The following is a 72089-nucleotide window of genomic DNA, read 5'->3' as shown; positions in this document are numbered from 1 at the left end:
ATTGCTGCCAGGCAGTTTCTTCACTGGGGCATTGCTGGTCTCCTGGCCCTGCAGAGAGAGATCTTCCCTGAGAGCCTTTGCTTCTCCACAAAAGACAAGCAACCCCACTCTGGGGATTACCCCACACACATTTGGTGATATCCAGGCAGTAAGCAGGGGCCATGGGTGGCTGCTTAGGCCCCAAGAGTGCCTTGGGGCACTCAAACCCAAGGCTTTGGGGTGGGTGCCCTGTGCTCGGCATCTGCTCACTGCCCACAGCTGGCCTGCGATCAGGATAGGGGCAGAGCTCATGCAGCCCACATCCCTGATGCTGCTCAGGCCCCACCCAGGTGCCAAAGAAGACAATTTTCCCACTTCCCGGCCTCCTCAAGAGTTCAGGGCACAGAGGCCTTGCCTGTAGTTCACTTGTATCTCTGAACAAGGTGCCACAGGAGAATGTGGATTCTTGTAGGTGTGGATCTAGAGACGCTTTCTAGGCCCCAGATGACAAGACCTGGCTTTACTTCTGGTTTCTGCCCCAGGGGACTGGCAGTGAGCGAGGCCTGGGCTCCCTCTGTGGCCCAGTTCTAAGTCTCGCCCCTTATCTCTTTTCTGTAGCTCTACTGGGTTACTAGGCAAAGAGAAAGGATAGGAGTACTAGCCGGGGGAGGGGGTGAGGACAGAGCAGCTTCCCCATGGGCTTTGCAGGAGCAGTGCTCTGGGGCAGCTTCCCCACAGGCTCACAATAGCATGTCACCAGCCACCCCTTCCTCTGGGTGGAGGGGACATCAGGAGGAAATGACAGACGGGCTGAGCTTGTGTGTGTGCTGTGCACATATGTGGCTTCTTCTTGAGCCATTTCTGAGCTGACAAGATCCTCCTTCCTCTCTAGGTCCCCAGACGAGGCCTTTCCTGGAGGTCTTGGCTGCGGCAGTGGGAGCGGCCACTACACGCTAGAGTGGGCAGCCTGTGCTGCCTCTGGTGTCACCGAAGCCCCCTGTGAGAAGGCAGAGAAGGAGGCCAAGCTGGTCACCCAGAGGTCAGGAGAGCAGAGAGAGACCGTGAAACCATTTGACCTGAACTACGGATATGGGTATCAGCTCAAATCTTCAGGGAAAGAAGGATCCAGGCAAAATGAGGTGGGTCATGGCCACTGCCATGGGTTGCTGATTTTGTCCTTTTGCTGAATATCTTAGGTTCTGGGCATGTACTGGATTAAGAGCAAAACAGAAAGGATTCATGCCCTCATGTTGCTCACAGCCCTGCTGCACCCCCATAACAGCCCTGCAGTGTCCCAGTTTTAAAGATGGGAAGCTGAGGCCCAGAGAAGTTGAGTGGTATGTCCAGGGTCACATAGCTGGTTAGGAGTGGAGCTGGGCCTCAGGTGTGTTGGTCTCTGAGGCCTGTTTTCTTCACTGTAGCCTGTTTGGTTCGAGATAACAGTGCATTAAAAGGTTATGAGAAAGGTATAGAAATCCTCTCTGGGTTTCCTAGACCCTGGTGATAGTGAATATGCTGAGGCCCAAGCCAGCTAAACTCCTGGCCTTTTGAGTTGACTCAATGCTCATATTTTGGGTGTCTGTAGGGTTAGGTTATTCTTAGCTTGCAGTAAAAGGAACCATTGCCCTTCCTTGTGAATCTTGGTTCAGATGCCATCATTGAAAATTGTGGATACAGCCCTGGGGAGGAGAGTGAGGTGGGCTCTGGTTGGGCAAAGACTTCATTGAGATCCTGACCAAGAAGCAGCACCGCCTGTTGGAGGAGGAGAGGCAAAAGAAGGAGCAAGCCCTCCAGGTATGGGACATGATGCAAGGGGGCTGGGATGCAGAGACCTGTAGCCTGCAGAGTCATAATGTTCTGAATTCGGCCTGGGCTGAGAGAGGAAGAATGGCATGCTACAAGCCAGGCTCTGCCTCCCAGGCACTGCCTCCCAGGGCCCATTGTCCCTGTGCTCCCTGGGGTAGATGGTATGATTTCCCTGCTCTCAGAGGGTGACTGGTCCTTGTTGACACCAGCTGAAATGGGCTGAGCAGGACGTAGACCTCTGTGAGCCCCTGAAGTCCAGCCTCCTTCTACTGTGGTCTCAGATCACAGCCCACTGGGCACTTCCAGGGGTGGTTTGGTTGGCATTGCAGTTCCCGCATGGTGGAGGTTTTAACCGATGGTTTGTAAATTCTCTGGAGCAGTTTTCAGGTGTGGTTTTGGAGCCCAGGGTCGTCCTCTTGGGGGGAGCTCATTTTTCACGTCTGCCATCGAGGCTGGACCCCATCACCTTCTCTTCCATAGGTTCCTGTCAAAAGCCAAAGTCTTTCCTCTTGAATTCCTCTCAGTTTGCGAAGAAGCAGAACAACCTGTATCTGGAGCAGGGCGACAGGCCTATGCCTGGCAGCAGCCTGGGCACAGAGATCTGGGAGAGCAGCAGTCAGGGTAGGAGCCTGTGTTCGGACCCCAAGGCTCGGGCTGCCTCCCAGGCTTGTGGCCCTTCTCAGGGAGGATTCTGCCTTGGGGCCATGAGCATAGACACACCATTGCCTGTTTCCTGGCTTCCTCTGCTGCATCTGGGATTAATGCCATCTGAGCGCCACGTGCTGCTGCAGCCTCTAAACAGTGTGAGAATTTCCCTGCATGAAGTGTGGTGGTGAGCAGAGCATTCCACATCCGGTGATGGGAAAGAGTGGTTCCCACCCCGCTTGGCTGATGTCGCTCAGGAGTTGGCTTGATTCTCGCCCACATCAGCTATCCTTTCTTCTTACCTTGAGGGCAAACAGCAGACAGAGAGTCCAGAGAACAGGGGTCCAGAGCTTTACCGTCTGTGTTGTACGCTCTTTCCTTGCCAGAAGGAAGCTTCTGTCAACCCCTCCCCAAATGTTAGACTTGAAACCAGACTAGGGTGGCCCTTAATTTGTGAAAATCTCTGTTTCCCTAAAGTTAAAAGAATTTCTTATCCAATGGTATTTTTCTGGTAATCTTTCATTTTAAAATAGGAAACCATTTTAATTGAGCAGATTCTTCTTGAGTTCCTGCTTTAGACAAGGCCCTGCAGAGTAGGCAGTGGGAACTTGGTGAAATCATCCATTTCTAGCTCTTTTATTCAAAGCAGCTGAGACTTCCAGAGTGAGTGACAACCCTGGAGCCACATGACAGAACCCTGGGTTCTGAGCCTGGTTCTCTTAGTTTTACCACACGGCCTGTCTTCATGTTTCTGATTAAAACCTTGATTCTAAACATTTAAATGTAATATTGGGAAGTAGTCAACTCTGATTGAAAGTACAGTAGTCTTTCAGTAAACTTTGGTATCAGTCAGTTTGATTTTGTGAGAGTGGTGGGTGTCACAGTGCAAATGTCCAAAGATATGTACCTGCCAGGATGGTCAAGCAAGTGGACCAATTCAGGAGTCGCCCTTGGCTATCAAGGCTTTTGCTCCTGGATTGTGCAGTGTCTTGTGGTTGCTCAGACCAGGGGTGTGTGGATGGCTTCAGAAGGGCTCTGGATCTTGGAAAAGAGCTCAGGAGGTTTTCTGCACACACACAGGGTCTGTGACTTTTGTTGGATTCTCAAGAATGGTTGAGCTAACAACAGTTGAGTAATAAGTCTTTAACTCATTCAAAGACTTGTAGGGAGGTGCCAATTTGTAGAAATAAATAGTTGGCTTATGTGAAAAAAGCTTTACCACAGCAGAGGTAGTGATAAAGAATTCTAATCCCTGTGAGTGAGAAGTTGCTGGCATGTTTTCCGGGAGCTCCTCATCCATGAATTCATGGGAAGTTCATTTATGGAAATGTTTCTGGGGATGCTGGGAAGTCGAGTGAAGGTGTCTGACTGAGGATGGAGGTGGTTTGGAGACTTGAGTTTGTGTGAGCTGCCCGGGGCCATGTTTCTGGCTTGGTTGTTCCTCTGATATCCTGACTCTGTCTTTCTCCTCGCAGCCCTCCCCCTTCAGGCTTCGACCAGTGACTCCTGGACCAAAGCTGCCACTGCCTTCACCAGCACCAAGCCTGGCTCTGCTGAGGTGAGTGGCCCCCAGGCACCAAGCATCTGCTCACTGTCCAGGGCTGTCCTAGCGGCCCGCTCATGCTCTCCCTGGCCAAGTGGTGAGCCTGGCTCATCATTGGTCTCCAGTCTTGCTTTCAGGTCTGGGGGAGGTGCCAGGATGGGATGGCCAGGGAGTACCCACCCTGGGTCCTTGGCGTCTGGCCATGCTCACAGTGCAGGGGCCCACATGTACCTGTGATCTCGGACTCCAGCCAGGAGACATGTCATGCCCCAGGTCTCGCTCTGCAGGACTCAGTTGCTGACTGGCTGTGTGTCCTGCATGCTGCTGCTGCTGCTAAGTCGCTTCAGTCATGTCCAACTCTGTGCGACCCCATGGACTGCAGCCTACCAGGCTCCTCCGTCCATGGGATTTTCCAGGCAAGAGTACTGGAGTGGGGTGCCATTGCCTTCTCCTGCATAGCAGGGCTTTAACAGCAGCCAGGGAGACAGTGGTGTTGACCTGAGCACTGAGTCCTGAGAGTCCTCAGCGACCTCCTCACAGCGCAGCTCCCCATGTGGCACCCTGAAGCCCGAGGACGCAAGTGGGCCTGGCCTGGAGCCCAAGGCCAATAGCCACAAGGAGCAAACTCAAAAGCAGTCAGAGCCGAAGGTAATCTGGAGCCCGGCTCTCAGGGGCCAGGCTAGGCAGAACGGCTGGTTTGTCTTCTTTTCTGGCTCCAGGTTCCTTGGAAGCTAGAGGTCAGGGTCACTCCAGGCTGTGTGTCACTCCTTTTTGCTTTTCTGTCAAGGATTCAGAACAAGGTTCGGGACAGAGCAAGGAGCACAGACTGGGACCCATTGGCAATGAGTGCTCTCTGAAAAAGGGCTTGGAGGGGGCAAACGGCTGCAGGGGGCTATGGTTCTCCCTGTTAACAGGGTGGAGATTCACGTGGGTTCTGTGCTGCTGGTGCCACCCATTGAATTTGGTGTCAGTCCGACGGTGAGGCTTAAAATGTTTCTTTTACCCACTTCCCCAACCCCTCTTTTTGGTGCTTGGAGAGGAAGGAGGGGCCTTTCCTGGAGGAGCAGGGTGGTAGGTGCTGGCAACACTGCAAGGGATGTTGTGGGGTGGTGTTGTGGGTGAGCCACTGCTATGGGCTGGTCCTCTGTCTCCCTGCCAATGCCAGGCAAGCTCTCAGACCAAGCAGGAAGTCAGGCAAAGAAGGGGATGGCCGCCTTGCTTGGGAGCTGTCAGAACACAGCTGGCCATTTTGTTCACATGGTGAATACTGCTTTATTTATTTTTAAATATTTACTTATGTGACTGTGCTAGGTCTTAGCTGTGTCACATGGAGTCTTTGATCTGAGTTGTGGCATCTAATTCCCTGACCAGGGATCGTCAGGCCCCCTGCATTGGGATCCTGGAGTCTTAGCTCCTGGACCACCAGGGAAGTCCCATACTGTATTTTTTTTTTTTTTTTGGGTTGCTAAGGCTATGGGTCTATTTCATGTGTGTCTCTGCCAGAGGGCGAGCCAGGGTGATTTCTGTGGGTTTTGTCCCCCCCGCCCTTTTTTTACAGGACTGTGATTTCAGCTTGCAGCCCGGCTCTGCCTCTGAGGGGGATTCCAGTTGTCAGACTTCAGGACACATTGGCCAGTAACGTAAATCTATGCTTCTGTTGCCCAGCTTTGTGGTCCCTGTGCCAGCAGGCCCTGGGTGAAGTGAGCTTTGTCAATGTGGCCCTGGGGTTGGGAGGGTCAGTTTGTGTCTTGGTGCTGTCTCTAGCTAGTTACACACCCGTGGCAAGTTGTTCCACGCCCTGATTTTGTGAACTTAAAATGGAGTGGTGTAACTCCTAAGTGTAAGAAATGCTGCGGGAAGAAGGAGCCACCCCTATAGACCATTGATTAGGGCCTTTTATTGGGCGGTCGCTCTCGGGCAGAACTCCCGGGGGTGGGTAAGCAAGGGAGCGAGGGGGGTCTGCGAAGCAAAGGGAGTCTGCGGGGTAAAGGGAGTCTGCGGGGGTAAAGGGAGTCTGCGGAGTCTGTGAGGGTGGGGAAGGGTTTTATAGCCTGGGCCGGGGCTCCCATATAAGGAAGAAAACGCAGGCTCAGCGGTGATTGGTGTCCAAGGGCTCCGTGTCGGTTCCTGATTGGACGGCGAGGGCTTCGTGTCGGCTCCTGATTGGTTGGCTTGGTTGCCGGCCCGTCTCCGGGGCTTGTCTGCAGCGCCCTCTGCCGGGACCTGTCCCGACATGCCTGACCTTGCCCTGACCTTTCATCCTGACCTCGCCCTGACCTTTCATCCTGACCTTGCCCTGACCTTTCATGCCGGCCTTTTTGATATAGGACAAGGGGTGCCGACTCTCTCTGGCTACTTCCTGCTGAACGGGGGCGATGAGGGGTAGGGTACAGCCGGGATGACAGGGGGCGTCTGCCGTTAATCTTGCCACGGAGTGCTTGTTGGAAGCCCTTGGTACTGTTGTCGGTGTACCATCAGCTGGATCGTGTCGAGCCGTTGTTTGATGAAGGCCAAAAGCTTGTTTGGGATACAGGGCCCGAAAGTCAGGAGCAGCAGGAGAATGATGATCGGTCCCACTAGGGAAGATAGCAAAGTTGTCAGTCAAGGGGAGCTCTGGAAGCTCTGGAACCAGGATTCGAACCAGCCCTGCTGAGCCTCCCTCTCTCTCCTCCTGTGCTCTAATCCCTCTCTTACTTTAGCCATGGACTCACAAACCACCCCAGTAAGATCAGCGTAGAAACAGCATTCTTCTCTGAGGGCTGCACAGAGGCCCCCCTGCTGCAAAAAAACCAGGTCTAGTCCTCTGCGGTTTTGTAATACCACTTCGGAAAGGGAAGTCAGGGACTTTTCTAGGGCCGTCATGGACTTTTCTATGCGGGCGATGTCTTCATCAATTGCGGCCCTCAGGGTGATGAAGCCCTGATGTTGTGTGGTCAGGGAAGCAATGCCCGTGCCTGTCCCAGCTGCTCCCAGGGCGAACAGCGTTGCCAGGGTAATAGCTGTAATGGGCTCCCTCTTATGTCTAGGAGCTGGGGTGTTTTGGTCCCAAAAGTTGTAGAGGACCTCTTCTGGATGGTATGTAATCTTGGGCACTACCGCTACTATGACACAGAATTCCCTGCTCTGGTTGAAGACAGCCAAGTGGAGACAGGGCGTTAGCCCAGTCTGTGAGCACACCCACCATCCCCCAGTGTCAGGTATGACGTAGGTCTTATTGGCGAAGTTGGTATCATCGCCAGTCTGGGCGCACAAGGTTTGTTTATCCGTAGGGACCGTGCCTAAGCAGGTCCCCGAACCCCATACTTCTCTCATGGTAAGGCCCACCTTGCGGTCTCCCCAAGAACACTGTGGTGGGTTGGACAGAATGGATAAGTTGTAGGTAGCACTTAAGCCCACGGCCTCGTAGTAAGGTGGATGTAGGGTGTAGCAGAGCCAGCAGGATTGGGTTGTGTTAGGATTGGAGTGGTTGAGGGCCTTGTAAGTTTCTTTGACTAAGGCCCACAGGGGTTCCTGGGTCTCTAGCGGGTCAGTCCGGGTCAGCTGAATGGAGGGTGTGAGGGTAGGTGAGGTCACAACATTTGTGGCGTTTGTCCCCCGTGGTGAGGGGCGGGGAGGTGCAATAACCTGGTTGGGCCCCACAGCATGGGCCTGAACAGGTTCTATTGTCTGACTAACAACCAGAATTCCCCCTGGCTTTGCTTCAAACCACTCAGCATAGAGTTGGAAGCCCCATGATAGCCCAGATACCCAAGACCTCTCCAGTTTAGCCGCTTCCTGGTTGAGCATTACTTTCACCTGAGCAATCCCGCGATAGGGTTGGACAAACGAGAAATTGACTAGGTCCCGGTTCCCGACCTCCCATCTCCATCTCCCATCGTTGGAGGTGACACAGCTCCAGGACCAACAGAAATAATGTTGCAGTCCTCCACAAGTCTCCCAATTATGTGTCTTTAGGTGTCCGGGACATGCCCAGAACCCAAAGTTTCTGGTCCGGGTCGCTGACCAAGAAGTCTTTATAAGGTCTTTGAGGTTGAAATACAGATCTGGCCACCACGTATTAGGGGGGTGAATTCCAGTGGTCAAATTGAGTATCTCGTGAGTCAGTCCATTCCGGAGCGTCCAAGTGATCTGAAAGGACTGGTGGGGGTTTTGGTTGGTGTGTCCCCCTTCCTCCAGGACCCCCAGTACCCCCAGAACAACCCAGAGTAGAGAGCCCCGCATTGTTCCGAGATTGGGGTGAAAAGGGGTGCGGTGGATAACCAGCCTTGGCGGTCCCGTGAGGATGGAGCTGGTAACCAGGTCAGGGGGTCCCAAGGGAATAGCACTCCAGGAGTAGGAAGCAGGTGGTCAGGTATGTGAGGGCTAGGGACAGTCGAAGAGTGGGGGACCAATCCTTCGGTTCCTCTCCGTCTCTCTCTTTTCCTTCGATTCTGTCTCTCTTTGCTCTTTCCTTTCCCTTCTGTCACACTCTCTAATTCCTTTCTGTCTCTCGTCTCTCACTCTTTCAGTTTCAGTCTTTATCCTTCTTCCTTCCTTCCCCTTTCTCCACCACTCTATCTCTCTTTCCTACTTTCTTTTGCCTTCTCTTCTTTTCACTCTTCAACTCTTCTCTTTCCTTTCTCTGACTTTCTTTTGCTTTCTCTCACTTCCTCTCTACTCTTGCTCTCTTCCCCCTTGTTCTCTCCTTCCCTCGTCTCCCTTTCTCTTTGTCCTACTCCTTCTGTCCTCTCTCTCGGTTGCTCTCCCTAATGTCTTCCCGGGGCCACCCCTGTTTCCGGGAGACCCGGGGGAGCTTGTCTAAGTCGGGTCAGGTGGTACCAGGGCTCGTGTACTAGGAGTTTGGCGGCTGTAGGCGTGGTGAGGATTACAGTATGGCGTCCCGTCCAGCGAGGCTGTAGTGGGCGGGGACTCAGGGTTTTCAGCAGTACCTGATCTCCTGGTGCTAGAGGCCGGGTGGGCCCTGCATCGTCTGTCGGTTGCGGCAGGACCCGGTCTGCATGTTCCCTCAGCAAGGATCATAGCAGGGAGAAGAGGGGGAGGTATCCTGCGAGTGGGGGAGCCTCTCCCTCGGGGAGGTGAGTCAGGAGATAGGGCCTGCCGTAGAGCAGTTCAAAAGGGGTCAAACCTGTTTTGGAGTGTGGTGTGGTGTGAATGCGAGTGAGCGCCAGAGGAAGGAAGTCGACCCAAGACAGGCTTGCCTCAGAACTGCGGCTGTCTTGGTCAGATGTGTCTTGATGATGCCGTTCACCCGCTCTACCTTGCCTGATGATTGGGGCCGATAGGGGATGTGAAGATGCCAGCCAATACCTAGGGCCGCAGCCACCTGCTGAGAGATCTGCGAGATAAATGCAGGCCCATTGTCAGACTGGAGAGAGTTTGGCAACCCAAATCTGGGAATGAGATGGGCCATCAAGACCTCTGCCACTGCCGCTGCCGTCTCCCGGGCTGTGGGGAAGGCCTCGATCCATCCTGAAAAGGTGTCCACCAAGACCAGCAGATAGCTGTAGGTTCGATGTCTGGGCATGTGGGTGAAGTGGGATGGCAAAAAGGCATCCCTGTGAAATGGGAGGTCTGAGGAGGTATGGAAGAAAGGAGGGTGTAGGGGTTAGGGACAAGTGGATGGGCAGGGATCACTGCCGCGTTGATCAGGCAGAGATCCTGCACTAGCCAGTAGTCTCCTGAAGCCTTCCGAACAGGGAGAATGGGCGTGTTACAGGGGGAGGTCGTGGGGACCAGGAGACCCTGTCCCATGAGACGGTCGATGATGGGCTTTAGCCCTCTGAGGTTGCGAGTAGACAAAGGAAACTGGGACCGGGCTGGGAAACAGGTGGGGTCCCTTAGCTGGATGAGGACTGGAGGGTGGTGCCGAGCCACCACCGGGACTCGGGTGTCCCAGACCTCAGGATTAACAGAAGGGGTTGGAGGGTCAACCAGTAGCATTAGGAAGGCCCCTGACGTGGGAGCCGACCCTGGAGCTAACTGAAGAGTGGCCTTCAGCTTAGCCAGTATATCTCTTCCCAAAAGAGGAGTAGGGCAGGAGGGGATGACCAGAAAGGAGTGGGTAAATAGACAGGAATCTAACCGACAGGATAGTGGTTGGGTTTGGAGCGGACACGAGGGTTGGCCGTCAATGCCCATAACCGAAACCGACGTAAAATGCCTTCGAAAGAGGAAAGGGCCGAATAAGTAGGAAATTGATGGACTTACCCGCTACCTGGAGCGTTACCCTGGGCTCGGCTTGGGTTATTGGGGTCCCTGAGTCTGGGCGGCGTCAGTCACCGTCGAAGTTCAGCAGCTCCAAAGCCGAAGGAGGGCAGGAGGTCTCCCTGGGGCTCTCTGGTCCCCGGCCCCTAGAGGTCGAGGCCCAAGAGGCCTGGGGACAGTCACTAGCCCAGTGTCCTCGTCGTTTGCACAATGGGCACGGCTTGGAAGGAGGTCGCAGATTGGGGCACATCCTGGCCCAGTGCCCTTCTTGGCCGCACTTGAAGCAGACCCCCAGAGGGGGGTTTTGGGGCCCTGAGCCTGCCGCCGGCCGCAGGGCCGCTACCAAGGCCTGGGTTTGCTGGTTTAGGAGGCTTGCCTGAAATTCGGCCTTTTGCTTGAGCCTTGCCTTTCGGCTGGCCTCAGCAGTTTCCTCGCGGGCATGGTAGACCTTAAAAGCCATTTTTACCAGGTCTCGGATAGGGGTCTGAGGGCCGTCCTTGGCCTTGGCCAACTTTTTCCGGTTATCGGGGGCAGACTGGGAAATAAAACGATTGGCTAAGGTGGCCGCCCCGATAGGGAACTCAGGTGACAGCCTGGTGTATTGGACGAGGGCCTCGGTCAGCCGATTAAGGAACATGGCTGGGTTTTTGTCGGGCCCCTGGGTCACCTCATCTAGTTTGAGGAGGTTTACAACCTTGTGAGAGGACGTTTCCATCCCGTCGAGGATACACTCGATCATATAGCATACTCGCAGCTGGCCGCCACCCCTCTCCTGGTAGTTCCAATCAGGGTCAGTGTCAGGAACCGCCTGAGCCCCTGGGGGGCGCTTGGGGGAGGGGTTGGCATAGTGCCGCTGGTCGGCCTGAGCCTTGGCTGCCGTCCAGATGGCCTGCCTCTCCTCGGGGGTGGTGGTAGACCCCAGGATGACATACATGTCCTGCCATGTCAAGGTGTAGGCGCAGGTCAGACCAGTAAACTGCTTGATGTACTGAGTGGGGTTGGAGGAGAAGGAACCCAGTTTGGCCTCAATCTGTGCTAAGTCTTGGAGGGAGAAGGGGACATGGACTTGGGCTAGACCCTCAGCTCCAGCTACTTGTCGGAGAGGGAGTAGCGGGGCTGGGGGAGGGGGAAGGGAGGCTCCCGGAGGGTTGCTGTGGGAGCGAGTGTGGGAGCTAACCGGGGAAGGGGAGGGAGTGACGGGGGGAAGAGGAGGACACAAGATAGGGTTAAGGGCCGGAGGATCCGGGACCGGTGGTGGAGTCTCGGGGGCGGGAGCGGAGGTAGGAGAGTCCGGAGTGGAGGGAGAGGTAGCAGAAATTGGAGTGGAAGGGGTAAGGGCCATGGGAGAGGTATAGGGAGGAGGGGCCACCAGATCTTCCAGGGGAACAGAGAAAGCAGAGGACTCAGAGATGGGAGGAGCTGGTTTGGCCCGGGAGGGTGGAATAGGGGGAGCCAGGATAAGCAGGATTTGGCGGAGAGTGCACGTGGTGCACAGGGTGGGGTGAGATGCCCAAAAGGCCGGAACATAGGGGGCTTCAGACCATTTTCCCATTCTCTGGCAGTAGTTATCTAAATCACGGAGGACGTCAAAGTCAAATGTCCCTGTGGCTGGCCATTGTGAGCCAATATGGCGGATGTATCCCTTTAGTTTTAGGGTCCGCAGGTTAGCCAGCAGGCCCTCTAAGGGGGTGGAATATTGGGGATCAGGTTTGGAGGCCGTCGATCCCATGGCGATCACCAAACGGAGACTAACCCCCGCTGCCCGAATGTCTTTGGGTGCCAAGGGAAGCCGGGGATCCGCACAGCCGTTCGGGACGTCTCCCTCCTGAGCTGGGGACCGAGGAAGGCCGAAGCCGGAGGCCGAAGCCGGAGGTCTACAGAGCCGTTCGGGACGTCTCCCTCACGAGCTGGTGACCAGGAGGGCCCAGTAAGTGCGCACCCGTTACTGGGTCCTAGGAAGTGGTCGCCAGGGAGGGCGGGCTCCAAAGCCGAAGGGACTTACCCCGTATCCTGCCATCTGGGGGGTTGGTCAGCCGCCTGGGTCGGGGGGGCTACCGCGGTGGTGGAGCTCGAGGGGGCCTCTATGGCGAGTGCCGGAAGCCCTCACCTCAAGCCCCACGTTGGGCGCCAGATGTAAGAAACGCCGCAGGAAGAAGGAGCCACCCCTATAGACCGTTGATCAGGGCCTTTTATTGGGCGGTCGCTCTCGGGCAGAACTCCCGGGGCGGGTAAGCAAGGGAGCGAGGGGGGTCTGCGAAGCAAAGGGAGTCTGCGGGGTAAAGGGAGTCTGCGGAGTCTGTGAGGGTGGGGAAGGATTTTATAGCCCGGGCAGGGGCTCCCATATAAGGAAGAAAACGCGGGCTCAGCGGTGATTGGTGTCCAAGGGCTCCGTGTCGGTTCCTGATTGGACGGCGAGGGCTTCGTGTCAGCTCCTGATTGGTTGGCTTGGTTGCCGGCCTGTCTCCGGGGCTTGTCTGCAGCGCCCTCTGCCGGGACATGTCCCGACATGCCTGACCTTGCCCTGACCTTTCATCCTGACCTTGCCCTGACCTTTCGTCCTGACCTCGCCCTGACCTTTCGTCCTGACCTTGCCCTGACCTTTCACTAAGGTCTGGTGTATCTGACACTTTCTGATTCAAAACTTTCCGGGTTCCACGGTCATGCATGTTTGCGAATGCTGTGCTAATTTAAGTAAACAAGTTTCTTTACTCTGTGGTTTCTCAGAAACCCCATGACCTGCAGGTAGGCACGGGACACTTCAGGAAGAGGGTCTAAAGTTGTATTTCTGAGCATCTTTCCAGGGCTTATTTTTCACAGTTTGGGGGAAGGGGTTGAGACAGGAACTGGGACCTCCATGCCATGCAGTGGGGCCTGTGTGCAGGCCGCTAGCTGTGCTTCTGTTGCTGAAACACAGCAGCCCTGCTGGAAGGCTGGGTCCGGGCAGGAGCAGGTGTGGACCCCCCCCCCTTTCAGGTGTCCCACTGTGTCCTTCCCTCTAGGCTGGGCTCACCCCCCAGCATCCCCATCCTGCAGCATTACCACCACATCCAGAGAGCCATCAGCCTCTCCAACATGTCCTTCCCCACTGCCAACCTCACTCTGAAGGTAACTCGGGGCCTGGCTTGTGAGGGGGCAAGAGCAAGCAGACCCCCACCCGAGGAACCCCTTCCTTCCACTCTTGGACTTAGCTTTGTGCCACCTGCTGCCTTCCAGCCGGTAACTTCCATCTTCCCCCACCTCCTGGCATCCAAAGATGGAGTCTGTGCACAAGGCTTGGGAAAACTTGCCCAGCTTGCCGGAGCAGAGCTCGCCAGGAGGCACCAGCTCAGGCCTGCAGCCGCCATCCTCTGGCTGGGGGTGGGGGCCCTCCAGCGGGGTCAGCTATAGCTCCTTCAGTGGAGTCTCCATGCCCCCTGTGCCCAGGGCCTCGGTTGCACCTTATGCAACCCTTCCAGTTACCTCTCCCCTGGTCCAGTTCAGGGATCCTTCTCCATTCCCTTGAGGGAAACATGGGTTTGTAGCCCTCAGGCCTCACCCCGCTCCTTGACCTAAGGAGAGTGTTCTTGGCTAGGGGCCATGGGTTCCTATGTGCTCCGGTCTCTGTCACTTGCTGCTTTCAGCTTCTGACCCTGGGAGGCAACAGGACTCTGTGACCTCTGCAGGGCTCTCTCACCTCCTGCAGAGATGTCCCAGCAGAGACTCTGTCACATGAGCAGTTGTCTGAGCCTTGCCCTTTACTCTGTGAAATAGCACAGGGTCGTGATGGCCCCATGTGGGGTCACCACGCTGATGAGATGAGCTCACATCCAGGAAGGGTTTGTATCAACTGAGCCTCAATAAGCAGGAGCCAGTTTTACCCCAATGGTCACTGTCCTCATCACGGTGTCAGTGGCCAAAGGAGCCTGTGGGGATTCAGGGGGCCCAGCTGCCAGTGTCTCAGTGATGTGATTCCAGCAGATCCTTCTGACTCTCCACTGTGGACTCAATAGCAGGGAGATGAAGAGGACCGTGACTCAGAGACGATGGCAGCCTCCTTTATAACCGAGCCCTTCCTGGGTGTGTGGGGTGGTGGGTGAGAGGGGAAGGCTGGCTGCAGCGGCCCCTCCCCCCTGGGCTCTGGGCTGCACAGGAGCCCAGGGCCAACTCTGCCATGTTCCCTCCCCTCACTGCTTTGGAGGACCTTCTGGGACAGTGAGACTGGATCCTGTTCCCCTGCCTCGAATTCTGTTACAGGCAGCCATCTGACACCTCTCTACCTGGATGGCCATGTGTTTGTGAGGCAGCCCTGGCTGATTCCTCAGACCATACCTCAGCAGCAGAGTTACCAACAGGTGATGCCAGGGAGACAGGTGACCCAGGGATAGAGGGGAGGCTGCAGCACAGGGCGTGATTGGCTGCTTCATGTACCTGTTCACGGCTTGTCTCATGTTTTGCACTCCTCACATTACTGCCAGCGTATCTGGCATGTTATGGCAGCCAGTCAGTGTTTCCTGAGTGAAAATGTGAGAGCCGAGGAGGGAGGGATGGAGCTGAGTGCTCTGGACTGCCTAGCTTTCCTTTCTTGATGCTCTCCCTCCTGCACCCTAGCCAGGCAATTTACTGAACCAGAATTCTCTTTGGGATCTGGTATCCTTCTGATGAGAAGAAAGGCCTAGACTCCCAGGCATGGATGTGTTAGAAAGAGGTAGTTGTAGAAGTGAGCAGGTGTCTGTGTTCATGCACAGTGGGCACACTGCTGTGCTGCCAGGGGCTGCGTGTGGGGGACTCTTCCCTCCTGAAGCTTCTTTTGGGCCTTCCACAGGGGATCCTGTGCCCACCAACCCCTGTACCTGCAGAGCCCAGGGTGAAGGGCTGCCCCAGGGGCAGAGGACATGGCCTGTCCTGATCTTTTCAGAGAGTATTCTTAAACATTATGTCTTTTGGTTCTGCAAGGTCTCATAACTGGGTCATACCACATGTATTCCTCTGTCCATGGTGTTTTCCATCCACTGTTCTGTTTCTGAACCCACCTCTGTTGGGGGTGGAGCTCAGGCTCATTTGTCCCACTGTGCGGGGTCCAGTGTAGGGATGGTTGTAGTGCTGGTTTGGGGTTGCTTGCTGCCAGTTCTCTGCTCTCTCCTGAGAAGGAAGGAAGTGTAGGTAGGCTGTGTTGAGTTTGCTTTGTGGGCAGTGTTGGATGCCTCAGGGAGAAAGACCAGAGTGGAGGTGAAGGGGTGTCAGTGATGGGGTGTGAGAAACAGCTTGCAAGGCAGTGTGGTGACCCATCTGCCTCTCTGTTTGCAGGCTGCCACTGCCCAGCAGATCCCAATTTCCCTTCCCACGTCTCTGCAAGCTCAAGCCCAGCTGGGACAGAGGGGAGGGCTGCCCGTCTCCCAGTCTCAGGAGATCTTCAGCTCCTTACAGCCCTTCAGGTGAGATACCCGGGTTTGGGGGGGTCTTTGCGGCTTGCCCCCAGGGGTTCTAGCCTTCACAGCCTGTGGGGATGTTCCCTTGTCCACCTGTTGTTGTGAGCATGTCCATGGGGGATGGGGGCGGGGGTAGAGGGTGAGCTGTGGTGTGTTAGAGACCATGGGCCCAGCCTTGTCTTTTGTCCCTGTGTCCTCCTGCCTCCCTCTCTGCTTTCCCTCTTTGCTGCCCTTGGCCTGCTCTCTCAATGTGTCTGTCCTGTGCTTTTGGCTTCACACAGGTTTTCCTGTGCCTTGTACAGCCTGTGTGTCTGCTTAATCTGGTGATCTTCAAACTGGGGTCCCTAGACTAGCAGCAGCAGCATCTAGGAGCTTGTTGTAAATGCAGGTTCCCAGGCCCCATCCCAGGCCTCTGAGTCAGAAACCCTGGGGCTAAGCCGACAGCTCATGTGGGAGAGAGTGCTCTGTGGTCTGAGGTGAGAACAACCAGTTCAGCCCCTTACCTGACCCGACCATCCTTCTGGCTTTCACAGATACTTTCTTTGGGGCTTTCAAAAGACAGGTGGAGCTAGTGATAAAGAATCCGCCTGCCAATGTAAGAGAAGCAATGGACACAGTTTCAATCCCTGGGTGGGGAAGATCCCCTGGAGAAGGAAATGGGAACCCATTCCAGTATTCTTGCCTGGAAAATTCCATGGACAGAGGAGCCAGGCAGGGTCCAGTTCATGGGTAGCAAAGAGTCAGACGCAATTGAGCACACACACATATATACACTTTTAATCCAGGAGAAAGCAGAGGTTAGAGGAGTGGTTACAGTTCAGGACAGAGCAAGATAAAACATGAGGAGGACTTCCCTGGGGGTTCCCTGGACAGAAATCCACCTGTCAATGCAAAGGATACTGCTTTGATGCCTGGTCTGGGAAGATCCAACATGCCACAGAGTAACTGAGCCCATGCTCTGCAACTAATGAGGCTGTGCTCTAGAGCCCATGTTCTGCAATCAGAGAAGCCACCATGATGAGAAACCTGTGCTCAGCAACTAGAATGTAGATGCCACTGGCCACAACTAGAGAAAGCACATGCACATCAATGAACACTAAGCACAGGCCAAAATATATAATTAAAGTCAACATGATGAGAGGAGAGCAGGCCAGCTTCTCTGAGTAAAGGGCAGTGCTGAGCTGGGCTAGGGATCATGTTCAAAAGCCACGTGGAAAGTAAAACCTCACAGTCGCTTACAGACAACTAAATGAGCTCTTTGTCCCAGGCTCCCCTCTCGGTGCTATAAATGGGGAGCCAAGAGCAGACGTCGTTACAGTTTTAGTTGTAGGTTTAGCAGATATTAATAGGTTTTCGCCATCATCCCTGGAGAAAAACATGTCAGGGCAGAATCAGAGTCACATGGGTACGTACAGTAGGTGTGGACACTCTGGTCAAACATGTGCGAGGAAAGCCCAAAGAACGAAGAATGTACCAAGCAAAGGTCTAGCGTGTTGGCTTCTGTTGTCCTCCATACCACAAGTGGAAGCTTATGAATTAACCAGGCCCACCTGAGGGTCTGACATTAGAGCAGAAGGAGAGTCAGTGGGTTGTTTAGGTGGCTCTGACTCCCGCCTCCACAGGCGACACCGTGAGGACACCTTCATATACCCCCACTGAGGGGACTGGTCACAGTTTCCTAGAAGCAGAAATGCTGGAGTTCAGGGATATTCAGGCTTCACTGGATTCAATCTTGCCAGGCTGCTCCCTGGCATGCTGCGCCCATCTCCACTCCTACCATATTCCGCGAACTTTGTGGGTTTTCTCTTCTGTAACTAGCATATTTGTATCCTTTGCCCATTTCCACAAATCAGAATTGTAGTTATATTCTTGATGCTCAGCAGGATATTGAATATATTAGTATATTCTTGATTTAATCTGTTATGGGCTTAAAACAACATTTAGAAGTACTTCCCCACTTCTAGCTCACAAGGATATTTTCTTACAGTTTCTATAGTAGCTTTATTTATTCAGTAACTCAAGGAACAGTTTTTGCTGGACACTTTTCCAGGCCTCCGTGGAGGTTCCAGTCCAGCTTGGAGAGACTGTCAAGAAATGAGAAAAAACCTGCACAGTGTAACCTGTGGAAAGGTGATGAGATGTCTGGCCAGAAATGCAGCAGGAGAAAAGAGAGGGTTTCTCCATTTTCAACTGGGTGGTCAGGGTTGGCTTTGTTGTGAAGCAGAGATGGAGTGAAGACTTGAGGGAGGTTTGGGAGTGTGAGGAGACCAGTGTGGCTGGAGCAGAGTGGGTGAAGAGGAGAGCAGCAGGACAGGGGGCCGAGAGCTGGCAGGACCTGGATGTGGAGGCCTCAGGGCACATGCTGAGGGCTTGTGCTCAGAGTGAAGTGGGAGGTGGTGGAGGGTGGCTGTGGGTTGGATTGTGTCCCCCAGAAAAAGATGTTGAAGTCCTAATCCCTGGAGCCTGTGAATGGGACAAAATCATGCCATTTTGAAAAATTCATTGTGTTTTTACTATTTCATTTCTGGCATTAATAAAGGTCATAAGGAAGAATCATGACCTAAGTGTCCTCTTATTTGTTTTAAGTACTGACCTCTGATAAAAACTCAGAACATGTTTTGAAGGCTGAGTGTTGAAAATAGACTTTCATGCTGTTTTCAAGTACAACAGGCCTAACCTGACGCACATGGAATGCCCCACATCCATGTTACTTCACTGCAAGCAGTTCAGCAGGTGGCTGTAACAAGCACTGCTTCTGGTCACCCAAACGATGGCTTTTTTTCTGGTTCAGAAACTTGCATCAGTAGTTGACAGTAAAATCAACGGCCCAGCCAGATACCACAGATAAGGTGACCTTCAATACTGACATTAGAAGGTAACAGCACCCAGCCTGCCTTCCCACAGCAGGGGTCTCTTGTGCCCTCACCCCTCTTTTCCCCATGGCTGATGCTCCCAGCTGCCCTGGGTGCCGGGTCAGCAGTGTCTCTAGGCCACGATGTAAGGCAGAGACAACCAGAGTAGCCAGGGTTTGGGTTTCAGGGAACCAAGCAAAAGACACAGACCCCACAGCCAAGGGGAATCCTGGTGCTGAGAGAAAGGAGGGGAAGCCACGTGAACTTCCTCACCCTGGTCAAGGACCACAAATGGTTTTTCCTGACACTCCAGACCAAGCCCCCAATCTAAAGAAGGGTATGTTGGCCCACAAGGCTAACCTGAGAAGCAAGGGCCAGGAAACCTAACCTGAAGGTCTCTGAGCCCAGGCCCCTTGAGCTTTGGCCTCTTACTCCACCAGGCACCTCCCTAAGTTTCCAGCTTTCTACTTTATTTTCTTTGATCTTAAATTGCATTTATTATAATTTCTTTAATTGTGCCATTTGTTTTTATAAATTTAGTTTTTATTTTCTGATACAGAGTGGCACTATGCAGGCTGGAGCATGGGGCCCAATGGGAGAGAGCAGAGCTGAGACACAGGCCCCTCCCACATGAGCACCTCACTGATGGCAGATGGGGCATTGGAGAGCCTAAGGGACAGGGTGGCCTTTCCAATCAAGGCTGCCAGTCACTGGAACTCCACAAGGCCAGTCGTGAACCTGACCCCACTCTGGCACCACACACAGACATCGCTTCCTGGGAGACCTCTGTGGGGAAGGCAGGGAAATCCATGGGACGTGTCCCTTCATTTCACTTCTGTCCAGCACTGTGTTCTCATGGTCAAAACCTCTTATTTCAATGAGTTTTAGCCTCTGTTTACTTTCACACAAAATAACACAACCTAATTGTTTTATATCTGTCTTGAAATTTTAAATATTTCCACTTTTGTTTTTGTTCTTCAATATGACTTTTAATTCATTTTCACACTCTATGGTGATAGAAGTTAGAATAGTGGTTACCTCTATTGGGAAGAGGCAGGAAATAAAACAAATTTGTAAATTATACTGTATTATAGAAGGGGTTGAGCGGTGTGGGAAAGAACAGCATGAAGATGATTGACTGCCCACCGGGCTGTCAGGAGGGTGGCCGCAGGAGGAAGGCAGGTGAGAAGATGAGACATGGGCAGACTCGGAGATGACGGAGGTGGCCAGGAGCTATATTTGAGAATTAAGGCAAGGCAGGGAGAACAGACTATGCAAAAGCACTAATCCCTCAAAAAACCTGAAATGTTGAGGGTACAGCCAAGAAGCCAGTGTGGTCAGCATGGAGTGAACAAGAGTGAGCATAGCAGAGGGGGTACAGAGGTAATGGGGATTCACAGATGAGAATGTGGGGCCTTTATTGTCATTATAAGGACCTCTGGCTTATATTCTGAGTGAGAATAAAGCCAGTGAAGGGAACTGAACAGGGGAGACATATCTGGCTTACATTTTGAAAGGAAGGATCACTGTAACCACTAGAGGTGCTTCAACACCATTGCCACCATCCCCAGCAGCAGCACCTGCCTCCCTCCAGCCCACAGGGGCAGAGCTCTCTGGGTTCTGTCATGGCAGACTCTGTTCATGCTTATGGAGGAACAGGAGCGGCTCTGCCCCGCCACTGGCCTCAAAGATCCCTTTAAAACCGGCCAAAATATATGAAGCTCAGGCTGTGAAAAAACTGGGCATCAGGCCAGGGAGGATAAGCAGTGATCTTTGGGAGCTGAGACATGGAAGAAACAAGCTGTGCAGCTGCCCCAGTTTGCTGTCCACACAGACTGCCAAGGGCATGTCCTGCCGCCCCCTGGATGTTGAGGGGGGATCGCAGAGCAGAGGCTGTTGGAGCTGGCAGGTGGCAGACCAGAGAGGAGAGGGCGGCAGAGGGAGGAGAGAACCCTGCATGAGAGAAAACCTCTCTCGCCAGAGAGTCTGCTGGAGCCATAGCAGAAACTTGCCATTCAGGTGACATCATATACAGTACTCAAAGGGATCTTGTCTCAAACTCCCACTGATCAACCCTTAAGGCAAGACTCAACAGGATCAAAGTGTTTCTAAGTAAGTAAATAAGATTACATTTTTAAAAGTTGTGGAATATACCTAGGGAAAAACACACCCAGCACCCAAGGAAAAGAGTATGCCAAGAATGAGAAATATCCAAACCATTATGAGGAGAGAAATCAATTGATAAAAGGCATCTCAATTGGAAAGAAAAAAGTAAAACTATCCGCAGACAACATGATTGCCTATGCAGAAAATCAAATGGAACCTACAAAATATTGACAAGAACTAATCAAATTTAGCAAGATTATAGGGTAAAAGATATATGAAGAGAGAGCTAACTCCCCACACGCAATCACTTAACTAATTGTCCCAGCACTTTTCTTTACTGACTTGAAATAAGTACAGTTGGCCACAAAATTTTTATTTTAGTGTGCCTAGATGTTTTGTCTCCTCATACAAACTAAGTTTTTTATTTTAGTAGGAAATCAAGCCAGTTGTGACAAAGATGTTGGGCAACCAGAAATCTGGTAGCAGATATATTTTCTGAAAAGAAATTGTGATCAAGAGTCTTTTTTTCTTTTTTTGAGGAGAGTCTGTTTTCTCTCTCTTTTGTTTTGTTTTGTTGCATTTCACGGCTTGTAGGATCTTAGTTTCCCACCATGGGACCAAAGCCACGCCTCCTGCAGTGGAAGCCTGGAGTCCTGACCACTGGACCACGACAGAATTCCCTGTGATCAAGAGTCTTAAAAAAGGAATAGAGAATCATTTAGGTCAATATTTCTAACTTTTGGAATATGTTAAAACTTTAAGGAAATAACCATTGATGGAAAGAATTATATACACGAATTCCACTGAATCATTAACCACAGTAATGAAAAAATTGTAAACAACTTAAATGTTCAATAATTACATTATTATTGCTGTTGTTTTTATTTAATAACCCAATTTTAATTTTTTGGCCACACCACATAGCATGTGGGGTCTTAGTTCTGCTACCAGGGATTGAAACTGCAGCCCTTGCACTGGAAGTGCAAAGTCTTAACCACTGGACTGCTTGGGAAGTTCCCAATAATTACATTATGATGCATCTTATATCTATTTAATAACACATTTTTGAAGAGCTTTTAGGAAGTGGAAAAGGTAGTATATTAAATTTAAAAAATTAGGAAAATCTTTAATGCTAAACTTGATAGAAGACAAGAGGGGATGACTGAGGATGAGATGGTTGGATGGCATCACCAACTCGATGGACGTGAGTTTGAGCAGGCTCAGGGAGTTGGTGATGGACAGGGAGGCCTGACGTGCTGCAGTCCATGGGGTCCCAAAGAGTTGGACACGACTGAGTGACTTAAATGAATATTACATGCTTTTATAAATTTAATGCCCAAGTACAACTAGAAAATATTGTTTAATATTGACCATATTTAGTGCTGAACATAGGGCTCTAATTTCATTTTCCTAATTAGTTTTGAATTACCTTGTCCTACTGGAATAACTGAATTTCAGAACCTTCCCTCTAACACAAGAACAAATATAAATTTTTTTTTTTTAAATCTAGAAGCGCATTAGCTGAAAAGAAACTGAGGCACATAAAGTAGCTTAGCTTTATTTTCTGCTATAATAAACAGTGAAGCATCCCACTCCTCAAGCAGCAGGGAAACAAAACAAGTGAACCAAGAGAGACCAAAGGCCACTACAGGCAAAAACTTAGACTCAAATAACAAAGTGGCAATGACTCTTGAGTATGAATTCCCTATCGCTGCCGAGTAGAGGACACAAGGTTAGGCTTCAGCTCCTTTCCTCAGCCTAGGTTTTGGAAAAGCTGATTGAGGAACGGGTTGATGGAAAGTCGGATGAAAGCAAGGTCTTCAGCACTCCATCTACTAAAACCGGGGAAAATCAGGTTAAATGGGAGTTTGTTCCTGTAAGTCCAGGGTACCAGCCCCCCTCCTTATACCAAGCCCCTCAGTGTCCATTATAGCACTCATAAGAGGGAGCTGACACCACAGCACCCAACGCCTACCCCCCACTCCCCAAGGCAAACTCATCTGGAACTGACACAATCAGGTCACTGCCATTCACTACAAATTCCTTTCGAATAATTCCTTGGTGGCGTTGGGTATCTGGGAGCAGAGATCTGCGAGCCAAGTATGCCTCCTGTGGGGACTGGAAAGGCACTCTGAGTGTGCTGGGAGAGACATGGTTAAGGCACCATCCATTACTGAATTTGCTGGTTTCTCAGGCTTCCTCACACCTCAGCGGTCCGTTTTTACCCCAGGATGCCCATGCTTCCAACCACCACCTGAGACCACCCTGAGCTGCCTCCCTAACTCTTTGGTCCATCTTCCCCACCCTCCAGGCTCCTCACGCCTTGACAACCCCATTCCCTGCCAGGCTGCCCAGTCCCGCTGCCCTGGATTGCCCCCGTGCTCCCTTCTATCCCTTCCTCACGGGGCTGGCATGTTTCCCACCACCATATCACTGACCGTGCCTAGGGAAGCTCCATGAAAGGATACAGCACCACCTCTCCAGGTCTAGGCCTTACAGCCACAGGTGCTACATCTCCACCAGGTCCTGGGGCACCTGGTGCCCGCTCACTCCGGAGAAGAGCTCTAGCAGCTTCCATCAGCGCTCTTTCTCTGCCAGGCCCACCCCGGCGGCGTAATGGGGCCCGGTAACCACTGCGGCCTGAGCCCTCACCTTCAGCACCACCTGTGCCACTACCCGATGCCTGCATGGCTGCCACACGACACCCTCAGACGCCAACACAACTGGCAGAAAAACTGAGCTCCGCAGGAAGTCCCTCCTCTTCTGCGTAAGGACGGCAAAAGTGCGCCTGTGCAGACACGCCTCAGGGCGCTTCCTCGCACCAGATTGGTTACTGCCCAGCCTGCGCGGCTACCCATGAGCCGCTATGGAAAGCCCGTGGGGCTGGAGGGACTCTGCTCCCTCATGAAGCCACGCAGCTTTCAGGTGCCTGCAATGTGCCTGCACACTTGGGCCCCTCCAGTGCTCGCCCAGATGGCATGGAATGGACCCCGCCAAGTGTCCACAGAGACGCCACTGAGACACAAGTGACAGCTTTCCAGGCTCACGTCCTAAAGCTAGTTCCACAAAGCAACTTTGATTTCTCCAACGTATGCCACAGAAGGGTCTCACTAGACTAAGATGCCAGTCGAGGGCAAGGGGCCAAGCCACACGACCCACCGACATCCCCCCTCTGCCTACTCCACATCTATACCTGTGCTGTTTGACTGGAGTGATAGCTGGCGCTTCCTATGGTCCATGCGCTGTTTCAGCTGCTTTCCATGTGTTCATCCATCATGTCAGTTTTCAGACAGTATGGCCATGTCGGTGTCCTGTCTCCCGTGATGCAGGTCTCCTCCAAACAAATCACACACACCCAATCTCTCACCAAAACTAGTGAATAAAAGTCTTGTGCATTTTGGTTTCTGGATGTCTCAAAACTATGATGACTGCAGTGCTCCATCAAGCACTGGACTTAAGTTGGGTCTGAATGGTGAGATCTGCAAAGGATAATGATAATGACAATGGCAAATAATTTGAGTGGCACAGTGACAGAACTATGAAGGAAAGAGAGTGTATGATAGAATGAGTTTCACAGAGAGTTTACCACCGTGACAGGTGAATGCTTTTGAGTGAGTGTGACAGAGTGAATGTGTGATTGGGACAGGAATTTAAAAGGACAGTGTGTGACGGAAGAGGCAGAAACCATGACAGAGGGAGTGTGTGGCAGAGTGTCAGAGATACATTCTAAGAGAGATAGGGTGAGAGAGAATACATGTGATGGACAAAGCATTATAGAGTGATGCAGGAATATTACAGAAAGAGTGCATGTGACAGATAATCTGACTCAGCATGAGAAAGTAAGTGTGAGAGACTGTGTGAAAGAAAATGGGTCTGTCACACATATCAGAGTGGGACAGGGAATGAACCTGACAGTGGGAGGCAGCAGCCTGGGCAAGTGGGTCAGTCCTTGGAGACCATGTTTCCCCCAGGGCGGCCATGCCCAGGTAGCCATCTGGGGGAGGTCAACAAATTGACTTTGTTCAGCTGCCCAAGAAGCACTGATGTTAAAAAAGCTAGTGGATGTGATGACATTCCTGCAGAACTTGGCAAATCCCTAAAGGAGGATGCCATCAAGGATTTCATTCATTATGTCAGCAAATCTGCAAGACCATGGGACTGGAAAAGATCAATCCTCATCCCAATTGCCAAGAAGGGTATGGTTAGTACCAAATAATGTGCTAACCATCAGACAATTGCACTCATTTCCCATGCTAGTAAGGTCATGCTTAAAATCTTGCATACTAGGCTTCAACATTGTGTGAACCAAGAACTTCCAGATGTCCAAGCTGGGTTGAGAAAAGGAAGAGGAACTAGACATCAAATTGCCAAAAATCACTGGATTATATAGAAATCAAGTGAAGTTCAGAAAACCATCTCATACTGTTCCTCGACTAGGCTAAAGCCTTTGACTGGTGGACAATGAAAAATTATGGAAAGCTCTTAGAGAGATGGGAATAGCAGACCATACTACCTGTCTCCTGAGAATCCTGGGTGCGGGTCAAAAGGAAACAGAACCCTATATAGAACAACTGATAGGTCAAGATTGAGAAAGGAGTATGACAGGGCTGTCTTCTGTCACCCTGTTTGTTTAATCTATATGCTGAGAACATCTTGAGAAATCCCAGGCTGAATGAGTTACAAGCAAGGATCAAGATAGGTGGGAGAAACATCAACAACCTCAGATACATGGATGATACCACTCTAATGGCAGAAAGTGAAGAGGAACTTAAGAGCCTCTTGATGAGAGTGAAGGAGGAGCATGAAAGAGCTGGCTTAAGACTAAATATTTAAAAAACAAAGATCATTAAAAAAAAAAAAGATCATGGCATCTGGCCCCATTACTGCATGGCAAATAGGAGGGGAAAAGGTGGAAGTAGTGACAGATTTCCTCTTCTTGGGCTTCAGAATCACCGTGGATGGTGACTGCAGCCATGAAATCACAGGATGATTGCTTCTTGGCAGGAAAGTGATGACAAAACTAGACAGGGTGTTGAAAAGCAGAGACATCACTCTGCGGCAAAGGTTCATAGAGTCAAGGCTATGGTCTTTCAAGTGATTACACACGGTTGTGAGATTTGGGCCGTAAAGAAGTCAGAGTATCAAAGAATCTGTGCCTTCTAACTGTGGTGCTGGAGAGGACTCTTGAAAGTCCCATGGACAGCAGGAAGATCAAACCACTCAATCTTAAAGGAAATCAATCCTGAATATTCACTGGAAGGATGGATGCTGAACCAGAAGCTCCAATATTTTGGTCATCTATGGGAACAGTTGACTCACTGGAAAAGTCCCTGATACTGGGAAAGTTTGAGGGCAGAGGAGAAGAGGGTGTCAGGGGATGAGATGGCTGGGCGGCATCAGGGATGCAATGAACATGAACTTGGGAGAACTCCAGAATATGGTGAGGGACAGGGAGGCCTGGCGTGCTGCAATCCATGGGGTCACAAAGAGTCACACAGGACTGGGTGACTAAAAAACAACAAAAGCTGCCCAGACCACGTTGTTCCCAATCAGATTCATCAGTAATAAAGCTTATATTTGGGTTGAAACACATGTCAAGGGGGATGTGTCAAAGGTTGCAGATGCTAAGCTGGACCTGTTTGAAAAGAGTGGGAAAGGACCGGCAGCAGGCATGAGTGGATGGTGTAAGTGAACTCCTTATAGAGGAAATGATTCAGGTGGTCTAATTTATAAAGCCACACACTTTCTTTTGGGCTTTCGAAAGACAGGTGGCGCTAGTGGTAAAGAATCTGCCTGCCAAAGCAAGGGATGCAACAGACAGGTTCCATCCCTGGTGGTGAAGATCCTGGAGAAGGAAATGGGAAGCCACTCTAGTATTCTTGCCTGGAAAATTCCGTGGACAGAGGAGACTTGTGGGCTATAGCCTGTGGGTCACAAAGACTCAGACAAGATTGTGCCCACGCATACATATACACATATACTTTTAATCCAGAAGAAAGCAGAGGTTAGAGAAGTGGCTACAATTCAGGACAGAGCAAGATAAAACATGATGAGGACTTCCCTGGGGGTTCAGTGGACAGGAATCCATCTGTTAATTCAAGGGACACTGCTTCAAATCCTGGTCAGGGAAGATCCAACATGCCACGGAGCAACTGACCCCTTGCCCCACAACTACTGAGCCTGTGCTCTCGAGCCCATGTTCTGCAATATAAGAGAAGCCACCACGATGAGAATCTGGTGCCCAGCAACTAGAGAGTAGCCTCCACTCCCTACAACTAGAGAAAGCCTGTGCGCAGCAAGGAAGACCCAGCACATGCAAAAATAAATAAATAAAATCAACAGGAGGAGAAGAGAGCAGGTCAGCTTCTCTGACTAAAAAGCAGTGCAGAGATGGACTAGGGAACCTATACAAAAGCCAAATGGGAAGTAAAGCCTCGTAGTCACTTACAGACAACTAACTGAGCTCTCTATCCCAGATTCCCCTGTGGGTGCTACAAAGCGGGAGCCACAAACAGGCATTTTTACAGTTTTAGTTGTTGGTTTACCAGATATTAATGGGGTTCACCATAATCCCTGGAGAAAATCATGTTAGGGCAGAAGCAGATTCACATGGGTAGTAGAGTAGGTGTGGACACTTTGGTCAGACATGGGTGAGGAAAGCCCAAAGAATGCACCGAGCAAGGGTCTAGCATGTTGACTTCTGCTGTCATCCATACACAAGTGGAAACTCATGAATTAAACAGACCCTTCTGAGGGTTTGACCTTAGGGTAGAAGGAGAGTCAGCGGGATGTCTAGGTGGCTCTGACTCACGCCTCCACAGATGACACCATGAGGATACCCTCATAAACTCCCACTGAGGGGACTGGTCACAGTTTCTCAGGTGCAGAAACGCTGGAGTTCAGGGATGTGCAGGCTTCACTGGATTCAGTCATGCCTCTGCTATGGCTGCACCCATCTCCACTCCTACCATATCCTGCGACCTTTGCGGGTTTCCTCTTCTATAACTAACCTATTTGTATCCTTGCCAATTTCTACAAATTACAGTTGCAGTTATCTTCTCGATGATCAGCAGGATATGAAAAATATCAGTATATTCTTGATATTAATCTGTCATGGTTTGAAAACAATGTTTAGGAAGTACTCCTCCACTCCACGCTCACAAGGATATTTTCTTAAAATTTTTATAGTAGCTTTATTTATTTGATAACTCGGGCAACATTTTTGCTGGACACCATTCTAGGTCTCTATGTAGGTTACAGGCTAGCCAGGAGAGACTGTCAAGAGATGAAAAAAAAAAATGAGGGAGAACCAGATGGTGGAGGAGTAGGTGGACAAGGAGTACATCTCTCTCCATGGATACATCAGGAATACACCTTGAGACCCAAAAGTGCATGAAGAACACCAACTGAGAACAGACAGGAGTACCTGACCAGCAGAAAAGAGTATATAGAACCATGCAAAACTCAGTAGGATGAAAGAACTGGGGGAGAAACAAGTGTTAGTATGATTAGAACTGCTCTCAGTGGGTGGGGGAACTGATGCATGGGCACGATCCCCACATCAGCGCAATTATCTGAGTCAGAGGAGAAACGTTTAATGCTGGGAGTGAAACAGCTGATCTGTGGCAGCCTAAATGGAATGAGAATCAGACATCAGACAGTCCTTGCTGCCACCATAGATAGCCTGGACAGGGACACACATCCCCTGGAAGGCACAGCACAAAAAAGAAATCCATAGGCCAATATCACTGATGAACATAGATGCAAAAATTCTCAACAAAATTTTAGCAAACAGAATTCAGCAACACATCAAAAAGCTCATACACTATGATCAACTTGGGTTTATTCTAGGGTTGCAAGGATTCTTCAAAATATGCAAATAAATCAATGTGATACACCACAATAACAAATTTAAAGATAAAAACCATATGATAATCTCAGTAGATGTAGAAAAAGATTTTGAAAAAATTCAGCACCCGTTTATGATGAAAATTCTTCAAAAAATGGGCATAGAAGGAACCTACCATAACATAGTAAAGGCTATATATTATAAGCTTAAAGCAAACATTATTCTCAATGGTGAAAAACTGAAAGCATTCCCCTTAAGATGAGGAACAAGACAAGGATGTCCACTTTCACCAATATTATTCAACATAGCTTTGGAAGTCTTAGTGACAGCAATCAGAGAAGAAAAAGAAATAAAAGGAATTCAGATCAGAAAAGAAGAAGTAAAGCTCTTGCTGTTTGCTGATGTCAAGATAATGTACACAGAAAACCCTAAAGACAGTATCAGAAAATTATTAGAACTAATCAGTGAATTTAGCAAAGTAGCAAGATACAAAATCAATACACAGAAATCACTTGCATTTCTATATACTAGCAATAGAAAATTAGAAAGAGAAATTAAGGAATCAATCCCATTCATCATTGAAACAGAAAGAAATATCTAGGAATACACTTACCTAAGGAGACAAAAGAAGTGCACACAGAAAATTATAAGACACTAATGAAAGAAATCAAAGATGATAGAAACAGATGTTTCCTGGGTAGGAAGAATCCATATTGTGAAAATTGCTATACTACCAAATGCAATCTACAGATTCAATGCAATCCCTATCAAATTATGAATAACATTTTTTAGATATAAATTTATTTATTTTAATTGGAGGTTAATTACTTTACATTCACAGGACTAGAACAAAAATTTTCACAATTCATATGGAATTACAAAAGACCCCAAGTAGCCAAAGCACTCTTGAGAAAGCAATGGAGTTGGTGGAATCAACCTTCCTGACTTCAGATTATACTACAAAGATACAGTCGTTAAGACAGTATGGTACTGGCACAAAAACAGAAATATAGACCAATGGAACAAAATAGAAAGCCCAGAAATAATCCCATGCACCTATAGGTACCTTATTTTTTGCAAGGGAGGTAAGAATATACAATGGGGCAAAGACAGCCTCTTCAATAAATGACACTGGGAAAACTTGACAGCTACATGTAAAAGAATGAAATTAGAACACTTCCTAACACCACACACAAAGATAAACTCAAAATGTATTAAAGAACTAAATGGAAGACCAGAAACTATAAAACTCTTAGAGGAAAACATAGGCAGAACACTCAATGTCATAAATCAAAGCAAGATCCTCTATGATCCACCTCCTAGAGTAATGGAAATAAAAACAAAGTAAGCAAGTGGGACCTGATTAAACTTAAAAGCTTTTGCACAGCAAAGGAAACACTAAGCAAATTGAAAAGACACCCCTCAGAGTGGGAGAAAATAATAACAAATTAAACAACTGACAAAGGATTAATTTACAAAATATATAAGCAGCTCATACAACTCAATACCAAAAAAACAAACAACCCAACCAAAAAGTGGGAAAAAAGACCTTAACAGACATTTTTCCAAAGAAAACATACAGGTGGCTAACAAACACATGAAAAGATGCTCAACATCACTCATTATTAGAGAAATGCAAATCAACACTACAATGAGATATCACCTCACACCAGTCAGAATGGCCATCATCAAAAAGGCTACAGACAATAAATGCTGGAGAGGGTGTGGAGAAAGGGAACACTATTGCACTGTTGTAATCGATATAGCTACTATGGAAGACAGTATGGAGATTCTTTTAAAAACTAGGAGTAAAACCACCATATGACCCGGCAATCCCACTCCTAGGCATATACCCTGAAGAGAGCAAAATTGAAAAAGACACATGTATCCCATCATTCATTGCAACCATTTACAATAGCTAGAACATGGAAGGAACCTAGATGTCCATCAAATGGATAAAGAAATTGGGGTAAACATACACAATGGAATATTAGTCAGCAATAAAAAGGAATGCCTTTGAGTCAGTTCTAATTCTAATTTGGATGAACCTAGAACCTATTATATAGAGTGAAGTAAGTCAGAAAGAGAAAGAGAAATATCATATTTTAACATATATATGTGTGCATATATATATGTACATATATATACACACATATGTGTATATATATACACACACACACATACGGGATCTAGAAAAATGTCACTGAACAATTTATTTACAGGGCAGCAACTGAGAAACAGATAGAGATTAAAGTTTTGGACATGGGGAGAGGGGAGGAGAGGGTCAGATGTATGGAAAGAATAACATGGAAACGTATATAATCGTGAAAAATAGATAGCCAATGGGAATTTGCTGTATGGCTCAGGAAACTCAAACAGGGGCTCTGTATTAACCTAGAGGGGTGGGATGAGGAGGGAGAGGGGAGGGAAGTTCAAAAGGGAGGGTATATATGTCTACCTATGGCTGATTCATGTAGGGGTTTGACAGAAAACAACAAAATTCTATAAAGCAATTATCCTTCAATAAAAAAATAAAAAATGTGAAGAAAAGAAACCAAAAAACAACTACACTATGTAACCCATGGGAAGATGGTGAGAACTCTGGTAGGAAGTGCAACAAGAGAAAGGAGAGGGGGCACTTGGAGAAGTGGTTTCCCATTTTCAACCAGGTGGTCGGGGTCAGCTTCGTTGTGAAGCAGAGACTGAGTGAGGACTTGAGGGAGGTTTGGGAGCATGAGGAGACCAGTGTGGCTGGAACAGAGTGGGTGAAGAGAAGAGCAGCAGGACGGGGGGCTGAGAGCCGACAGGGAGTGGATGTGGAGGTCTCAGGGGACATGCTGAGGGCTTGTGCTCACAGTGAAGTGGGAGGTGGTGGAGGGTGCCATGTGTTGAATTGTGTCCCCCAGAAAACAACAACAAAAAAAAGATTTTGAAGTCCAAACCCTTGGAGCCTGTGGATTGACTTGATTTGAAATTAGAGTTTTGCAGTTATACTTAGTTGAGGTCACACAGCATTACAGTGGACACAATCCAATGACTGTTAGGTTTATAAGAAAGCCATTTGAATATACACACACACAGAGGCTGTGTGAAGACAGAGGAAGAGTTGGAGTGAAACGTCTGCAAGGCAGAGAAGGCAAGACGCTGAAGGCCACCACCAGAAGCTATGAGAGAGGCCTGGAACTGACTCCCTCGGTGCCATCAGAAGGAATCAGCCCTGCCAACACCACAATCTCAGACTCCTGGCCTCCTGAACTGTGAGAGAATAAATTTCTCTTGTCTGAAGGCATCTCCTTTTGGTATTTTATGATGGAAGCCCCAGGAAACTCATATAATTATCAACAGAGTAGTGATATAATCTGACCGATATTTTTGATTCGTGAAGTCTGGGTTGATATTATTTGTATTGTTTTACATGCTTATTGATATTGACTTCATACATGAAAGACTTCCCTACTGAAAGGTCACAAAGTTCTCATCTGAGTCCTTAATTTTTTATCCTTTTAGCTTTTGCCTGTAGAGCTCTGAGTGTTTGAACATAATTTTGTGAATGTCTGAAGGTAAGTACACAAGGCAATGGAGGTTTGTTTTTCCACATACGGATATTCTACAACCATTTGTTCAACAAAAGACTATCCCCCCTCCATTGAATTATCTAGACTCCTCTGCCGAATAGCCACTGACCACATATGTATGTCTGGAAATGCTTCTGGACTGTCAGTCTTGTCCCATGAACCTGCAGCTCCAGTACTGGACATGTAGAGTAAGTTATGAAATTAGGCTGTGTTAATCTTTTCACTTTGTGCAGAGCCACAATTGTTCGGGCTATCATCAGGCTTCTCTTCTCACATAAATTTCAGTATCAGCTCATCAGGGATTTCTCTGGTTGTCCAGTGGTTGAGACTCTACTTGCCAATGCAGGGGGCACAGATTCAATCCCTGCTCCGGGAAGAGCCCACAAGGTGCAAGGCAACTAAGCCTAAGCACCACAACCCCTGAGCCTGTGCTCTAGAGCCTGCCAGCTGCAAGTACTGAAGCCAGAGCACCTAGAGCCTGTGCTCTGTAACAAGAGAAGTCATCGCAATGAGAAGCTTATCTGCTGCAACTAGAACATAGCCCCTACTCACCACAAATAGAAAAACCCCATGTGTGCAGCAGCAAAGACCCAGCCCAGCCAAAATTACATAAACAAACAAACAAACAAATGAATATTTTAAAAAAAGAATCTGCCTTACAACGCAGGGGACATTGCTTTGATCTCTGGTCAGAGAACTAAGATCCTACGTGCAGTGGAGCAACTACTGAGACTGGGCATTGCGACTGGAGTGTCTGTGCACTGCAACAAAATATCCTGCATGACACAGTGAAGTTTTCACATTCCCCAAATAAGATTCGATGTAGTGAAATAAAGAAAGAAAATATTTGTTTAAGAAATCAGGTCATCAATTTCTACAAAAATATTTGCTGGCATTTTGATGGACTCTACAGATGAGTTTGGGGGATATTGAGCCCTGAACAGTATCAATTTTTCTCAGCAGACATGATTTAAGAACATGCATGTGATCTATCTCTGCATTTTTAGGTCTTCTTCAATTTCTCCCATGGCTTTCACACACACATTTTTGTGACAAGTTTTCTTAAATGTACCTCAATGTTTCATAAAGGGCAAGGAGCCCTGTGTGTCTCAATCCAACTAGGAAAAGTGGTACTGCAAATGAGAAGTTATGAAGCCAGAAAAGATGCAGGCTGGACCACATAGGACTTTTCAGGCCACTGAAAGGCTATGGCTTCAACTGTGACTGAGAGGGAGCCAGCTGGAGGGTTTGGAAAGAAGTAATTACAAGACCTGAGAGGTATTAAAGCAAACTAGCAGCTTCAGCAGTCCATGAATGGGGTGAAAGTAGCTGAATGATTCCAAGTTTGCTGACTAAAGAAAGGAGAATCAGACGACAGTCGCATCCCCCTGGTGAACTGGCTTCACAATTCGGGGCCAGATTGGGGAGCATTGTCTAGGAAGAGTAGACCCCAGTGCCCTTTCTCAAGGTTTTGCCCATCCCCTGTAAACTCACCACGCCCGCTTTGGTGATTTACCCACAAAAACTCTCATTTGTCTCCTTTTATACAATATGGTTGGTGGTTTCTTAGCTAAGAGCCAATCCCTTAGCAAGAAAATTAAGTAATACACAAAACTGTGGTACCTCAATTCAATAATAGTGAATACTTTGCTATTGCAAGTGAAAAAAGGAATAAATCAACAACAACAACAAAACCCACCTTGGTTTAAGCCAAAGGGAGAATTTCTGGGTCTGTATAACTACAAAGTACAGAGGTAGTTTCTGTCTTCAGGCAAGGCTGGATCCAGCATTTGGTTCCCTGAGATCTGCCTTCTTGCTCCAGCTCCCCCTCTGTCCCTTGCCAGCCTGCCTCCCCCACAGCTCCCAAACTGTCACTGGTTGGATGATATCAACACAGCTGGAGGAAAGCAGTGTTCCGACTGGCCTGGCTGAGCCACCTGCCCACTCCTGGAATCAGAGGTGAAGTCAACTCTATCATAAACATAATGGGTGAGAGAAAAGGAAAGGGGTGATTTCCCAGGGTGACAGGAGGATACCAGAACCAAGAGAAGGAAAATGAATGCCAGGTGATTAAATCCATTGATGTCCTCGATGGTGGTATAGACTTTTCATCAAATTCAAAATGAATTTCTAATGTTATTTTTTTAAAGTGAGATAGGAAAGATTCTTCATTCATGGGAGCATGGGCCCTGCTGCAGACCCTCTTATCAGCTTCTGTCCCCTGACTCTGGGGGTCCACATCCACTTTTGGGGGAGTCCTCTTCCCAACGTTCCCTCACAAATCTTTGCTGAATTGAAGTTTCTAAGTAAGTGTTTTTTTCAAGGGGGAAATGGAGCAGACCATTATTTTCCAAAGCAAAATCATTTCAAAAGTCATGATTCTTTATGAAGATATTTAATCAACGTGGAAATCTAAATATTGATATTTTCCCCTAATGTCCAGTGATGACTTTGGCAGTTAAGGGGTGCTCATTCTGGGAGGTTATACTCTGCACTGCCCAACATGTTCATATGGTTGGAATGTACTGAAAGACAGGAATATGCCAGACCCAGAATTCTGCAATTTGCTTTCATCTCTTTCAGTATTAGTTCCCAGCTATCTGGTTTGCTCTCTGATTGTCATATGTTATTCCAGCAGGATGAACTCACCATGGATTTTACTCAACATTTCCCCCTGTATTTACATTCTACCAATTTTTCACAATGACCAAACAATGCATTAAATAATACTGTGGTCGATTTTGCCTTGCTCATATATACAAGAATTTTCCTATGATACATTAACAAAAGAGGGTCAAAGGATATGTGCATCTTAAAATGTAATAGAAAGTGCCAATCAAATGTCCAGATAGATTTTACTACCACTCTGATACTGTATAAGCGTCCTCGTTTTGGCTTCCAGTGGCTTCCTGGTGATCCAGTGGTATAGAGTCTGCCTGCCAATTGAGGGCACATAGGTTCAATCCCCAGGCCAGGAAGATCCCACATGCCCAGGGCAACTAAGCTTGTGTGCCACAACTACTGAGCTCACCACAATCTAGAGTCCGTGTTCCTCTACAAGAGAAGCCTCTGTAATGAGAAACCTGAAAACAGCAATTAGAGAGTAGCCCCCCTCTGGCTCCAAGTACAGAAAATCTGCACACAGTTAACAACACGTGGCACAGATAAAAATAAAGAATCTTCATAAATAAAACTTTTAAAGAGCCCCTGTTTCCAGCTATAGCCTTCTCAGACATTGAAGATTTCAGTTAATTAAGTTCATCCTACACTAAGATATACTCTGTTCCTACAGAGCCCATCTTAAAAAGTAAGATCAAAAGGATCAAACTGTTTCTAAGCAACTTAACAGGATTTGAGAATAAAGCTTAAGAATAAGTTTAGGAATAGAAAAATATCAAGCATGGAAGGGAAATTTGATATTGCTTCGCATCCAATCTAAAATTACCAGGAGGCAAAGAAGCAGGAAAGTCTTATCCATTAGGACAGAAATCAGTGTGTTGTTGTTCAGCCACTCAGTCATGTCTAACTCTTTGGGACCCCATGGACTGCAGCCCTCCAGGCTTCCCTGTCCTTCACCATCTCCCGGAACTTGCTTAAACTCATGTCCATTCAGTCGTCATACCATCCAAACATCTCATCCTCTGTCGTTCCCTTCTCTTCCTGCCTTCAATCTTTCCCAGCATCAGTGTCTTTGCCAATGAGTTGGCTCTTCATATCAGGTGGACAAAGTGTTGGAGATGTCATCTTAACAAAAATCAGTTAAAATGCATAAACTGGAAAGGAAGAAAGAAATGTGCATTTATTTACAGACAAAATGATTGTCTTAAGTAGGAAGTTCAACGGGATCTACAAAAGAGCTATTACAATTAGTCAGTGAGTTTATCAAGGTTTCAGGATACAAGGATACTCTTGAGAGAGCCTTGGACTGCAAGGAGATCAAAGCAGTCAATCCCAAAGGAAATCAGTCCTGAATATTCATTGGAAGGACTGATACTGAAGCAGAAGCTTCAACACTTCGGCCAGCAGATGCAAAAAGCTGACTCATTAGAAAAGACCATGATGCTGAAAAAGATTGAAGGCAAAAGGAGAAGGGGACCATAGAAGATGAGATGGTTAGATAGCACCAGCAACTCAGTGGACATGAATTTGAGCAAATTCCAGGAGACAGTGTGTCTCAGAGCCTGGTGTGCTACAGTCCATGGGGTTGCAAAGAGTCTACTGGACACAACTTAAGAGACTGAAAACAACAACATTCTGGTATTTTATGTATAAATGTAACTATAAAACTGAGAAAATATTCCAAAATCAGTACTGAATGGCAGTACACAACTTTCTTATTCTCCCATTTCTTTTTTTAAAATTCACTCATGATCATTTATTGGCTATAGTGAGTTCCAGGCACACAATGAATATGAAGGAATCAGAGAAGTATTGTGCTCAAACAAATAATAATATATATAAACTGATACACACAGAGACCATGGAAATGTCCCGCTGATGGTATAAATCAAGAACCATGCCAGAAATCCAGGAGGAAGAATACCTCTCCTTGGGGATGCTGGGAAGACTGTGGTGGAGGTGATGTTTGAGTCTTTTTTTAAAAATTTCTGTTTATTTATTTTCCTTTACAATATTGTATTGGTTTTGCCATACATTGACTTGAATCTGCCATGGGTGTACATGTGTTCCCCATCCTGAACCCCCCTCCCACCTCCCTCCCCATCCCATCCCTCTAGGTCATCCCAGTGCACCAGCTTCAAGAACCCTGTATCATGCTTCAAACCTGGACTGGCGATTCATTTCACATATGATAATTTACATATTTCAATGCCCTTCTCACATATCATACCACCCTCGCCCTCTCCCACAGAGTCCAAAAGACTGTTCAATACATCTGTGTCTCTTTTGCTGTCTCGCATACAGGGTTATAGTTACCAACTTTCTAAATGACACATATATGCATTAGTATACTGTATTGATGTTTTACTTTCTGGCTTACTTCACTGTGTATAATAGGCTCCAGTTTCAACCAGTTCATTAGAACTGATTCAAATGTATTCTTTTTAATGGTTGAGTAATATTCCATCATGTATATGTACCACAGCTTTCTTATCCATTCATCTGCTGATGGAGATCTAGGTTGAGTCCATGTCCTGGCTATTATAAACAGTGCTGCGATGAACATTGGGATACACATGTTTCATAGAAGGAAAGAAATCTTAAAAATTAGGGCAGAAATAAATGCTAAAGAAAAATAGGAGACCATAGCAAAAATCAATAAAACCAAAAGCTGGTTCTTTGAGAAGTTAAATAAAATTGACAAACCATTAACCAGACTCATCAAGAAACAAAGGGAGAAAAATCAAATCAACAAAATTAGAAATGAAAATGGAGAGATCACAGCAGACAACACAGAAATACAAAAGATCATAAGAGACTATTATCAGCAACTATATGCAAATAAAATGGACAACTTGGAAGAAATGGACAAATTCTTAGAAAAGTACAACTTTCCAAAATTGAATCAGGAAGAAATAGGAAATCTTAACAGATCCATTACAAACATGGAAATTGAAACTGTCATCAGAAATCTTCCAACAAACAAAAGCCCAGGACCAGACGGCTTCACAGCTGAATTCTACCAAAAATTTAGAGAACTACCAACCTAGATAGTATATTAAAAAGCAGAGACATTACTTTGCCGACTAAGGTCCGTCTAGTCAAGGCTGTGGTTTTTCCTGTGGTCATGTATGGATGTGAGAGTTGGACTATGAAGAAGACTGAACGCCAAAGAATTGATGCTTTTAAACTGTGGTGTTGGAGAAGACTCTTGAGAGTCCCTTGGACAGCAAGGAGATCCAACCAGTCCATTCTGAAGGAGATCAGCCCTGGGATTTCTTTGGAAGGAATGATGCTAAAGCTGAAACTCCAGTACTTTGGCCACCTCATGTGAAGAGTTGACTCATTGGAAAAGACTCTGATGCTGGGAGGGATTGGGGGCAGGAGGAGAAGGGGACGACAGAGTATGAGATGGCTGGATGACATCAATGGACGTGAGTCTGAGTGAACTCTGGGAGTTGATAATGGACAGGGAGGCCTGGTGTGCTGTGATTCATGGGGTCACAAAGGGTCGGACACGACTGAGCGACTGAACTGAACTGAACTGAACACCTATCCTATTCAAACTCTTCCAGAAAATTGCAGAGGAAGGTAAACTTCCAAGCTCATTCTATGAGGCCATCATCACCCTAATAATAAAATCTGACAAACATACCACAAAAAAAGAAAACTACAAGCCAATATCACTGATGAACATAGATGCAATAATCCTTAACAAAATTCTAGCAATCAGAATCCAACAGCATATTAAAAAGATCATACATCATAACTGAGTGTGCTTTATTCAAGGGATGCAAAGATTCTTCAATATCCACAAATCAATCAATGTAATACACCACATTAACCAATTGAAACATAAAAACCATATGATTGTCTCAATAGATGCAGAGAAAGGCTTTGGCAAAATTAAACATCCATTTATGATAAAACCCTCCAGAAAGCAGGAATAGAAATTACATACCTCAACATAATAAAAGCTATATATGACAAACCCACAGCAAACATCCTCAATTGTGAAAAATTTAAAGCATTTCCCCTAAAGTCAGAAACAAGACAAGGGTGCCCACTCTCACCACTACTATTCAACATAGCTTTGGAAGTTTTGGCCACAGCAATCAGAGCAGAAAAAGGAATAAAAGGAATCCAGATTGAAATAGAAGAAGTAAAATTCTCACTATTTGCAGATGACATGATCCTCTACATAGAAAACCCTAAAGACTCCACCAAAAAATTACCAGAGCTAAGCAATGAATACAGTAAAGTTGCAGGATATAAAATTAACACAGAAATCCCTTGCATTCCTATACACTAACACTGAGAAAACAGAAACAGAAATTAAGGAAACAATTCCATTCACCATTGCAATGAAAAGAATAAAATACTCAGGAATATATCTACCTAAAGAAACAAAAGACCTATGTATAGAAAAATATAAAACACTGGTGAAAGAAATCAAAGAGGACACAAATAGATGGAGAAATATATCATGTTCATGGATCAAAAGAATCAATATAGTAAAAATGAGTACCCAAAGCAATCTATAGATTCAACGCAATCCCTATCAAGCTACCAACGGTATTTTTCAGAGAACTAGAAAACAATTATTTCACAATTTGTATGGAAATACAAGAAACCTTGAATAGCCAAAGCAATCTTGAGAAAGAAGAATGGAACTGGAGGAATCAACCTCCCTGACTTCAGGCTCTACTACAAAGTTACAGTCATCAAAACAGTATGGTACTGGCACAAAGATAGAAATATAGATCAATGGAACAAAATAGAAAGCCCAGAGATAAATCCACACACCTATGGACACCTGATCTTCAACAAAGAAGGCAAGAATATACAATGGCATAAAGACAATCTCTTTAACAAGTGGTGCTGGGAAAACTGGTCAACCACTTGTAAAAGAATGAAACTAGAACACTTTCTAACACCATACACAAAAATAAACTCAAAATGGATTAAAGATATAAATAAAAGACCAGAAACTATTAAACTCCTAGAGGAAAACATAGACAAAACACTCTCCAACATAAACCACAGCAAGATCTTCTATGACCCACCTCCTAGAATATCAGAAATAAAAGCAAAAATAAACAAATGGGACCTAATTAAAATTAAAAGCTTCTGCACAACAAAGGAAACTATTCTCCCACTTCTTACAGTGTCTTCACTTATGTTGTACTCCTTGAATACCTGGATCGCAGAACCTCTCCTCCTACTGAAAGATACATGCAGTATGAGGAAGTGCAGAAGGTAAAAGTAAAGTCAGAAACAGCTCAGTTTTATTTTCTGCAGTTAACAATCACCAAACAAACTATGTGGACCATGAGCCCCCAAGGAACACCACAGGCACAAGATGAAGCCCAGTGAAATTACTGCAGAAAGCAATGCCTTGAGGAAGGACACTTGAAGCTAGGGCAGATAGGCTAGGTTTAAGCCCCTTTTCCGTGCTGAGGCTTAGCAAAAAGGGGGGGCACAAAGTGCTGCAAGGTCCACATCACCAGGGAAAGCTTGTCCAGACAGAAGGTGATGGAAGTCTGGAGAAGGCCATGGTCTTCAGCAGGCAATCGGCTAAAAGGGAGGTAACATGAAATTCAAGTCTCCGTGGAGGAGAAGAGAAGCATATCCTCCCTCTGTCCCCGCACACTGATAAGCCCAGAGCACCACACTTTTCCTTTAGGCTTAACCCACATTCGTCTCCTCCTGGGCCAAGACTGGCCTTGGCCACCACCCACCATGCCTTCCCTAGCCCCGGCCCCCTTTAGAACTGACAGAACCAACAGATGGCCATTAACACTGAGCTCCTTCTGAACTGGTGCTCGCAGTGGAGTACTTTGAGACAGGAAGTTGCAGGCGATCTTTGCCTGAGCGAGCGATGCAAAAGGCACAATGAGGCTGCTGGTGGAGATACGGTTAAGGCACCATCCACACTAGTCATTTTGCCTGTACCTCAGGCTCCTTGCTCACAGAGAACCGCCTTCTCCCACAAGGCTGCCGTCAGACACCCTGGATATCACCGCCTGACCCTCTGGATCCCTTCAGGTTGCTTTACCTCACCACCATCCACACTAGTCATTTTGCCTGTTCATCAGGCTCCCTGTTCACAGAGCCCCGCCTTCTCCCACAAGGCCACCGCCAGATACCCTGTATATCACTGCCCAACCTTCTGGATCCCTTCAGGTTGCTTTTCTTCACCATCATCCCCAGGCAGCCAGACCACCCCTGACCCATACCATCCAGCCCCCCAGAGTACCCTTCTCTTACACTTTAGGCCCTGCCACCTGCAACCCCCCAAACCACCCCTAGCCCACACCCTGACTCCCAAGGCTGCCCAGCCAACCGGGGCTCCTGGAATAGGATACAACTGGAGAGGTCGGTTACTCAGAACTCTGGTTCTGGGTGCAGCATCTCCACCAGGCCCAAGAGTGTGGGGTGCCTCTGGGATCTGCGGAATGTCACTGGCTATGCCATCTGACTCTTCTACAGTGCTGAGGCCTCTGGGTTCAGCCAGATCGCCAGTGCCACCAGGGACTTCAGGGTATCACCAGGGCCAGCTGGGTCGTCAGGGCCATCTCAGCCACCAGCACCACATGGCATGCCGCGGTCTTCACGTGCTGTGCCTGCTGCAAAGGCCATGGCAACTGCATCTTCATCGTCTGCCCTCGTGGCTCCTCCACCGTGTGCCTTGAACCCTCCCTACAGAACCCAGCCCTATAGTACAAGGCAACTCAGCATCAGCAGAGCGCCTGCACAAACAAATCCTGGTCTTACCTCACGATTGGTTCCCACAAACAATGGGCATCCCCTGCTGAAGCTTCACGTGTTCATGTGCCGTGTCACCCCAATGTGCATGCAGAGACACCCACGCGGTCTGTGCCCTCTAAGTCAGCCTTGCCTAAGGTCCAGAAACCTGATAAACGGCTTAGCTGTTGTGAGGCCTCTGGGTGGCGCTACACCCTTAGTGTGGGAGCAGCTCCTCAGTGCGAATGCCCAAACAGACCCTACCCCACTCCTCAGTGCACATGACTATTTCTGGTCTGAGCCTGCAAACCCCAAGTGAACCCTGGTCCCTTTGCACCTCCAAGACTGCACTGCTGCCAACCTGGCCATGCTCATGGGTGAGCATCCTGCTGAGCTCAGGTCCTTGTCATTGACTTCTGGAGGGGAGTCGGGCACCCCTGGGTCAGGGCCAGTGTGTCCATCTGGTGTCCCACACGTAGCTCATGTGTGTGTATGTACTTCTATGTGCGTGAGTGCATGGGCAGGTACATGCACATGGGTGTGTGAGCATGTGTGTCCGTGTGTCTGCCTGAGAGAGAGTGCCCATGCACACGTGCCAGTGCATGGGTGTGTGCCTGTGTGTGAGACAGTGTGTATACAGGTGCATGCACATATGGGTGTGCATGTGTATGTGGAGGTGCATGCACATAGGCATGTGCATGTGTGTGCAGGTGCTTTCACATGGTCATGGGCATGTGTGTGAAAGAGAAAGCAAGCACATGCTCTGGTGTTGCACATCAGTGTGTCTGTGTGTGTGCGTGAGAGTTTGTCATCAGGTGCATGAACATGTGTGTGTGCACGAGAGAGAGTGCACGGTTCAGGTGCATGCATATGGGCATGTGTGTATGTGTGTGTGGGCACATATGTAGGGCCCCACTCTGGACGCATGAGGCCAGGGATTCAGAGTGGGCTATGCCTGCTCGCCTGGGGAGGGAAGCAGGGACTGCTGTTGGACTCACTGGGGATGTCATGGGGATGTCATGGGGCTCTGGGCACACAGACCACAGGGACTCTAGACTGTGGGCCCCCCAGAAGCATGGGAGGGACTGGCTGGACCCAAGGGCTGCAGAAGGGGCAGTGACCCCTGGGACACCCCCAGTCTCTTGGCCCTCTGCTGGCACAGCCTTCGTGGGTTCACCCTTCACAGGAACAAAGTCGTGTGGCTCTCTGGGGGCCTGGATGAGTCAAGTCAACAGGCAAGGTACAGCCAAGGGTGATGGCAGGACTGGAGTAAGTGTATATCTCTTTCCCTATAACCCTCTGCCGACAAGTCAGCAGGGTCAACTGATGCATTATAGTGGGGATCTTGGGCTGCCTACCTGGCCTGCTCATGCTGGCCCCCACCCTGCCCTCTGGGATGGGCACCACCACTGCAGAGACCTGAGGTGGGCACCCGCATGGGTGTGGCTCCAACATGAGAGCTTCAGGCTGATGCCCTTTCCACATCTCAAATCCATGTGGCAGGTTCACTGAACCCCACGTGTCTGTCACGTCCAGTCTCGAGATGGCTGAGGGGGCCCTTGGAGGCCTTCCCTCACACCCTGACATGGGCTGGATGGGTGGGGCTGGGTGAGGGCCAGGGTCCAGTGGGGACACCCTTACTGTGCTAAAAGCTGCTGCAAACATAGCAATAAAAATGTTATTTCCAGCGTGGCTGCGGAGCTCTGTGTGGTTGGTCCCCCTCTGCCACCCCACTGTCCTAAGAGGGGAAGGAAGCTTTCCTTCCTTCCCTCAGAGGATCTCCTCCTTCCAGCTCAGACTCAACACACTCAAGGAGCCTCTGGGCTTCATCAAACTACTCGAGTGGAATGCTTCTATCTTTGCCTTTGCTAACTGTGGAGGTTGTAAGGGTAAAACAGAAATTCAAGGGTCTTGTGCCTGAAGATAGAGACGAGAACAACTCTAGACTCTCTAGGGTCTCTTCCTGAGACTAGAATGATTCCAGCTACTTTTAGTTATCCATTCACCTTGAATGAAGCATTGTTTCAGACACCTCAAGGTGTAAATGTCTATAATGTCGATTGGTAAAATTATGTCTTTATTGGAGATTACTCTTCCGCACAGTTCTGTGTTACTTTTGTAGTCTTTGTCTTCCTGTACTGCATTGCTCCTCTTCTGCTCTATGTTCATTAAACAAACCTGCATCATGATAGTCGAAAGCTTTCCATGACTGACTTTGTAGTTACTATTGTTGACACTTTTTGTGGTTGGTGTGCACTTCAGCTTGGGTTACAGCTCTTAAAGATACTAAAATAGCTACCAGTCACTATATTGTCCAGGAACTTAAGCCTTGTAATCTTCAAGAAGTGATGTGTCATTTTGTCTCTGTGACTAGTATTCAGTTCAGTTCAGTTCAGTCGCTCAGTCATGTCCGACTCTTTGCGACCCCATGAATCGCAGCATGCCAGGCCTCCCTGTCCATCACCAACTCTCGGAGTTCACTCACTCATGTCCATAGAGTCCGTGATGCCATCCAGCCATCTCATCCTCTGTCGTCCCCTTCTCCTCCTGCCCCCAATCCCTCCCAGCATCAGAGTCTTTTCCAATGAGTCAACTCTTCGCATGAGGTGGCCAAAGTACTGGAGTTTCAGCTTCAGCATCATTCCTTCCAAAGAAATCCCAGGGCTGATCTCCTTCAGAATGGACTGGTTGGATCTCCTTGAAGTCCAAGGGACTCTCAAGAGTTTTCTCCAACACCACAGTTCAAAAGCATCAATTCTTTGGCACTCAGCCTTCTTCACAGTCCAACTCTCACATCCATACATGACTACTGGAAAAACCATAACCTTGACTAGACGGACCTTAGTCGGCAAAGTAATGTCTCTGCTTTTGAATATGCTATCTAGGTTGGTCATAGCTTTTCTTCCAAGGAATAAGCGTCTTTTAATTTTATGGCTGCAGTCACCATTTGCAGTGATTTTGGAGCCCCCCAAAATAAAGTCTGACACTGTTTCCAATGTTTCCCCATCTATTTCCCATGAAGTGATGGGACCAAATGCCATGATCTTCGTTTTCTGAATGTTGAGCTTTAAGCCAACTTTTTCACTCTCCTCTTTCACTTTCATCAAGAGGCTTTTTAGTTCCTCTTCACTTTCTGCCATAAGGGTGGTGTCATCTGCATATCTGAGGTTATTGATATTTCCCCCTTCAATCTTGATTCCAGCTTGTGTTTCTTCCAGCCCAGCGTTTCTCATGATGTACTCTGCATGTAAGTTAAATAAGCAGACTGACAATATACAGCCTTGATGTACTGCTTTTTCTATTTGGCACCAGTCTGTTGTTCCATGTCCAGTTCTAACTGTTGCTTCCTGACCTGCATACAGATTTCTCAAGAGGCAGGTCAGGTGGTCTGGTTTTCCCATGTCTCTCAAAATTTTCCACAGTTCATTGTGATCCACAAAGTCAAAGGCTTTGGCATAGTCAATAAAGCAGAAGTAGATGTTTTTCTGGAACTCTCTTGCTTTTTCCATGATCCAGCAGATGTTGGCAATTTGATCTCTGGTTCCTCTGCCTTTTCTAAAATTACCTTGAACATCTGGAAGTTCACGGTTCACGTATTGCTGAAGCCTGGCTTGGAGAATTTTGAGCATTACTTTACTAGCATGTGAGATGAGTGCAATTATGCGGTAGTTTGAGCATTCTTTGGCATTGCCTTTCTTTGGGATTGGAATGAAGTGACCTTTTCCAGTCCTGTGGCCACTGCTGAGTTTTCCAAATTTGCTGCCATATTGAGTGCAGCAGTTTCACAGCATCATCTTTCAGGATTTGAAATAGCTCAACTGGAATTCCATCACCTCCACTAGATTTGTTCATAGTGATGCTTTCTAAGGCTCTCTTGACTTCACATTCCAGGATGTCTGGCTCTAGATGAGTGATCACACCATCCTGATTATCCAGGTTGTGAAGATCCTTTTTGTACAGTTCTTCTGTGTATTTTTGCCACCTCTTTTTAATATCTTCTGCTTCTGTTAGGTCCATACCATTTCTGTCCTTTATCGAGCCCATCTTTGCATGAAATGTTCCCTTGGTATCTCTAATTTTCTTGAAGAGATCTCTAGTCTTTCCCATTCTGTTCTTTTCCTCTATTTCTTTGCATTGATTGCTGAAGAAGGCTTTCTTATCTCTTCTTGCTATTCTTTGGAACTCTGCATTCAGATGCTTATATCTTGCCTTTTCTCCTTTGCTTTTCGCTTCTCTTCTTTTCTCAGCTATTTGTAAGGCCTCCCCAGACAGCCATTTTGCTTTTTGCATTTCTTTTCCATGGGGATGGTCTTGATCCCTGTCTCCTGTACAATGTCACGAACCTCATCCCATAGTTCATCAGGCACTCTATCTATCAGACCTAGGCCCTTAAATCTATTTGTCACTTCCACTGTATAATCATAAGGGATTTGATTTAGGTCATACCTGAATAGTCTAGCAGTTTTTCCTACTTTCTTCAATTCAAGTCTGAATTTGGTAAGGAGTTCATGATCTGAGCCACAGTGAGCTCCCAGTCTTCTTTTCCTGACTGTACAGAGCTTCTCCATCTTTGGCGGCAAAGAATATAATCAATCTGATTTCGGCATTGACCATCTGGTGATGTCCATGTGTAGAGTCTTCTCTTGTGTTGTTGGAAGAGGGTGTTTGCTATGACCAGTGCATTTTCTTGGCAAAACTCTATTAGTCTTTGCCCTGCTTCATTCCGCATTCCAAGGCCAAATTTGCCTGTTACTCCAGGTGTTTCTTGACTTCCTACTTTTGCATTCCAGTCCCCTATAATGAAATGGACATCTTTTTTGGGTGTTAGTTCTAAAAGGTCTTGTAGTCTTCATAGAACTGTTCAACTTCAGCTTCTTCAGCATTACTGGTTGGGGCATAGACTTGGATTACTGTGATATTGAGTGGTTTGCCTTGGAAACAAACAGAGATCTTTCTGTCGTTTTTGAGATTGCATCCAAGTACTGCCTTTCAGACTCTTTTGTTGACCATGATGGCTACTCCATTTCTTCTGAGGGATTCTTGCTCGCAGTAGTAGATATAATGGTCATCTGAGTTAAATTCACCCATTCCAGTCCATTTTAGTTCGCTGATTCCTAGAATGTTGACGTTCACCCTTGCCATCTCCTGTTTGACCACTTCCAATTTGCCTTGATTCATGGACCTGACATTCCAGGTTCCTATGCAATATTGCTCTTTACAGCATCAGATCCTGCTTCTCTCACCAGTCATATCCACAGCTGGGTATTGTTTTTGCTTTGGCTTCATCCCTTCATTCTTTCTGGAGTTATTTCTCCACTGATCTCCAGTAGCATATTGGGCACCTAATGACCTGGGGAGTTCCTCTTTCAGTATCCTATCATTTTGCCTTTTCATACTGTTCATGGGGTTCTCAAGGCAAGAATACTGAAGTGGTTTGCCATTCCCTTATCCAGTGGACCACATTCTGTCAGACCTCTCCACTATGACCCGCCCGTCTTGGGTTGCCCCACGGGCATGGCTTAGTTTCATTGAATTAGACAAGGCTGTGGTCCTAGTGTGATTAGATTGACTAGTTTTCTGTGAGTATGGTTTCAGTGTGTCTGCCCTCTGATGCCCTCTTGCAACACCTACCGTCTTACTTGGGTTTCTCTTATCTTGGGCGTGGGGTATCTCTTCACAGCTGCTCCAGCAAAGTGCAGCTGCTGCTCCTTACCTTGGATGAGGGGTTATCTCCTCACCACCGCCCTTTCTGACCTTCAATGTGGGATAGCTCCTCTAGGCCTTCCTGCGCCCGTGCAGCCACCGCTTGACTAGTATGGGATCCCTAAATGTATCTGAGATTTTTGGCTTTCTGAATATGATTTTTGTGGAGGAAATGCATGGTTTGTGTATAAGGAGACCAGCTTTCACAGTCCATCAAATAATTCAACTTCTCAAGGAGGTATTCCTCCTCCAACTGGAATATAATTGAAGGGAGAAGTCCACTCTATGAAATAAGTGTCTATACCATGACCTGTTGTCAACATCTTAAGAAGCATTTTTTGTTTCTAAAAAAAGTAATCATTTTTTCAATAAATTGATGGGTTTAAAATTTTGCTGCTTTTTTACATAAAACTTGTGCCTTTCCTACAAATTCAAGATGTAAATGTATTCTCACATGTGAATTTGAAAATTCAGGGACCTATTATGAGATGATATACATTTTTAAATGAACAGTAAATTCTTCACTACATTGTTTTCCCTCCAAAGTGTTTACACCTTAAGCCTTAATGTACATCTTCACTCAGAAAACAGTTTTATTGTCGTATCATAATAGTAAGAAAATCTCTACTGGAACATACACTCAGTTCAGTTGCTCAGTCATGTCTGACTCTTTGCAACCCCATGGACTGCAACATGCCAGGCCTCCCTGTCCATCACCAACTCTGGGAGTTTACTCAAACTCATGTCTATTGAGTCAGGGATTCCATCCAACCATCTCATCCTCTGTTAGCCCCTTGTCCTCCCACCTTCAATCTTTCCCAGGGTCAGGGTCTTTTCTAATCAGTCAGTTCTTCACATCAGGTGGCCAAATATTGGAATTTCAGCTTCAACATCAGTCCTTCCAATGAATATTCAGGACTGATATCATTTAGGATGGACTAGTTGGATCTCTTTGCGGTCCAAGGGATTTTCAAGAGTCTTCTCTAACACCATAGTTTAAAAGCATCATTTCTTTGGTGATCAGCTTTGTTATAGTCCAACTCTCACATCCATACATGACTACTGGAAAAACCACAGCCTTGACTAGACAGACCTTTGTTGGCAAAGTAATGTCTCTGCTTTTTAATATGCTGTCTAGGTTGGTCTAGCTTTTCTTCCAAGGAGCAAGAGTCTTTGAATTTCCTGGCTGCAGTCACCATCTGCAGTGATTTTGGAGCCCAAGAAAATAAAGTCTCTCACTGTTTGTACTGTTTCCCCATCTATTTGCCACGAAGTGATGGGAGCAGATGCCATGATCTTAGTTTTCTGAATGTTGAGTTTTAAGCCACCTTTTTCACTCTCCTCTTTCACTTTCATCAAGAGGCTCTTTAGTTCTTCTATCTTCCATAAGGGTGGTGTCATCTGCATTTCTCAGGTTATTGATATTTCTCCTGGCAATCTTGAGTCCAGCTTGTGCTTCCTCCAGCCCAGTGTTTCTCCTGATGTACTCTGCATATAAAGTTCAATAAGCAGGGTGACAACATACAGCCTTGAGATAATCCTTTTCCTATTTAGAACTAGTCTGTTGTTCTATGTCCAGTTCTAACTGTTGCTTCTTGACCTGCATACAGATTTCTCAGGAGGCAGGTCAGGCGGTCTAGTATTCCCATCTCTTTCAGAATTTTCCACAGTTTGTTGTGATCCACACAGTCAAAAGCTTTGGCATAGTCAATAAAGCAGAAATAGATATTTTTCTGGAACTCTCTTGCTTTCTCTATGATCCAGTGGATGTTGGCAGTTTGATCTCTGGTTCCTCTGCCTTTTCTAAATTACCTTGAACATCTGGAAGTTAATGGTTCATGTACTGTTGAAATCTGGCTTGGAGAGTTTTGAGCATTACTTTCCTAGCATGTGAGATGAGTGCAATTGTGCAGTAGTTTGAACATTCTTTGACATTGCCTTTCTTAGGGATTAGAATGAAAACTGACCTTTTCCAGTCCTGTGGCCACTGCTGAAATTTCCAAATTTGCTGGCATATTGAGTTCAGCACTTTTGCAGCATCATCTTTTAAGATTTGAAATGGCTCAACTTGAATTTCATCACCTCCACTAGCTTTGTTCATAGTGATGCTTCCTAAGGCCCACTTGACTTTGCATTCCAGGATGTCTGGCTCTAGGTGAGTGATCACACCATCGTGATTATCTGGGTCTTGAAGATATTTTTTGTACAGTTCTTCTGTGTATTCTTGCCACCTCTTCTAATATCTTCTGCTTCTGTTAGGTCCATACCATTTCTGTCCTTTATTGAGCCCATCTTTGCATGAAATGTCCTTTGGTATCTCTAATTTTCTTGAAGAGATCTCTAGTCTTTCCCATTCTATTGTTTTCCTCTATTTCTTAGCATTGGTCACTGAGGAAGGCTTTCTTATCTCTCCTTGCTATTCTTTGGGACTCTACATTCAAATGGGTATATCTTGCCTTTTCTCCTTTGCCTTTCACGTCTCTTCCATGCACAGCTATTTGTAAGGCCTCCTCAGACAACCATTTTGCCTTTTTGCACTTCTTTTTCTTGAGGATGAACTTGATCCTTGCCTCTGTCCATAGTTCTCAGACACACTGTCTATCAAATCTAATCCCTAGAATCTATTTCTCACTTCTACTGTATAATCGTAAGGGATTTTATTTAGATCATATCTGAATGGTCTAGTGTTTTTTTCTTTTTTTTCCTACTTTCTTCAATTTAAGTCTGAATTTGGCAATAAGGAATTCATGATCTGAGCCACAGTCAGTTCCCATTCTTGATTTTGCTGACTGTGTAGAGCTTCTCCATCTTTGGTTGCAAAGAATATAATCAATTTGATTTGAGTATTGACCATCTGGTGATGTCCATATGTTAGAGTCTTCTCTTGTGTTGTTGGAAGAAGGTGTTTACGATGACCAGTGCTTTCTCTTGGCAAAACTCTGTTAGCCTTTGCCCTGCTTCATTCTGTAATCCAAGGCCAAATTTACCTGTTACTCCAGGTATCCCTTGACTTCCTACTTTTGCATTCCAGTCCCCGGTAATGAAAAGGACATCTTTTTTGGGTGTTAGTTCTAAAAGGTCTTGTAGGTCTTCATAGAACCATTCAACTTCAGCTTCTTCAGCATTGCTGGCCGGGGCATAGACTTGGATTACCGTGATATTGAGTGGTTTGTCTTGGAAATGAACAAAGATCATTCTGTCGTTTTTGAGACTGCATCCAAGTACTGCATTTTGGACTCTTTTTTTTTGACTGTGATGGCTACTCTATTTCCTTTAAGGGATTCTTGCCCACAGTAGTAGATATAAAGGTCATCTGAGTTAAATTCAATTCTAGTCCATTTTAGTTCCCTACTTCCTAAAATGTCGATGTTCACTCTTGCCATCTCCTTTTTGACCACTTCCAGTTTTCCTTTATTCATAGGAACATTCCAGGTTCCTATGCAACATGGCTCTTTACAGCATTGGACTTTGCTTCCAACACCAGTCACATCCACAGCTGGGTGTTGGTTTTGCTTTGACTCCATCTCTTCCTCCTTTCTGGAGTTATCTCCACTGATCTCCAGTAGCAGATTGGGCACCTACTGACCTGGGGGGATTCATCTTTCAGTCGACCCAATTTCCCCCTCAGTCAGTCTCTCCCATCAGGAAGCTTCCACAAGCCTCATATCCTTCTCCATTAGAGGGCAAACAGACAGAAAACCACAGTCACAGAAAACTAGCCAATTTGATCACATGGACTGCAGCCTTGTCTAACTCAGTGAAACTATGAGCCATGCTGTGTGCGGCCTCCCAAGACTAAAGGGTCATGGTGGAGAGTTCTGACAGAATGTGGTCCACTGGAGAAAGGAATGGCAAACCACTTCAGTATTCTTGCCTTGAGAACCCCATGAACAATATCAACAGTATGACCAAATTAGAGAGCATATTAAAAAGCAGAGACATTACTTTGCCAGCAAAGGTCCATTTAGTCAGAACTGTGGTTTTTCCAGTAGTCATGTATAGATGTGAGAGTTGGACCATAAAGAAGGCTGAGTGCTGAAGAATTGATGCTTTTGAACTGTGGTGTTTAAGAAGACTCCTGAGAGCCCCTTGGACTGCGAGAAGATCAAACCTGTCAATCCTCAAGGAAATCAGTCCTGAATATTCATTGGAAGGACTGATGCTGAAGCTGAAACTCCAATACTTTGGCCCTCTGATGGTGAAGAACTGACTCACTAGAAAAGGCCCTGATGCTGGGAAAGGTTGAAGGCAGGTGAAGAAGGAAACGACAGAGGGTGAGATGGTTGCATGGCATCAGTGACTCAATGGACATGAGTTTGAGCAAGCTCTGGGAGTGGGTGATGGACAGCGAGGCCTGGTGTGCTGCAGTCCATGGGGTCACAAAGAGTGGGACATGACTGAGTGACTAAACTGACTGACTCACCATGTTCCAGGCATTGTGCTCAATAATAAGCACAAAAGAGGTCATTTCATCCTCACATATACCGCCATTTTCATCATGGTTATCTTTAGCAGTGGGATGATTGCTTTTCTTTTCTTTTTTTTTTTCTTTTCTACACTTGCCTATATTTTCTCTGTCTCTGACAGTGACTGTGGGTTACATTTGTAATAAAAAAATTAAGCATAGTCAGATATTATTTAGAAAAAAATTTTAATTAGTCCCCAAGTGACCTATTTTGCCAGTTTTAGTTAGCCTGTTTAAATCATTTGAGGTTGATGTTTCCTTTGAAAGTGCTGTTAATTAGCACCTTTTCTTGAAGCAATTAGAAGCTCCATCATGATGTCTCTCTCTCCCTGAGCCTTGGGGCCTGGGCTAACCATTGGGGGGGGCAAGGTGGCACAGCTCTGCCTGCCTTTGTCACTTTGAGCTGCTGCCAAAAAGCAATCCTTTCTAAGTTGCATGCATAATGCTCATTGTACCTGGACAGGTGTTCCTCTAGAGGACAAGTGAGAGTTTGCTTCAGCAGTGTTTCATCACTATCACGCGAGCATCTTTTGCTCTTTTACTTCATGTGTGTACATGCACATGTGTGGGTAAACACAGAAACCATGCACCCACACCAGGCTGTGTTCACATGGCCCAGCACATCACAAACCCACCTGGCACAGACACTTCTGGGTGGTTATCAGTCAAGGCCTGCACCTTTTTGAATCAGAGAGGAAGACTTGTTTGGAATAGAGTAAATATATTTGAAACAGGTTAGGCATTATCTTTTATGACTAAGGCTAAGTGGTGATAGGGCCTGAGTGTATAAATTCAAGGAAGCTGATTGTTGAATCAGCAAGGATCTCTTTGCCAGATACTGAACGTCTTTCTTGAATTTCTGAGCTTCAAGTCAGTGCAGACACCTAAATCCATGTGTCCTGTAGGACCTGGACCCAGCCAGCCCCAGCTGACCTCACTCTATTTCAACCACTTTCCAATGCTTCGCTCTTCTTCCTTTATTGTTTCAATGACAGTCTTTTTCCACAGCCTCCTACTCTCTCCACTGCCATCTATCTAATCATGTTCAGTCATTAAGTTGTATCTGACTCTTGGCAACCCCCTGAACTGCAATCCACCAGGCTTCTCTGTCCATAGAATTCTCCAGACAAGAATACTGGAGTGGGTTGCCATTTCCTCGCCTAGGAGATCTTCCTGACCCAGGGAGCAAATCCACATGTCCTGCATCGCCTGCATTGGCAGGCAGATTCTTTACCACTGAGCCACCCGGGAAGCCTGTTCATCTAATCAATACCCTGAAGTATCCCTAGGCACTCACCCTAGGCTGCCTTTTACCAGTGTGGCATCATTTACCTGATAGATTCTTGTACTCCTGCTCTCTCAGAACCCCTCCTCTGATGGGAAGGTCAATGGGTTATTATCACATCACCTAGGATCTCCCTCAACCCCTATAGACCCACACCCTGTCCTGTCCCACCCAAGAGAGGTTCTCGTTCCTTCCTGGGCCACCCCCCCGTGCTGCCAGACCCCCATTTCATTGCCTGGAAGTGGTGGAACCCCCTATCTTTGCACCCCTGCCCATCGAAGGCCATGTGTATGTATGTGTGTGCATGCATATGAATACCTGGGTTGGGGCTGTCCTGCCTTCCTTGCACACCCAGCAAGGTCATGGTCAGCAACCCAAGGCTGTCATCCCGTCAGAGATGTTCCATTGTCTTAAGTGTGAACTGGACTGAGTTGGTTATTAAAAAGAGGTCCAGAACTAAGAGGCATCTGAGCTGTGCCTTAAAGTGAAGGGGAGATGAATGCTGACAGTAGGTGAGGCTTTCTCAGCAAGGGGACTGCTTGGGCAGAGGAGACTAGTCGGTGCCTTAACTTCTCTAAAGTCTTCATTATGGACTTTTCACATTTACACACAAGGAGAGAGGACAGTATTAAAAAAAAAAACTAGCTATGTTTCACCCAGCTTCAACACTTGACAACATTTCACTGGATTATTTCGAAAATAAGGAAGGATTTATGGGTGAGAAATAATATTTCTTGAAAAGATAAGAGGCATCTCTCTAAGTTTGTCTAATTAAAGGGGTGTCACAGGGCCCTGAAGCACAGGGCCTGAGTATGGTTGCAACACAGAGGTTTTCTTGGCTGCTGTCTCTCTCTCTCTTTCACTTCTGTCCTCTGTGCACAGAGATTGAAATTAGTGATCACCTCACCTTTCCTTCGCTCAACCTAGAATCATCATCAGGGTTCCTGCAAGGATCTCAGAATGTTATCCCACCCTGCCCCTCCAGGCTCTGACCTTCTTCAGGTCTGAGGGCACGGAAGGAAGCTCAGCTCCTGGGGAATTGGGCAGGGCGATGTGAGAGGCCGGGGTACCACAGGAGGATGTAGTAGTTCTCAACACCACTGATGTGGTGCCCTGCTTGCCAAGGCCACCTCCGTGTGTTGTCCCATGCCATCCTCGTTGCAGTCCTAGGAGGTGTGGAATAGTATCACCCCTATTGAATAACAACATGGGCCTCTCTTTCTGCACAGCATTAATAGCACTGTACTGTCACTGGTCCATCAGCTCTTTTGGCAGAGCCTTTAGTGGATTTTCCCCTGTTACCTCCATCTTCTCTCAGCGACTTGCAGTGGCCTTGGCACAGGCCATGAAGCAAGTAGGACTGGACATGAGGAACAATTACCCACATGGTTCCTGCCCTCCAAGATCTGCCACTCCCACTGAGAAGTGCTCTCTGGTGACTCTGAGGGCCCCTTTGGAGCAGGAGATGGGGTCATCACCTAGGAATCATCAGGGGGTGGTAGGAGCCATGAACTAAGGAGGGCAGGCAATAATGGATGCTCATGGGGACTTTGGGGCGGTTCAGTGAGGAATGCTTTGTGGGGTGGTTAAACCGTCAGCAAGTGTATTGTTGACTGAACCTAAAGGCTACAGGTAGGCACTCATTGTGGTGGTTGAGTTGGCCAATGAAGGGTCATCAAAGACCCAGATCCTTTCCCTCCTCACCCTTCTAACAGCACATGAGTGTTCCTAGGCTTGGTGGTGGGATGAATCACTCCTTCCTACGAAGTAATAGCTTGTAACCATGGTATTAAAATAATTTGCTTTATTTTAGTCTTTTGGCCAAACATTCACTAACACCCCAGAGCCACCCCGTCTAAGAAAGCACTAGGGTTTGTTCCATCTCTGACCACAGGAAAGGGCACGGTAAGGTCCAGGCACCTGAAGAACCTCAGAACAGCCCTCAGGAGGAGGCACAGAGGTGCAAGGGGTGCAGTGAGATGACCAAACGGGCTTTTGCATGTGGACCTCCGTTCCCTGTCCCCCTGCATGGGACCACCACCTGGTCTGGTCATGTCTCTCCAGGAGTCTCTTGAGGGCACCCTTGACTTCCTTATTCCTCTGACTATAGATCATTGGGTAGAGCATGGGAGTGACGTTGGTGTAGATTAAGGACACAGTTTTGTCCTGTTCTGGGGTGTAGCATGATCTGGGGCAAATGTAGATGAATATTGCACAGCCGTAGTGCAGAAGGGAGACCAGCCCAGCACAGGTGGAGAAGGCTTTGCTCCTGCCCTCAGCTGAGTGGATTCTGAGGATGGCAGTGATAATGAACCCATAGAAGAGCAGGATCAGCAGGAAGGGTATCAACAGGATGAGCAGGCAAACAAGGAAGACTGCAATCTCATTGGCCTGTGTGTCTGAGCAGGCCAGGAATAGCACAGCAGAGATGTCACAGAAGAAATGATTGATCTTGTGGGACTGACAAAAGGGCAGGAGGGATATGAGTGTGGTGAGGGTGAGTGAGAGTGCAAAGCTGCTGATGCATGCTAGAGCCAGCATCTGCACACACACAGTCCTGGTGACAATGAGTGTGTAGTGAAAGGGCTTGCAGATGGCCACAAATTGGTCATAGGCCATTACGGCCAGGAGGAAACACTGCTCCACCCAGTGAAATGAAGAGATGCATTTGCAGGGCACAGCCCAGGAAGGGCATCCACTGGCTCCCGGACATGAAATTGGCCAGCATGTTGGGGACGATGACCAATATATAGCAGATTTCAATGGTGGACAGGTTGTGGAGGAAGAAATATGTGGGAGTGTGGAGGTATGAGTCAAAGAGGGTGATAAGCACAATAGTCATGTGTCCTGCTAAGGTGACAAGATGCATGATTAGAAAGAGTCCAAAAATGAAGATTTGTAGGTCAGCCAGGTCCCCAAAGCCCAAGATAATAAACTCAGAGCTTAAGGTGAGGTTTCTCTGCAGTAGGACCATCCTATATTCTCATTTATAGAGCTCCTGGGCTGGAAAAGTCAGCTTTCTAGCAATCCACTAAGTCATGGGAGGCCCTGGAGTCCTTTCCATAGATGGCCGTTGTCCTCATTCTATGAGCTTTTGGACTTCTGCCTTCTGTTCACTGAGAGCAAAGGCATGTTCACTCTGATGTGACATCACTTTGCCTGTTATTACAGAAATGAACCAAGATGAGTAAAATCTATGTATGAAGTAGTTTTTAATAGACCCTATTGATAGTCCTCCTTCTGGCTACATTTTGAAGGGTTGTCTCATTGGAGGGATTGGGAACTGAGGTTGTTACTTTAAAGTGAAAGTGGCTCAGTTGCGTCCAACTCTTTGTGACCCCATGGACTGCACAGTCCATGAAATTCTCCAGGCCAGAATACTGGAGTGGGTAGCCTTTCTCTTGTCCAGGGGATCTTCCCAACCCGGGGACCAAACCGAGGTCTCCTGCACTACAGGCAGATTCTTTACCAGCTGGGCCACCAGGGAAGCCCAAGAATACTGGAGTGGGTAGCCTATTCCTTCTCCAGCAGATCTTCCCCACCCAGGAATCAAACTGGAGTCTCCTGCACTGCAGGTAGATTCTTTACCAGCTGAACTACCGGGGAAGCCAGCTAATAAGCATTTTAAAATATAAAGTGATGCTATGAAGCAGTGTGACAGGTTTCCTCTGTCATTTTTAAACTGGATTAGAAGGCAGTCCCCAGAATTCCAGTAATGCTGTGGAAATATGGCCATTTTAATTTACAACCAAGATATACTGCATTTAGCTAGGAGCCAAGGGATCTAAGTTCTAGTTGTCATCTTGCACCATGTGATCCTGAATACTCTCAACGTCTGAAGTCAGAAGCCTCATCACAAAATGAAAGGGGCTGAATCAGGTGTTACTTAAACTTAGGTTTAAACACTGGGCCAACAGGGTCATTGGCACTATAGGGAATTCCTATAGAATGTAAGGTCCAGTGAGTTGATCTTAAAGACACTTTGACTTTGTGCATCGGCTATGTTGTCCCTACCTTACCACTCCCCCAAACTCCCAAAATCCTGCATCCTGTGAACAGGATATCCAGAGAGGAAGTAGCATCACCAGCAGGAGTTTCTACTTCTGTTTCAGCTGCCCCAATTTATATGTCACCCTTTTCTGAGCCCTGGGCTGACTTAATTGCCCCCCTAGCTTCCCACAGTACTCCAGGCTTCCTCAACCATATTATTCACCACTGAGTCTTGTAATTCTTGGATTCTTTTTCTGGCTACCCCAACAGCCTGTGAGATCCATGATGGCAAGGATGATGCCACAGTTAGCCTCACAAATAGCAGCTGGCACATATTAGTATTATTGATAAAGAATTGTTGACTAAAAGCTTGTTGCTCATTTCTGCATCCTCTACAGTTAGGACCAAGTGGACATGGAGTACGTACCCAAAATATATGCTGGAGTTCATGTAAAGTGAGATCAGGGAATCTTTGACATACTGGGCGTGTGGAGCTCATGATTGTCTGGGGAGGATGTAGAGTGAGAAGAACAGAAGGCAAAGAGGTGGGCCCGGTCAAGGGGAAGCTAACAGGACAGAAATAGGGACAAGAACTCACAGGGACAAGAACTCACATGACAGTGGCTTTAGCTGGTTTGTGTCCTGAGTGTGGGAAGAACCAGGCACCTTCTGGGACTTTGGGAGACATGTTTGCTTCTTTATTCCCCTAGCAGGACCCATATTTCAAGTAGGAAGGCTTGTGTTTAGCCTTTGATTTCTTCCTGTACATCCCTTTCTCACAGAAGAAGAGAGAAGAAGATTGCTAAACAATTAGAGAACCAAGACATTGAAAATGAACAGGAGTTAAAGGCCTCGTGGAAATGGAGGTGTCATTTCAAGGACAGGAGCTCACTTAGGTACCATTTCGACTGGGGCCACTGTATTAGGTCCACTGAAACCTGAAAAGCCATCTTGCCAATAGTTTTGCTTGGCTATCTACAGTGCTTGTCATGCTAGTTTTTCAGACACTTGCCTGTTACACTGACTGTTCTTTTTTGTTTTTTTTTTAATTGATCCAAAGAGCATCTACAGTCTCTAATTTGGACTGGTCCCTGGAGGGCTGTTTGCCCACTTGTCAGTGCAGAGCAGGTGATCATGAAGTCTTCCCTAGATGGTGCCTTCCCTGCTCCCAGCCCCGCCACCAGCTCTTCCTGGAAAACCACACTAAGTCCCTGCCTGGTAGAGTGCACAGCCCAGCCCAGCTTCCCTCTCTGCCAACAGTCTGAGTGAAGCCATACTTCTGGGTTCTCACTTCTCTTCCTTGGACTCAGACCCTTGGCTCTGGCTTTGCCACACCCGGTCACTGGCACTCTTTTTTTTCCCATGACAGGACTGCAGGCCTTTGGGAACTGCTTTGTTTTATTTTAAATTTTTATTTTTATTTTATTTTACTTTACAATACTGTATTGGTTTTGCCATACATTGACATGAATCCACCACGGGTGTACATACGATCCCAAACATGAACCCCCCTCCCACCTCCCTCCCTACAACATCCCTCTGGGTCATCCCCATGCACCAGCCCCAAGCATGCTGTATCCTGCATCGGACATAGACTGGTGATTCAATTCTTACATGATAGTATACATGTTTCAATGCCATTCTCCCAAATCATCCCACCCTCTCCCTCTCCCTCTGAGTCCAAAAGTCCGCTATACACATCTGTGTCTTTTTTGCTGTCTTGCATACAGGGTCATCATTGTCATCTTTCTAAATTCCATATATATGTGTTAGTATACCGTATTGGTGTTTTTCTTTCTGGCTTACTTCACTCTGTCTAATCGGCTCCCGTTTCATCCATCTCATCAGAACTGATCCAAATGTATTCTTTTTAACGGCTGAGTAATACTCCATTGTGTATATGTACCACAGCTTTCTTATCCATTCATCTGCTGATGGACATCTAGGTTGTTTCCATGTCCTGGCTATTATAAACAGTGCTGTGATGAACATTGGGATACATGTGTCTCTTTCAATTCTGGTTTCCTCGGTGTGTATGCCCAGAAGTGGGATTGCTGGGTGATATGGCAGTTCTATTTGCAATTTTTTAAGGAATCTCCACACTGTTTTCCATAGTGGTTGTACTAGTTTGCATTCCCACCAACAGTGCAGGAGGGTTCCCTTTTCTCCACACCCTCTCCAGCATTTATTGCTTGCAGATTTTTGGATCGCTGCCATTCTGACTGGTGTGAAGTGGTACCTCATTGTGGTTTTGATTTGCATTTCTCTAATAATGAGTGATGTTAAGCATCTTTTCATGTGTTTGTTAGCCATCCATATGTCTTCTTTGGAGAAATGTCTGTTTAGTTCTTTGGCCCAGTTTTTGATTGGGTCGTTTATTTTTCTGGAATTGAGTTGCATAAGTTGCTTGTATATTTTTGAGATTAGTTGTTTGTCAGTTGTTTCATTTGCTATTATTTTCTCCCATTCTGAAGGCTGTCTTTTCACCTTGCTTATATTTTCCTTTGTTGTCCAGAAGCTTTTAATTTTAATTAGATCCCATTTGTTTATTTTTGCTTTTATTTCCAGAATTCTGGGAGGTGGATCATAGAGGATCCTGCTGTGATTTATGTCGGAGAGTGTTTTGCCTATGTTCTCCTCTAGGAGTTTTATAGTTTCTGATCTTACATTTAGATCTTTAATCCATTTTGAGTTTATTTTCATGTGCGGTGTTAGAAAGTGATCTAGTTTCATTCTTTTACAAGTGGTTGACCAGTTTTCCCAGCACCACTTGTTGAAGAGATTGTCTTTACTCCATTGTATATTCTTGCCTCCTTTGTCAAAGATAAGGTGTCCATATGTGTGTGGATTTATCTCTGGGCTTTCTATTTTGGGAACTGCTTTGTTTTATTTGGGCCCTCAACCTTGGAAATACTGAAAACACACGAATAAAAGTCACACGAGATCCAAACACTGAAAAAATGAGAAATGAAAGTCAGGGAGAAAGTTTCTGCTCCTTTAAGCCTTGCCCTGCTCTCCAGAGTGAATCACTCTCAGCCTTGAGGCTCACTTCCTTCCGTCCTTTGTTCTGTGTGTACAAGCACAGACACCCCTCCCCCACACACATATGAACAGACATACACACACACTCTCCTACCTGTGTACCCAGAAACAAACATGCACACACCTTACACACATCAACATAAACACAATCACATGTACATACACATACACACACATAGTACACACATGCATGCAAGTATTAACACAAAAATGCACACATACATCCATATATTCACATACTCACATGTGTATATATATAAACATTCATTACCCATCAACAAGCTGAAATGGGATCATATTATGCAGACTCACTGCCCTTAGTGTTTTCACCTATTAATATGTCTGGAAGAGGTTTTCAGTCAGTGCATACTGGTTTGCTTCATTCTTTTAACTGCTGCATTTTCTATTGTGTGGATGTGCTATAATGTAATTAATTATGATTAAATAATAATAAAATCTATAAACATAAGTAAATAAAACATGATGAAAATGAATGAGACTTTTATCAGTCTTTCACTACTTCATGGTTGAAGTGGTTTCTATTTGTTTCTCACCACGTGCCATGGTCTGAAGCACAACCCTGCTGTGAATGCAGCTCCTATTGTCTTCCTGCATCCCTGGGGCAGCCCTGGAGAAGAGACCTGATTTTACCTGGGAGGTGCAGATCAGTGTGTGAAGTGGAAAACCAGGGGGAAGCCCAAGAAGGAAGAACAGCCTCTCTTCAGGGAAGCAGGGCCAAGTGGCCTGCACCTGGTGATGCAGCTTTCCCACAGCCAGGCAGGTGGCTCTCCTGTGTGTTTGGACCACGGGCAGCCAGTCCTGGAAAAGCCTGCCTGCTGGCTGGCAGGAAGGGAGTGTCCTCAGAGGAGCTGCTGTATTGTGTCATTTACATAGAGGCGATGGAGGCAGGACTCCAGGAGCCCTAGGGGAAGAGAGGTGGGGCTGTGGTTCAGCCCACCGAGGGGAATGCCTTCCCCAGGTCAAACAGCTGAACCCAAACCCAGTGACTTATGTTTTCTTTGCAAAAACTCTGGTCTAGATTTTGATAACGTGGTTGAAGTCAGATCTGGTGAAAGTGCAGGGCCCACTGTGCTGGCCCCAGAATGTGAATGGGCCTCAGGCAGAAAATGTAAAGGTTTCCCTGAGTTCACATCAAGCCTTCAAGCCTTGCTATAGAGGAGTGCACAATGGGCAGTGGAAACTGAAATTGGTGAGCTTGTAAGCCCCCTCAACCATAAAAGCTGAGATTCTACAATGGGGCACAATCAGGGCCATCAGGGTTTCCATTTTTAATCTGCAAAATCTGAATCATCAAACTAGCTTCATTGAATGAAATGGGGAATAAAAGTTGTGGAAGCTTGAGAAAGCTACTACTCAGTTGACACAAGTTGCTGTCTAACACCTCCACCTCCCTGGTCCTGGTCTAGGTGATCTGCGTCATTGTGCAGCCTCCATTCAGAAAGCAGTCCCTACCTGCAGCCACTGGGGGCTGCTGGCTGCAGGCCTTCATTTTCTTCACTTCCACAGCCCACAGGCATGCTCAGAAAAGCCTTGTTACCACCGCAGTTCTGGTGGGGAATACCTGCACCCAGGCCAAGGCCTTGGAGTGCTAGCTCAGTGCTGGGTTGCAGGCAGCAGCAGGAGAAGTCCTGCCCGCCGGCATTTTGCCAAACCCTGTAACCAGAAACAGGACCCCCAAGAGCCCTTTTGGTGCTTAGAATTGAACACAATTTCCCCTTGAATCATTCCGGTAGTTTCTGCTTCTGATCCTGACCCCAGGATGGGCACTTGTCCACCTTCCTCTTCCTCTTCCCTGGCCTGTTTCTACTCTTGGCCACAGTTTCTAATACAAAAGCTCTTCTGCCATCTGATGGAGACAAACAGCATGGAACTGGCTTGGGGAACACTTTGTTGAGGTGACTTGGCTGCAGAGACATGGTGTGGCAGTGGGTCTTAGTTGCAGCAGGCGGGTCTTCTATTTTGGTTGCAGTGTGCAAGATCTTTTAGTTGTAGTATGTGCCATCTTTACTTGTGGCATGTGGAATCTAGTTCCCTGACGAGGGATGGAACCCAGGTCCCCTGCATTGGGAGCATGGAGTCTTAGCCACTGGACCACCAGGAAAGTCCCTGCAAGGAGAACTTTGAACTTTATTGTCTTCCCAGGAAATTCATAAAGGGTTTATTTCTGGGATATCTTGTGCTTGTCATGTGATTTTCTGGCATAATCTCTGATGAGGTATGTTGGACACTGGTGGCTGGAAATACTAGGAGGAGAAAATAGAATGACTAAGGAGTAAACTTTTGTCTGTGGGTCTACCACAGAGTTAAGAGCTAAGCCCAGTGGCTTATGAGGTACAAATATCTGCGAAATGTTGGATATGTACACCAAGGGGGAACTCTTGGTTCTTCTGGTTTCCTGGAGTAAGGAGATGCTACATGGAGATACAGTGAAACGTGCTGTGCGTGGGCAGCATCCAGAAGTCTACATTTCCTCATCTGGGGGAATTTGTCACAGGTTCTTGGTGTGGGGTATTTGGTCTCTTTCTCCTTCCCTTTACATGCAGCTGGATGGGAGGCAGCGGTGCTGCAGACATGACCCTGCTCAACAAACCCTGAATTTTCCTCCAGTGCATTGTTCAAAGTCTGATGGTATGTGGATCTAGGGAATTAGCTGTATTCACAAAGCAGCCTTTATAAGTGTAGACACTTTACTTCCCCACCTGGCAGGGAGGAGGGGTGCTATTTATTGGTCCTTCTTCACTCCTCCAAATTCTCAACTTCAGTACTAATATTTGTATTCAAATTTCTTAGAAATTGTGCTGCCAAGTATGCAGGCATGCAATCTTGACTTGGGGGGGGGACAGGTCTCAGAATTCCCTTCATTTCTTCAGGAGCATTTCTGGTTCCTGGAGGGAACTCCACTCCCCCTTCCTTGCTTTATGGGTAGGGACTGTAGGCCTCTTCATGGAACCATGTGCTTGTATTTGGTTAGAATGTGATGAAGCAATCTGGTTGATTGTTTTTCCTTCAACAGTCTCTTCATAGTTGTTTTATTTATCGAGGTATAGTTGCTATACAGTATTATATGTTACAGGTGTACAACACAGTGACTCATAGTAGGTTATGCTCTATAGTTATTATAAAATATTGCCTATATTCCCTGAGCTGTACACTATTTTGTACATAGTACTTTGTACCTGTTAATCCTGTTAGTGACAGGCTAGTGGGTTCTCTTTATTTTTCTGCCTTGTATTTGGGCAACAACAAATAATTCCATAGTTGGAACCACCTGTAGGTAGGTAAGTATCGGGAGTTCTAGGACCACCAGGCATCCCATGCCCTTAATTTCCTTCCACCTGCTTCCTTCTCTCAGATGATAAGAATTCGCAAGCCTTTGAGCTGGGATGGGTTGTCTCAGTCAATACAGATTTTAGAGTTGATGAGGATATCTTTTTCAGCTAGTTTTTTTGTGGATGTTGCCCTGGCTTTTTGATTTTGCTATCTCTCTCTCTGTCTCTCTCTTTTCAGGAGTGAGGATTCAAAACTGATGTTGCCACCTCTGCTGCTACCTTCCCAGAATCTAGAAACTGTATTACTTCTGTGTCAGAATAATTATTACAGATATTTTCGTGTTGATGCAGTAAAACAGAAAAGTTAGAAGTTCTGGGCAAATCGTGACTTGACATGGAGCTAAGTCCCCTGTCTAGATTTTTCCTAAGAGGACAAATGGTAGGGGGCTTGAGGGGGTAGGGTCCTCAGTGAACAGCAGGAAAGCAGAGCTTCTTGGGGAGTTGTACACACCAGCTGAGAAGAGCCAGGGCTGGAGGTATAGCAGCTGGAAGAAGGAGCCTGGTCGCATCTGGTTGTGTCAGAGAAAGAACTGGGCACTGCCATGGAGTGGTTCTGTTGGGGGAACTGTGCCCTAGCAACCCACTGGCTGCCACAGTAAGAGAGAAAGAATGTCTAGGCTGCCTTTGTCTTAGGCTTCAACCTCCCCAGCCCCACTATTATTTGTTCCACATCAAAAAGGAAACATCTAAAGCTGAGGGAGGTGACACGTCTTAGCTTCCCCTAGTCACTCAGTTGGAAGGGTGGAGTTGAACTTGGGTCTCAGGTGGCCTGTCTGACCCCAGATCAAGTCCACCTCTCAGTCAAGTCTGGGCTCAGTTTCAGCAGGCTGATGCTTGACTCTTGTCTGCTTCAAGTATCTGTGTTTGGTCCCCTTAATAGGGGACCCTTCAAATTTGGTCACAGATTCTAGAATAGAGGAGGCATATAGCAACTAATGGCTATCAGTCTATTAATTCAGGTGTGTGGACAAGAATCACTCACTCCTGAAAGGACCCTGAAATGAAGCTTTGGACAAGGAAAACAGAAGTCTCCCTTGTTAGGCTGCAAGAGTGCAGCCCACACTTGCTATCTGTCTTAATTCTTTGGTTCCAAGAGTCAATTCACTTGCTCCACCAGGACCACATTTACAACTGTGGCCAATCACATCAGTAATGTGCTTGGCAAACACCTCTAATTATTTCTCTTGAGGTTCTCTTGTCATAATCCTTTTATTTTTCATAAGGCTCTCTCTGCTTAACAAGGGTTAGGAGAGGTGATGCCCCAATCAGACCGAAGATCACAGAGTTGGGGTTCCTTTCCTGAGCCATGTGATTCAGGGACGCACCTCTGTCTGCCTACATGGAGAGTCAAGCTGAAGATGTGCCAGCTATAGCTGTCCTTTTGTGTGTCCTGATCAAGAGGACAGGTATTTCTCATGACCTATCCTGATTTCACTGCAGCCCTGATCTGTGAACAGTGGGGAGTAGCGGAGGGCTCCAAGGCCTCAGATGCAGAAAACGTCAGAGTCCTTGGCAAGCGTGTGCCCAGCGGGATGTCCTTCAGAAGCTGGGGACCAACTAGTTAGGAAATGCTGCTAGTTGAGGAAAGAGTGAAAATTTCGACTACACCTCTGGGAAAACAGGACCCACGTCTGTCCACAGGCTCAATCTCTATGCTGTCTGCTCTGCAGAAGTAAAATCAGCCCCTCCCTGAAGGAGCTGACATATACAGCCCTTAGCTCTTCGAGTCACTGATGATGGAGCCTGCCAGCTTTCATCTAAAGGAAAGCATGCACTGGACAGAGACTAGACTTCTTCCCATCTAGAAATCAAAACTTTAGGTAAGTGAGGACATCATGGTTGCCCAAAGCCCTGCTGAAATCAGGCAAACAAGCTGCTATCTGACAACAGAGAGTTAATGAAACTCTCTTCGTGGTTATCCCAAAAATGAAAGTGAACGTCGCTTAGCCATGTCTGACTCTTTGTGACCCCACGGACTATACAGTCTAGGGAATTCTCCAGGCCAGAATACTAGAGTGGGTAGCCCTTCCCTTCTCTAGGGAATCTTCCCAATCTAGGGATTGAACCCAGGTCTCCCGCATTGCAGGTGGGTTCTTTACCAGCTGAGCCACCAGGGAAGTTCACCCCAAAGTAGGTTTGATCTCAGTAAAACCAAGTTTGGCTCAAAGGAAGAGCAGGAAAAGGCAGTGTTTCTGATGTTCTCGACTCTTACCATTGAGTGTTTGGGCTCCTTCAGTGAAGGAGACCTGGGTACCAAGCTGGTACTGGAGCCAGGTACCCAGCGCACATCACAAATGCAATTTTGTCACAATTCCATCTCATGCTGGGGCGAGGGGTAGTGGGGGATGCCATCTATGGCCTTCTTGGTGAAGAGCAGCTTGGGGCCTCTTCCTTGGGGATGGTGTTGCCTATATCTTAATGATACAGGATACTTTTGAATGAAAAGAGGCAGCCTCCTCAGCCCTCCAGACAGCTCAGTCCACCCCACTTCATGATGCCAGAGTCAGCCCTGATGGCAGCTCAAAGCCTTCCAGAAGGTCTAATCCTCTCCACGCCCCAGGACATGGCTCCGGCCTCTTGACAGGAGTTTCCTGTGGAACAAGGCCACTCAGTGGGTGCTCTTTGAACCCAGGTACACACCCCTCTCAGGCTAAATGCAGCATTCCCAAGAAATACACACAGAGGGGTGGTTTTCAATTATGAATATTCACCATAAGCAAGGAATTGGCATGAAATATTGGCAACTATTTCAACTTCTGAAAAATTTCCAGTGCTAGTTTAAAAATTGTGTGTGTGTGTGTGTGTGTGTGTGAGAGAGAGAGAGAGAGAGAGAGAGAGAGAAAGAGAGAGAGAGAGAGAGAGAGAAAGAGAGATTCACAAAACTCGTTTGGAAGGAAGTTAGCAAAACTGCAGTCCACTGATTGAGGCTGGTAGGACCTGGGGTGCGGCCTGCAAGGCCCTGACTGGAGCTGGCCTCAGGCCCCTCATGTGTCTGCTCTGTGACCAGAGCACAGCAAGCAGATGTCACCGTCTGTCCTCTCAGCAGAGCTCCTTCTCCTCCCCACCTCCACAGTGAGCTCCTGCTTGGCTCGGGTGGTGGGCCAGGCCCCAACAGCAGAAGTAGGGGCTGCTTCCAGGACCTTGTGCTATTTTTTAGAATCTAAGAGCCTGAAGGCATGAAAGCCCTCGTGTGGGAAGTGAAAGTGAGAGCCACAAGACAAGAGATGCGGCTCAACAGCCTTGGGGACCAGCAAGCAGGGGTCGGGGCAGGCCGGTTCCCCAAGCTTGACTGGGGTGAATCACTTTCTCTCTCATTCTGATGTTGGGACTCTATAGTCATGAAGCCGTGGAAAAGTTGTCTGTGTCTGGTGCTCTTATGAGTGCTTTGGGACAAGAGTTGAAAGCCACTAGGAAATGAAGAGGCTGTACTTGAAGCCAGTAGTCTCAAACTTTAGAGGCACCAGAAGGCGGATGCCTTCCTCCCATCACCCAAGATCAGGATGGTTGGACTTCTTGTCCATGGATGATAGGCTGAGTGGAGATTGACACGCTCAGCTTTGCTTCTTCCTCTCTTACCTACCCTCTGATTGGCTATAGAAGGAACCGACTGGCTAGTTGTCACTTGTTCTTCCTGTTGCAGCTGCGGTAGCACTTCTTTCCTGAGCTGAACTGGGCCCTCTGGTAAGACCTTGAACCTCCCCACAATGTACTATGTGCCACTTTATAATTGTCTTTTTTCTTTTCTGTCCCTCCCTTCAGATTGTGAACCCCTTGAGGACAGGGACTGTGTCCAGAGGTTGCCAGGAGTGAGTCTTGATATGAGGCTCTAAAAACACGAGAGTAGAAAAGGAGGGGTGGATATGACACATATGGTAAAGGAATGTTCTCTCCAGGGCCTGCTCCACAGTAGGTGTCTCTAGTGCTAATTCAATGAGATGGACACATTAATAGAGCTTGTTGAGTGACGGGTGATGGAGGGAGAAGTAGAGAAGGGATCTGGCCTCTACTGAGCCCCTAATATGTGCCAGATCCTGAGACAGCAAAATTGAAATGACATTGGCTTAGGCGTGGGTAGAGCAGACAAATGAGTTTGATGTCAATCAAAAGGGATGTAAGGTGACAGCGAATGTACAAATGGAGATGCATATCTGGAGATTTGCAAAATATAACTGACAGCACTGGAGTTAGGAGCTTGGTCAAAAGCACAGATGTAGGAGTCAGACGCACGCTGCTGGCCACACCGAGACCTCATATCTCATCATTCCAGTGTAAGGGAGGCCAGATGGAAACCGACTGTCTCATCATTTAGGGCAGAAGGATGATGGTGTGGTGGCACAGAAAAAGGCCCTCAGGACAATTCTGTTTTCTTCACTCAAGCTCACCATGCAGTTGGTGTCCACCATTGGTCAGGCCTCCTGTGGCGTGGAGGGGTGGCTCATTCAAGGCTTCTTGACTGGAAGACGTGGTGAGTACTCTGCTGTCTTCCTGAAAACTTGTATCCACACAAGTCCAGGGCTCCTGATCCCTTTTGCTAGGTGGCTTAGAAGCTGGAAACGTCGGAGATGAGCTTGCATCCAGGGCTGTTGTGCTTTAACCAACCCAATGGGATAACCAATGTGTGCCTTTTTGACGAAAAGCTGACTCCTCTACTTTCTCTCCCACTGTAGCTGAGCATGCTGCTGCTGCTGCTGCTGCTAAGTCGCTTCAGTCGTGTCCGACTCTGAGCGACCCCATAGACGGCAGCCCACCAGGCTCTCCGTCCCTGGGATTCTCCAGGCAAGAACACTGGAGTGGGTTGCCATTTCCTTCTCCAATGCATGAAAGTGAAAAGTGAAAATGAAGTCGCTCAGTTGTGTCTGACTCTTAGTGACCCCATGGACTGCAGCCTACCAGGCTATTCCGCCCATGGGATTTTCCAGGCAAGAGTACTGGAGTGGGGTGCCATTGCCTTCTCCGGTAGCTGAGCATAGAGGAAATGAATTACCAGGAAATTGGAAACCACACCAGAGTTACTGAATTCATTCTCGTGGGACTGTCCAAGCACCCCACGTCCCAGGCTGTTCTTTTCTGGGCGCTGATGTTTCTCTATGTAGGAACCTTGGCAGGAAACAGCATGATCATTCTCATGGTAGGAGTCAGTTCTCAGCTCCACACTCTGATGTATTTCTTCCTCGGCAACCTGTCTCTCCTGGATCTCCTCTTTTCCAGTAGTGCTGTACCCCTGATTATGGCCAACTCTCTGCAGAACTTCCCCACCATCTCCTACAGCTCCTGTTTTGTGCAGTTCACCATCTGAGCCTTCTTGGCACTGACTGGGTGTTTCCTTCTTGCCATTATGGCTTATGACCGGTTCGTGGCTATCTCACACCCACTCAGGTACAACCTGGTGATGTCTTCTCGAGCCTGCATTTTAATAGCTCTGCTTGCTTGGTTGACATTTTTCCTGCTCAGAATTATGCCTATTCTGCTCTTTCCCATCAGTTTCTGTGGGCATAATTCAGTCAATCACTTCTCCTGTGAAGTCCAAGCCATGTTTAAACTGCTCTGTTCCAACACCATTTTTCTAGAGGTTTTGATGATGATTTGTGCTATCATTTCAATGCTGCTCCCTTTAATTTTCATCCTTGTCTCTTACCTTTGTGTCCTTAGGGCTGTCTTAAGAATCCAATCACCTGACACCAGGCTTAAAGCCTTTTCTGCATGTGGTTCTCACCTGCTTGTGGTCACCATCTATTTTGGGACCCTAATATATATTTATGTGAAACCTCAGGCCAAAAGGTCTCAAGATGGGGATAAAATTATCTCTATATTTTATGCAGCAGTGACTCCTACACCCTGAGAAATAAGGATGTGAAAGCTGCTCTCAGGAGAGTAACCTGTGGGGCAAAGTTCCGATGCCTCAATCAGGCAACAGCCCTGATAATTTTGCATCTGCAAGTGACACCTCTCAAGTGGAAAGGACTTGCAAAGCATCTGGTTAATGGAAGAACGGACCTAAGAGCAGAGGTCTGATGCTGTAAAAATAGAAAACTGCTGGATGTCACATGCATCCTAAATAAAAATAAATGCAAGTTACACACAAGGAGCACTAAAATAGTAAATACTCTTTATACATGAAACCTCTTGAGAATCTTTAAGACGGAAAATAAGTCCTCCAGTAAGAGAATGGCCAAACAACACAAACATGACTCAGTAAAGAAAATATAAGCATTTACACATATGCAACAATAAAAATATCATTTTTCATTAATTATGTTAACAAAAATGAAAAACACTTATAGTGTATATACCATTGGGGAGAGTTGGGGAAAATATCACTAGGGCCAGGTAAATTGGCACCGACTTTTGGAGGGCAATTTTGGTAGCTATAAAAGGCCAACATCTGGGTGACCCACTTGGTGAGGGAGGTGGCCCTCAGCTGGGACAGCCTTGCCCTCTGCATGCACAGCTTTGGGGGCCCAATGGCAGCTCTGAAAGCAACCACAATCTCTGCCTTCTGAAGACTCTTGCAGTCCATACATGTGCTGCGCTCACCCTGCACCCTTCCCAACATTCAGAGAACCTCAGGGAAGAGGAAGGTGGTTTCTTCTCAAAAGCAACTCTTCTACCTTTGTAATGGCGCCTTTCAGCAATCTTTACAGGGGACTGATTGGTCCTAAATAGCTGGTTGGCTTTTTTTTTTTAAGCTATTCTAAAGGTATTTTCAAAACCTTTCTTTCCCTGGCTGTAAACTTTCATCACCAATTCGAGGAAAACGGAAAACACCCCTGTGATGAATGAAATGTTTGTGCCTCCCACACACACACTCATGTTGAAGCCTGAGCCCCCAGTGTGATGTATTTGGAGATGCACCCAGGTCTAATGGTGTTAATGGCCTTGTAAGAAGAGGAGGCACCAGAGTGCCCTCACGTCCTCTCTCTCTGCCCACCATGAATCATATGAGGATGTCATATGGCTGTGAGATGTCAGCCATCCACAAGCCAGGATGAGACCTTTCACCAGAAATTGAAACAGCTGGCTTTGATCTTGGGCTTCCAGTTTCCAGAATTGGGAGAAATAAATGTCTGTTGTTTAAGCCACATACTCCATCATGATCTTTTGTGATAGCAGCCCAAACAGACTCAGACACCTGCCTTGGTATCTTATGTCATTATGTCACCTAGGTGCATCTATGTCACAGAAATATGATATATGTATGTAACATATTTGTACAAGAGTTCTTGTTAAAGCACTGTTTGGACTTGTGAGGATTTTGAATAAAAATCTTAAGTGCCCATCAATAAAGTAATCCTTAAATAAATTACACTTCCCTAGTGGCTCAGAGGGTAAAGAGTCTGCCTGCAATGTGGGAGACCCAGCTTCGATCCCTGGGTTGGGAAGATCCCCAGGAGAAGGAAATGGCAACCCACTCCAGTATTCTTCCCTGAAGAATCCCATGGACAGCGGAGCCTGGTGGGCTGCAGTCAGTCCATGTTGTCACAAAGAGTTGGACACAACTGAGAAACTTCACTTTCACTTTAAATAAATTACAGTACATCTGTACAATAGGGCTTTGGACAGCTAAGGATGGCCCTACTCTTATGAGTCTCTCATTTTTCTTGTACCAGAAGGTTCCCAGGCTACTAGGAACCTTCTGTTCATGATGATGTCAGAAATGCAAGAGGGATGACTGTGGTGTTTCATAAGGCCAAGGGTCAAATCAGCACATTGTTACTTCTACCTAGAAGAAACCATGGGTAAGACAACACATTTTGACCATGGTAGAGAAATAACCAAAGATAAATACAAAAAAGATAACCATAATTTCTGTGAAGACTGAGTTTTGATGCAGAGAAAAAAATTCATTTTGGCCCATTTACAGAGAAAGGTTGATTACATAATCATTAAATAAGCTTATATGATTGTCAAGAAGACTGAAGAAATGAACTCCAAGCTGATTTTCCAGAAACATTACCAATCAGAGTGGTGCGCTTAAGGTGAGATGACATCTGCATCCAGACAGCTGTCAGCTCTGCAACCAGCTGGTCTGTTGTGATATTCACTAGTGAGAGGGCTCACACCCTGAGTCTCTCCCAGTTAACTCAGTCTCAAAATGCAATTGCTTTTCTTTTGTTCAGAACCCTCTGGCCCCAGAGCTTAATTTGGTTTCCTCCCTTCATTGCTTCTTTCCTACTTTTCTTCTTAATTTTTGTGTGTAAAATATGTCAAACATACAAAAAAGTTTTAGAGAATAGTGAAACACACACATGTCCACCACACTAATTTAATAAACTTAACATTTTACATTTTGCTTTAGAATTTTCTGATAACATTACTACTTTAATATGAACAGTCGCTGTGGATGCTAAGTCACTTTAGTCATGTATGACTCTTTACGAGTCAGACACTTCAGTCATGTCTGACACTTTATGACCCTATAGATTGCAGCCCACCAAGCTCCTCTGTCCATGGGATTCTCCAGGCAAGAATACTGGAATGAATTGCTGTGCCCTCCTCCAGGGGCTCTTCCCAACCCAGGGACTGAATCTGCATCTCTTACATCTCCTGCATTGACAGGTGGGTTCTTTACCACTAGGGCCACCTGGGAAGCACAGATAGTCACCCTACCTCCCCTCCCCACAAAAAAGGGATACCACAAACAAATTCAAAGATGAGACACAAACTCAAATAATATATTTAGTGTACATCATACTGGCCAAACATTAATAGCTATAGTCTAGAAAATAAAGAATTCCTATCTTCCAAAAGGCTCCCACCTAACAGTCTATGGACCAGAACGTAATCACATGGCTGCTCCTAGTGACAAGAGCAATCAGGAAATCTTGTCTTTTTCCAGGCTGCTATGCACCAGATACGGAAGGAAAAGAGGACAGATATTGAATGACATCTAGTGGTCTCTGCCACAATTTTGCTAAACATTTCTA

The 72089-nt window shown here is 47.0% G+C and overlaps 1 pseudogene; it reads left to right on the top strand.

Moving 5' to 3' along the window:
* The first annotated feature begins 23396 nt into the window (after window positions 1–23396).
* LOC102187472 lies at window positions 23397–43611 on the top strand (annotated as a pseudogene).
* The last annotated feature ends 28478 nt before the right edge of the window (window positions 43612–72089 follow it).

This window comes from Capra hircus, unplaced genomic scaffold (genome assembly GCF_001704415.2).
Source record: "Capra hircus breed San Clemente unplaced genomic scaffold, ASM170441v1, whole genome shotgun sequence".
Taxonomy (NCBI): domain Eukaryota; kingdom Metazoa; phylum Chordata; class Mammalia; order Artiodactyla; family Bovidae; genus Capra; species Capra hircus.
Note: the sequence above shows the minus strand (reverse complement) of the source record. Positions and strands in the feature narration are given on the sequence as shown.